At 43.0% G+C, this 72089-nt stretch overlaps 1 long non-coding RNA gene across 1 annotated transcript; it reads left to right on the forward strand.

Moving 5' to 3' along the window:
* Nucleotides 1–18429: 18429 nt before the first annotated feature.
* LOC109282165 (uncharacterized) lies at nt 18430–50736 on the forward strand. The gene is made up of 5 exons (XR_002089062.2): nt 18430–24526; nt 24918–25106; nt 25954–26703; nt 28210–28269; nt 50031–50736. It is a non-coding gene; the product is annotated as an uncharacterized LOC109282165 (long non-coding RNA).
* Nucleotides 50737–72089: the final 21353 nt, after the last annotated feature.

Raw genomic sequence — 72089 nt, forward strand, 5'->3', positions numbered from 1 at the left:
CTTGCTCCCAGCATGTTAGAGGAGAACCAAAGGAGTAGGGGTGCTCTGGCTCGCAGACAGCACCTCCCAGGAGACCCAAGCCTCTATGTCTGCCAGTACATGCTTCTTTTACATGTGCTGCACCACTTTTTTTGCAGTTTGTTTTTTTTTTGCTACAGGGACTTCCTACCAACACAATTTGGCCCCATGCTGCACATTTGCAGTGCACAGCACATTTTAAAATTTCAGGTGTGCAGTTTATGGCACTATGAAGAGGTCTGCAGCACCACAAACTGCATGTACCTGAATGTCTGGATGCAACCTTTGAATCAGGCTTGACAATAATATATTGGCCTCTGTTGTAATAAGCTATAAGGATAATGATTTACCACATGTTAAACACATGGGTGCACTAGATATGTTACGAGTAAATTTGACTTAGCCCATGATTCAAAACCCACTGAAGTCGAATCAAATTTTTCCACTGTTTTACATGAAATTTAAACAAAATCTTCAATGTAGTTAGAACCCTGTATAGCAAAGTGCTGAGCCCATCCTGTATGGCCAGCAGCTTGCAGGACTGGGACCTCAGAGGTACAAACAAGTGCTTCTTGCACTCAGTCTACCTTCAGGCAGCTTACTTTAAGCTGCCTAAACCTAGATCCAGAGCAGCACATGTAGCCATTTGCTGCTGCGGACTGCAGCAGGGGTAGCCTAAGGTAAGTAATTTGGAGTGGGGGAAAGGAGTGGGGGATGTGGACTGAATTGGTGGTTCTGCTGGGGGGGAAGGGAGGAGGGGTGGAGATTGCCCAGTCAGGGGTGGGGAGGTGTTGAGGGGACTAAAAATAACCCAGTCAGTGTCAGGGAGGAGTGTAGAAATAACACAGTTTGGGGCTCAGGCAAGGGGCCATGCTATGGCAGACATTCCTGAGATTGGGTTAATCTCTTCCTAGATCAGATTAACCCTTTCTTGATCTAAGATAGCACACCTCCTGATAAGAAGATTAGGTTAGGTTGATCTAAATGTAATGCCTGTAGCTATCCTAAATAAACAACCCTAGTAAATGCAAAGCATGTCTATATAACTCAAAAGCTGAAATGGATTTGCTGCCTTAGTAGTGTGTAGCTCTCGGGTATGAATTTCAACAGATTTGATGTGGTTTAGGAGCTTGAGTTCCATTTTCAAAAATGACTCGGGCACTTAGAGGGGCCCAAATTCCATTGAAAGTCAATTGGACCTAGGCTAAGTCTCAAACTCAGAAATGTATTTCAGATACTTATTTAGTAGGGATGTACGAAACAAGCCATGTTTGATTTGGATTTGGCCTGAATTGGGGACAGTGCTTCAATTCATTGATTCGGATCACTGTCCCTGATTTGATTTGGCTGAATCCGAATCTGAAGATTCAATGCTGATTCAGAGAATCAGTGATTCAGACATAGACACAGCTTTAAATGTTTTTTTCTACATATCTCGAGGTACCAGGCATGACTTGTGAATGCTGCGATGCTGGGACAGATGGAGCATCTCACAGGAGTGTAGGGGAGGAGCCCTGCATGCTCGGCAGTGAACCCGGAAGTGGACCAGAAGTACTTCCGGTCTGCTTCTGGGTCCTCCAAGGAGCACTCCAGGCTCCACCCCCCCTCCTGTGGCCCCTCAGCTCGGCAATCAGCTTCAGGGGGACTCCGGGTGCCACCTCACTCCCAGGAGGCACCAGTTGCTGAGCAGGGAGGTGCGGGCCTCCCTATCCCCTGCGCGCTCTCCAGCAGACCTGGAAGTGGACTGGAAGTGCTTCTGGTCTGCTTTTGGGTCTACTGCCGAGTGCACTGGGGACCCCCTGCCATGCTTCTGTGGGACATGCCATGTGCCCAAGCATTGCAGCATTCATGAGCTGCCTGCTACCTAGAGGTATGTAGTATGTAGAAAAAACATTTAAAGCTGTGTCTGTATCCGAATCGCCAAATCTCTTCAAAACTCTCCAAGTCGATTCAGGGGGCTCCAATTTGATTTGGCGAGATTAAAGGGTACTCTGATTCGATTTGGATTTGGAGATTCAGCCACCAAATCAGGCCGAATCTCTGCCGAATCAAATAAGGGACTGAAGCTTTGCATAGCCCTATTATTTTGCCACCTACCTCCTATGGAAATAACAGTTAAGCACCAAAATAAAAGTTGGGCATCTAAATACCTGAGTGAAGTTAGGCCAAAACCCCTTTTGAAAATGAAACTTGGACATCATAATGATGTGTGTGCTTTTGAAAATGTTAGCCTAGTATCTGTCACTTTAAAAGCCAGAAACATTGAACATGGATATGTGGCTTGTATTCATTAAAATAATAGTTGCTATGCATCTCTATGTTTTCATAAGGGAGAATGGGAAATGGTAACTTGCTTGGAATTATTTAATAAGGCACATAGCAAAGGAGGTGCAAATTACCTGAAGGTGATTTTATGTGGATTCAGTTTTAAAGAAATATTTTATCATCTGAGCAATTCTGTAATAAGGGGAAGAAAACATCCTGTCCAGAAAAATATAATTAGGAGAAAACCTGTGATGGGGAAAAATCTAGCAAATTAAATATTGAAGAAAATAAAACAAAATGTAATTTATTTATGAAATAGTAAAGCTCAGTCATTTACTAACTAGGCGTTTGGTGATTTTTTCACTGAGCTGGGAATAATTGCTCTTTTTCGGAATATGTTGAGCTTGTTTTACACATTAAAGTAGTTTGTTCACATGTTTAATCAACAAACATATTTAATAGAATTAATGGTAACACGTTCTGACTGGGGACCCCAATAAGGTACATAAAAAATTAAGGCATGGTTAGAAACAGGTACAAAAGAATTATTTTCTCTGTGGGAATTTCTATCCAATGCCATGTAAATAAGATTATGATGTTTCAAGGAGAAATGTCTCCAAAGGGCATAGTTTGATTCATTTTTCACATGGGAGTGGGTGTGTTTTTGAGTTACAATTTGTTGTTCTACCTTTTCTTAAGATGTTTCTTCTGGTATACAGGGGTGTCTCTTATACAGGACTGAATATATTCAGGTAAATGGCTCTCTAATCAGCAGGGATCTGGGTTTCCTGTTTCCCACAGAAAAACAGAATAAACAATGGATTTTACCCTTTACTGGAGGAAAATGTGAATTTCTTATTTTACTGAAGAAACCCATGGATTTTGCAGTTTTGCAAAGAGCTCTCTGCAGGCTGGCAGAGTTCCAGTCTGCAAGGGGCTGGGAGGGCGTGGGAGGAGAGCGATCAGGCAGGGGGTGCCACGTGCATGTATATGTACATGGCCACCAGGCAGCCTGGAAAGCAGCTCTTGCAGGTAAGTGGGGGGCAGGCAGGGGAATTGAGGCCCCCATAGGGATGGAGGGAGAGAGGGAATTAAGCAGGGCTGGGGCTGCTACCCAGCCAGGCACTATGTGCAGCTTGGTGCCTGGGACCACAATGGGTGGCCACAGGGCCCCAGTGGGAAGTGGGATGGGGTCACGGGTGACTCATCTTGGGGGAGGGGCCAGCTTCCCAGGGCTGTGTGCACTCCCGGGGAGCAGGGGAGACCCAGGCCCCTCAGATCTGTGCATGGGACAGGGGCAGGTGTGGGCATGGGCTGCCCACTGTAGGTTCGGGCTCTTTGTCCTGCTGCCCTCCCCCAGGGCCTCTGCAGCCCAGTGCGCGTGACCCAGCACCATGGGGAACTGCGGGGCTGCATAGGGATCTCCTTCCTGCTGTGTATTCCATGCTGCCCTGGCAAGGGATCCCCTGCATGCGCAGCAGCAGTGGGGCAGTGGCTCAGGGCTGTGCCCTTCATTGCTGCCACACGCATAGGAGACACCTTGCCAGAGCAGTGTGGAGCTTGCAGCAGCAAGGAGATCCCCGTGTGGCCCTGCTGTTCCCTGCAGTGCCGGGTCACCCCCACTGGGCTGCACAGGCCCCAGGGGAGGGCAGCAGGGGAGGAGACTGAGCCCACAGTAGGCAGCCCGCCCCACCCTGTGCACAGATCTGGGGGGGGCATGGGTCCCTCCTGACCCCCAGGAGCGCATACAGTGGCAGGGAGCCAGACCCCACTTCCCCCCGCCCAAGCCCGCAGCAGACAAGCTGCAGGGGTGGGGGGAGCAGGGAAGAGGGGCAGGGGCAGGCTGTGCTCTGCTGCTTCCTACCGGGGCAGTGGGCTGTGGACCTGGGTCCTTGCCCCCCATAGCCCTGGCAGCTGGGGGCTCCCCTCCAGCAGGGCTGGGGGCAGGGGGCAGAAGGCTGTGGGTGTGTGAGGGGCACTAGCAGGACTGGGGGGCTGTGAGGGGGAGTGAGGGGCATGAGCTGGGCCAGGGGGCTGTGGTGGTGGGGGAGTGAGGGGCAGCAGCAGGGCTGGGGAGGATGTAGGGGGGGGGCGGGAGTGAGGAGCCTTTCATTTTAATCACGGATTTCGGGGGTGTTATTAGAGAATTTGTGATTTTTTTATCAGGGAAAACCAGGATCCCTGCTAATCAGAACCGGTGACTCATGTCAGGTGAAATCTAACTTCATGCTAAGTGACAGTGTAAGACTTACACCTAGACTTAAGTGAGGCTGCATAAGCCTAAGGCTGACTTTAGCTCCATCTTAGTGTTCAGCTCTTTTTGTCAATGTGGACCAAGAGATTTTTGCTTTTCTTCTCTCTGTTGTTTCACTGTCATTAACAACTCAAGGCACTGGGGCACTAGATGCCTAACCATCTCTTCACCCAAACTCTCCTTGTTATACAGGGAATGCTGCACAATCTTAAATATATGCAAGTACAATCAGTACCTGATCTAGCTAAACTCTTTGATTGCGTTCACTACCCCGACTCGTGGTGACTGAAGTTCAACACAAGAGGACATAGGACTTGATTTTCTTGTCACTTAAATAAGAATGTCTGTGGAAGTCAACAGAGATGTTCAATTGGTATAAAGGGGCTGAAACACAGGCCATGTATACTGTGATACAGTAAATGGGTCCAATCCCTCTATTATGTCAGTGCATTATTAGGTAGGTCATTGATCTGAGGGTAGAATTATGCCAATCTTTTCTTTTTACCACCCATTCTCTTGTACCTGCTGTTGCCTGTGCTTTATTCATACTTGAAACTCTCTCTTTTGTGTCATTAATGTGTTCCAGGTTCCCAGAGGGCACTGACCACAAGAAGGAAAATATTTACAGCTTTTAATTTGAAGTGAAATTGTCTTTCAGGGACACAGGCACTACAGGTTTAGAAATAAGCTATGGACAATAAATGCAGCATTTGTTTCTCTTCTCCCTTCCTCCATTGTATGTCCCAAACTTTCACTTTTCCTGCAGTCACTGCAAAACAGGAACAGGATAAAAAAAACATTTCCCAGAATACTATCCAGTCCTGAAGCATTATCCTCTAGAGTGAAATGGCTTGATCTGAGGGAGAGCTCTGCAATTTTCTATTAGGATTCTAATCTGCTTTCTAACCAGGGGGACATGGACATAAAAGCAGTTAAACTGAATGCCTCTGATGTTCAGGATTTGTATTTAATCCATAATGTACTCATATATTATCTGCTTGCAGGACACTGAATCATCCTCCTGGATGTCCAAAACTCTCAGGCTGTTGTGTCTTTTACCTGTTTTGTCTGAATAGATTCTGACTCGGTTGTATTGTTTAGGAGAAGCTAATCCTCATACCCCATCTGTAGGTAGGAGTTAATCCAGTTTAGTACAGATGGGGCGTGTCTACACACGAGCATTTACTGCTCAGTAACTGAAATTACTGCACAGTATAGACATGTGTCTATATGTGCATGCCCGTACTGCACAGTAAGTATGGAGACTTAAATCGACTTGAGGGTAAGTTTGATACCTGCATCATGCAGGTATCAAATTTACCCCTTAGTTACTGTGCAGTAATGCATGTGTAGATGCCTTACTACACAGTAATGCTGTGTGTGTGGACGGACTTGGGACTAACTTTAGTCCCGAGCTAGTCCACACACAGTGTTAATGCATTTTAACACCTGCATGTGTAGATGCCAGCCTATTCCCACTTACTGCACAGTAACCTACTGCACTTCAAATTTCAACCGGTGTTAATGCATGTGCAGACATGTCCATGAAATGCAAAGTTAGGTGTCTCTCTGTCTTTATAGTCTTGGCTTAGTTTTCCTGCTCTTTGTGGCATGTGCTCACAGAGAAGAAAGAGAGATCAAGGCTCCTCCTTCTCCTGACTTTTGGTTCTACCAGTGCTTCTGAGGCTGTAGCAGCAAGCAGTACTCAGGTCTTGTTTTCTCACTGCTCCTACTTGAGTTCCTTCAGGACCATGCTGTAGAGTAGAGTGTGTGTTATTCTGTGGCTACATAGACTTAGATGGTAAGCATGCTGGGACAAGGACTGTCTCTTTGTTCAGTGTTCCTGCAGCATCTAGCACACTGAAACCCTGGTATGTAACAAGAGCTCCTAGGCATCACTATGTTGCTGCTATTGCTGATAATCATATTGGACATTTTTACACATGTAAGTGCCGCAGCACCGGTGAAAAGCACCCGGTGCTGTGACACTTCCAGTTGTATAAGTGGCGAAATGTGCATCAGCACTGAGAAAATGCCAGCGGTGTGCTTTTGAACTAATACACCTCAGAGGTGCTTTAGTTCAAAAGCGCACCACCACCATTTTCCGTGCTCTGATGTAAATTTTGCTGCTTATACAACTGCATGTGGTGCAGCGCAGTTCACCTCGGCTTGCTTGTGGAGCAGACTCAGTTAACTGAGTCTGTTCCAGAGTGGTGGATCTCCGGCTTGTCTTGGGGAAAAAAAGTATGTGTATAAATGCCCATTAAGAATTACTGCCTTATTTGGGAAATGATACGTATTATGATGATGAAGATATATTTGTGCTGCTTGAGTTCAGTGGAGAATCTCCCAGTCCAAATTTCTTTAACACACAAAACAACCCTAACATGCACTGAAAGGAAAGATTTTTCCTGATTCAGTCAAATATACACCAAATGCTAATTTAGCAAATGACCACGCTGGTCATTCCATAAACATATATTCCAGTCTGTTTTCTCTTTCTCAATATTGTGCCCCCACAACCTCACACCCTCCTCTCATGCATGCACCTGGGACAATAGGTCCCCAGCTAGAGAGATACTGGAAGGTAAAGTAGATCTTGGGCCCTATAAGTTAATTACTTTGCAAATACTGAAGTACAGGCCGTCCTCGGACTTACGACAAAATTGGTTCCTGAAAACCGCGTCTTAAGTCGAAATGTTGTAACTTGGAACCTATTTTCTCTTAAGAAACAATGTTATAAATGGGGGATTGGTTCCTGAACCAAGGCCCAATACCCTATTTTCACCAAAAATACCCCAGAATTTTGTACTCGATCAATTATAGATGAGTAATATAGCTACATTAATGTATTTATTGTAAATAGCAATCATATTGATTTGGAAGGACTTCTTTGAGGTGACTTTGCTGGATGTTTTGAAAGACTCTTGGTTGGACTTTTTGAAGGGTTCTTGGCTAGAGTCTTCCCAGGAGTCTTGGCTGCAGGTTTTTCTGGGGTCTTGTCTGCTTTCTTAAAGAAATTGTCCAAGGAAGTTTGGACAGATGCTCTCCAGGGAGCGACACAGCGAACGTGTTCGCTGGCGTGGCATCGCATTGGATCAAGAGTTGTAAAGTCAAAACTGACGTCGTAAAGTTGAAACGGTGTCAATTTATAAATGTTGTAAGTGCGAAACATTGTAACTCGAAACATTGTAAGTTGAGGACTGCCTGTACACATGTTTGGATTGGGGTTTTTTTGTAGTGTCTGATTTCTTAGCCCATGGATCAAAAAGGATGAACACCTGTTTCTGTTACTACAGGGCCAGGTCCATTACCATGAATACAGAAGCAGATACAAATTTATTTGTGTTCCTTCTATTCTACCCAGGAATGCACACAAACACCAACAGACTGTCCTTATGCCTGAAGAAGGGTGTTTGTGCCCGAAAACTTGCAAAGAACAATTTGTCCAACGATTTAGTTGGTCTAATAAAAGATACCATATCTACCAAAAAACCCTTGTCTGTTTATGTCTTTAGACCAACATGGCTACAACCAACTACCCTTTTTGTAGACCAGTCACTAGGTGAGTTTTGCTATTATTTTTTTCCAGAAGAGCTGCTCTCTCTGCGTTTCTGGTTTGATACTGTCTTTTATTCACTTCCTTTGCTCTTTCCTGTGCCAGGAATCTTAACTACCTGACCAGTATCTGACTTCTTATCTTGTCTATGAGACAAATTTGTCACCTTTAGAGATTATGGCATTAAATTCTTAAGCAGGCTTATTGATCTATAAGTTGGGTAAGAGATTGCTCAAGCTACAAAAATTCGGGTCAAGACTGTGCTCCAAATCAGGGGTATTTGGAGCCAGAATTTTGTACTGTCCATTAAAAAGGTAAGTGTCAGCTTTAAAGTTGGGAACTTGAGTACATTCAGATTTGTATCTCTCCATTTACTAGCAGATTTGATTTGAAGGGTTCTGGCAGAAGAATACAAATATAATAGCTAGTTTGGGATTCTTTCCGTCTTCCCCTGCTATACTAATGAGACATATGTGAATTAATTGCAGTTGCTTTTTTTAAAAATAGTAAACTTAACTTTTTATGTGAGAAAACCCAGTTCAACCAGCTCTTCTTATTATAGGTGTCTCATCTTTGATTTTTAGCATTGTGCTTTCTCGGGCAAACATGCTGAACAAAACTTACCAGACAGCCATTAGCAACATTTAAAGACACTGAACTTGACATCAGAAAAAGACACTCTCTGGAATAGCTTAGTGCAAACATTTATCTTGCTGCTAGGCAAGATAGGTTTCCCTTTAATTTTTCTGTCTCATGTCAACATGAGAAGCAAATACCAGAATGCAGGGACTTTTGTCAAAATCCCATGTTCCCTACTGCCCAGACTTTCAGCTCTCGGGACTGTCTGTATGTGAGTGTGCATAGCACATGATGAGATATGGATAGAGAAGGGACTTGTCAGGTAGGTTGATCCAAGCCATTGCACTGGGTGAAATGCATAATTTTTCATTCCTAGGGAAAGAATCCCAGCAAATCAAAGTGAGAGCAGTAAGAGTAGGCCCTGCAGTGAAATGTGGGCCTCTGTGGACACCTGTTCTTCGTATGCTTCTAATACAGAGTCCTGAGCCTGTGAATTTTAGTAAGCAATCCTGAGGTAGGATTGGAGCCTAACACTGTAGGTTCTTTAGGCCAGGGTTAGCATCCCCCTGTAATTCTGTAAAGACCTGCTTAAAAAATGTCCCTGTGGGAATGTCTCTGATGCTTGATAAGAGGAACAGGAGTAGATACTGGGTATGGACTTCTCTGAAATAAGATGGTTTTAACTTAGAACAGTGGTTGAAGTAGGTTGATACCATACCATCTAATAAAGAGGGGAAGCTTGAGGGAAGTGCTGCTCTCCCAGGCCAGGCAAGAAGTGGAGCTTTTTCTTTTTGCTTTTTTTAAGAAGGAAAGTTCAGCTCCCCCAACACTCTCTCTTAGTTAAACCAGTGAGGGTTCTTTCCAGTTGTTTAATTTGTTGTTTGAGATAAGCCTTGGGATAATCTAGAGAGAGGTGCTGGCTAGGTTGTAGGTACTGAAACAGCTGTATTTCCATAACAGAGGAACTGAGAAGTTGCTATAACATTTGAAGTTGATAAAGGTGAAGTTTACTCATGGTTTTATGAGCTTCTTTTATTCTCTGTCTGCAAACACCCCCTTGTAACACACTTGTCTTTCATTTTTTCTGACAGGAGAAAATCTTCTGTTTTTGTGATGATCCATGTCAGAGTGTCAGGGGGCAGGCTCAATGCATTCCACAGTGACATTGGTTTTGGAAATATTTGGAGCAAATTTTAGGACAACGGAGGATAGTCACTATAGAAAGCAATGCAACTTGATTCCATTAGAAAGGACTTTGTCAGTTTTCCTCAACCACTAGGTTTCGGTTCTAGGACCAAAGTTAGTGGCTAAGACTGACCTAATTTATGCCCTAGATTTACTAACTGAGCTATTAACTTTTCAAAATGGGCATTTAAAAAGTTTAAGACTAATTCTAATCCACCAGATAGGTTAGTCACTTGACAGTTCAAAGTACAACGAATATAAAAGTAACAAATATGTTCTGTTCAGTAGTTATCTGAATTGAAATTGCCTTTTAATTTTGAAACTTCACATGAAACTAATAGGTAAATAATGTGGTCCAGAAGAAGGAATTCTTTCTGTATTCATGTTTCCCCATAGCATGCTATTCTCCTAACTACAAATATTGAGTTTAAGGTGGCTGATAGGATTTATTTTTGCTGTTGCTTTTTGTTCGAAATACTTATATTATTGGCATACATTGTCAAACTTTTTCTTAGTAATGCAAGAAAAAGATGCTGTATCTGACTACTTGTTGACTTTGTAAAAAGAATACACAGCCAGAAATGTTTATGTCTGTAAACAGAGCCAGCAAAATATATTGTTAGAATATGAATGATACTGAGTATTCAGGTGGAGATGCAATCAAATAAATATAATAGGCCAGGAAAAAAATTCTTTGAAATGCTGAAATGAACAATAAGGATTTTAGTAACCCCATTTCAAGTACGTTAGAGCTGTAGCCTATTTGGGTTAACATGAGCACCACCTAGCGTGCGTTATAAAAACCAAGAATTGATACATGCTGAGTTTAATTATGACACCTATTGGCTATTGGCTAGAAATCTAGATTTCACATGTTTTCAAGTGATTAGACAGCTTTCAAAAGCATGTAAATGGCTTAGGGACTAAAGTCCTGTTGATTTCAACAGACCTTGAGCTCCAAGGGACTTAGGCAGTTTTGGAAATATCGACCCTAGTTTTTACTCATTTGTGCCTGATTTAAGTGTTGTTTGATTTAAGTTAAAATAGTCACGAGACTCCAAATAAATCTACCTTTTAGCTGCCCTCATGCCCTTTTGCTTTTATCTCTCTCCAGCTTCTGGCAAATCCCTACAACACTGGGAGAAGGTAGAGGTAGCTCAAGAATCAGATGGCAGACTCAAAATCACAATTTGATTTTTTAAAGCATCTGATTTTGGGCTTATATCTTGGTCCTTGTACGCACTTCAAACTTTGGTGATGGTACTGATCACTTGTAACTAACTTGAATTTTGGAAATGGAGTCTGAACATGCAGTCAAAATAATGCCTTTGAACTTTCAGCCAAGCAACAAGCTAAAAGCTGAATCCAATTCCAAAAGTTATTTTAATTTTCATTGGATTCTGAAATGTGTTTTGTACCTCACTACTTCCTGCTTCAGTCAAGAAGCAAAACTACTAACACAGCATCAAAGAGGGTATTCTAATGGCATCAATGACTGTAAAAGTAATTCCTGGATCCCTGATGGTGTTGCTACTATCTGGCTTCTTGTCTCGTTGCCCTTCTTTACTTGTCTGCTATACCTTGATGAAAAAGATGTATATAAAGAAAGAAAACAGAGGTTAGAACGTGGCATCTCCTAATCACAATTGGGGTAGAGATTCTGGGGATCTTCACTGGGCTCCTCCATCCCCTACACCTGGTTCTGACCACACCTGTGATGTTCCAGGCATGCTGGATTCTCCGGGTGCCATCTCTTGCTCTCTTTCTCCCTCTTCCTTTGGTCAGCCTGTTCTTCTCACAGATCATCGCTGCTAGCAAAGCTGCCAGATGTTGGATGGAGGTCCTATTGGTGGGCCCTTTTCTCTTTAGGGTTCCCATGAACCCACCCTGCCCAGCGGGATTTCTCACTGCCTTCACAGTAATCCCTTTCCTGGGCTTATCCTTCTTTGGGCTCCTTCAGAGGGGGTGGAGTAACACCCCAAACACTCCTGCCTGGCAAATAGCTTTCCCTGTCTTTCTTCCCTCAGCACAAGCCCCCCTGTCAGTTCCTCACTCACCTGGCCCTGTCTTTCCTCACCCTGAAGAAGATTTTGGTGCCACTTCCCAACAATTGGCGAGTACTGGTACTCTCTGAGTTTCTTCCAGCTCCTCAGCTGACTGTTGCTCTGTGCTCTGCTCCTCACCACAGCTTTGCACAATCCCCACTACTCCAGCCATCCCCTCCCCAGGGTGATTATTCCTGGGGCTTGTGCATCTTTTAACTTCTGGCTCCGTCCTCAGGAGTCAATCTGCCCTGTTCTCTCCAGCATGTGCTCTCTCACCAGGGCCAGGGTGGAAATCAAGGGGGAACAACTGCAGCCATCCCTCAGCAGCCAGGCCCCTGCCAGGTTACCCTCCCCCCACTCTGGATAGTTGTCCTGGTACCAGGCCCCATTGGGTATCCTGTTTCACTGACCTTTCCAAGACCAACCAGCATTAGCAATCTTTCCTGTTCTTGTAAGATTTTCATCTCTTGTCCAGCCCATGAAGTTTCAAATCAGTATCCAAATGTTGACGCTTTTTTGGCTAATATGACCCAACCTATGAATTGCCCTCATGGTTATCAGTTTCCCCCTTCTCCACACAGGGTTGTGTGACTTGTTTCTAGTCTTCTGCAGAGTGGGAATTATAAACTTCCCACCAGAACCTCACATCTGAGAAAGTTATCAGAACGTATTGTTAAAGGTAAGAGATGAATACCGCAAAGTGTTAAGTAACCTCAATTTTCCTTGCAGTTAGAGAGCACTCAGCACCTAGCACATGCAAGAATGAGAACAGGGCAATATGATCAAGGAAACAGATCTAGCAGAACACTTTGGCTCCATGTGATGGTTTGATGGCCCAGGGTGCTGTGGGTAACTTCCCTAATTTGGACTCCTCTCAATTTCTTTGGATTATGTTAATTGTAGCCAAGAAAGGAAGGCCTCATATAAAATAACAATAGGTATTTCATTTAAAACAGGTAGCAGGAGGGCCACTCAGTTATGGCACCTTCTCTCACCCTGACTAACTTTGTCTAACTTTTTCATCTCTCATAAAAGTAAGTAGATGCTTAAGAAGACTACTGTATACTACCCAGTTAAAGAGACGTAAGTAAAGTGCTTCAGATTTGGCACAGACTCATGTCACTCTTGAGCTCACTGCTTTAGATTCCTGGAGGAAAGTATTTTACCTTCCCTGCTACATGATACAACCTGTAAGTGAGAAACTAGAAGAAAAATAGTGCTTCAAAGGGGAAGTGACAGCTTAATACTTTAGAGCATGATAAAATCTATGAACCTGCTATCCAAAGCTCCGGGCCCTTTTTCCTTCCCCTGGCCTTTTTTAAAATGGGCACAAAATAGTGCAATAAAACCAGAGTGTTTACTGTAATGATTCATGTTTTTCACATTTGGTAGCTTTATTGTGTTTATTTCTGCTCAGATGGTAATGTGAAGATTGCTGGATCATTCATAATAAATTAATCACATTTTTGTTAAAAAAAGAAAGAAGGGGGAAGAGAGAGAGAGAAAGAGAGAGAACATAACTGCAAACCAGATATTGTATCTGATCTGAGCTTTCGTGGGTAAGTTAATTACACAAACACACACACAAAATCCCTTTGTGACATGCACAAGGCTAGACTGCTAGAAGGACAGAAACTGCAAGTGCATATCTGACTTCTCCACCCCTGAATGAAAGCATTAGAACAACAAACAGCAACTAAACAGCCTTTTCCCAGGAGCTGTAGAATTAAGATGAATTGTATCAAGACTCTGGACATACACGCTTGCAGTCGCCTGCAATAGTGGAACAGAGGATGGCAAACCAGCACAGCTGTGTGCTGCCCTGTGTATGACAGCTGCCCCAGGTGCAGAGCTTCCCTGCTATGCCTCTAGTCTCTGATGCTATTTATGGTATGAGTCAATTCCCACTAAGGTCTTTACTAAAACTTCTCTATGACTTGGATCCCTGCAGTTTGGAAAATTCCAGCATGGGTAAGGGTTATGCATGAAATATTTTGCCTCCACCATTTGCCTTTGCTGTAGCTGACCACACAGAGCTAAACAATTAAATGATACAGCTCTGTACCCCATGGAAATATTTGCTTTAGCGGTTCTTCATTTCTCTGTGCAATTCCAGAAAGTTTAGCATTAATTAGGATTTGATTCCTAGCTGTTTCATTGTTCCATCCACAAATAGCTATTAAAAAAGTTATTGTCATGTAAAAGGTGACCCCTCTTGGTACTGTTTCTTAGGAATTATTTAGCTATCTCCCTGGGGGTTCAGCTTTATTGGTTTGTCTCATTCTGCTTGAGTATGGCTTGAGAGCTTTGCCTTTTCTTCTTGGAATCAGCAAAAATGTGCTTTCTGCTGGTATGGTTAAATTGAATTTCTGTTGCATGATTGGGAAAAAAATTAATTTCTTTACAAATGAGTGGGCTTATTAAATGTGTTTAGGATTGGCTTAATTCATGACTGTCCAACTTCTGATGGCAGTGCAGGGTGAAGGGTGCTGCAAACCATAGGAAACACAGTCAACTGGGGTCCTTCCCACTACGTGGGCAGCCTGGCTCCCTGCTGCTGTACAGACAGTGCAAGCAACATAGCATAGTCTCATTCTTGGCTGCATGTGCAGAGCTCCTGTCTTGCAGTGTGAGCAGCCCAGACTTCCCCATGCTGCATGATGAAGCACCCTCCCACTACCCAGCTGCACCCCACCCTGCCTCCAGGAGCAGAGGCAGGAAGCAGAAGCTGAAGGAGTGAAAGGGAGTCTGGACACTCTGGCTACCTAAGCTGCTGCAACAGTGGTGGCAGTGGCAGCTGGGCAGGAGTCTGGGGGCTACATGTTAACTCCGCAGGAGCCACATATGGCCCACAGGCTGCCAGTTGGAGAGACCTGGTCTAGCTTCTTAGCCTTAAACACTAACTTTGGTAATGCTCAAAGACCCAAGTCAGGCTGGAGACTTTTATGTTTGGTACTAAGCATATAGCTGAAGAAGTCTCTCCCCCAAACAATTGATGTGTTAAAAGACAAGATGTAGTGGGAAGATGAGACAAACAACTGGGTTGTGGTGGATTTGGGAAGGCAAAAATAATAGTTCAGTATGGTAGGATACGTGAGAGTTCTGGCTAAGAGGAATTAACCAACAGCTCACTGCCTGCCTAGCCATGAACATCAGCAGGAGTAGTGATGCTGAGATCTTCTGAGGATCCCATCCAAAATATTACAGTGCAGCTGCTTTAATCCTCAGGAATGGTGAATGATGGGGAAAGGTGCTGGATTGACACGGCTGAAGTGAAAAAAAGTGAGTAGCAGCAACAATATGAGCCTTACTTGACTTATTGTGAAAGTGTTACCCCTCAGGGTAGAAATGCTGTCACCATGCTTGTTTTGTTCTTCGTGTGTCAGCTGAGAAAGGGTGGCAATTTGTATTGGCACATCTAAGGCCTCACTCACTTGTGAGAGACAAGTAGTTGCCACTGACAGCGATGAGGATTATTATATCCTCTGAAGACCACAAAGAACTCACCAGAGGTGATTAAGTGTATTTCTTGGCCGGTAACTTGGCATCGGACAAGACTCTGTATCCCATCCCAGTTTCCTTTTTTGCTGGTCAATTTATTTTTTTAATGTTAAATGGCCTCAAATTATAATCAGAGAAAATGTGATTGGTGTTGAGGCTAACTGTGGATGCTCCATCAGACCTTGAAAATGGCAAATCATTTCCCCATTTCCCACCCTCTTGGTTAGCTCCTGAAGAGAGGGTCCATTTTCACTTAATTTGCCCATTTTTCAAAAAAAAAAAAGAACAAGACACAATGAAATAAATAAAAACTCAGCTCATGAAAAGTAAATTGAGAGAGGCAGGCTTTATATGCTGAGCATCAGCAGGGAAAAATAAGACAGAACCAGAAACAGACTTAAGTTCGGCTTTGGCTCTATTAGAGTACAACATTTGTGAAAATTCTTCAATTGCCATTGTTCTCATTTGCTTAGTGTGTTTCACGATTATATGTCTAATTAGATGAAAAGAAACTGAAACCCTTTGCTGGCTGTATTAGGACACTGCCAACAACCTGAGGAATTGTTCTCCTCCTAGTCTGTATATATAGTTCCTGAACTTAATCTAATTAGTGCGAGGTAACTGAAAACAGAGAAACAGGCATGGTTTGAACACGTGGGGGTCTGTAGCTTTCAAGGGGTTTCTCTTCAGCACTTGGCTGACCCATTGGTGGCATAGAAGTCTGTTTTTCAGGTTCTCCTCTTGCCTGTTATCCTCTCACCTCCTCAAATCCAATACTCATTCTGTGGAGGAGCTGAGACTATTATAACTTAAGGTAAAGGTCTTTAGCTGAAGCCACCACTTTTCATCCAGGAGCTGAAGGTCCTAGTTGCATCCCAACTGTGTCAGCCAAGATGTTATTTTCTCTGTTGCTTTAATTTTCTATAAACTGTATATAAATCTGTAGAGATTCACACCAAACAAACAAACAAACAAACAAACAAACAAACAAACAAACAAACAAACAGTCAAACCCAGCTCTTTCAAGTGAAGCAGCCTTAAATGTCCTTATTGCAGCTTCAAGCTGGAGCTGTCCTACCATCATATTGGTTTCCCACTGGAAAGAGCTACCTTCCCCCAAAACTGGTGATGGTGACGGACAGGCTATACCAAAACGATGAGTTCTGGTGTCGCTGTTTCTCTTTGTCCAACAGTTCAGGTGTTGGGCTTAACCCCTAAATAACAAGTGTGGCTTAAACAGGTTGTCTCTTATACAAAGAGTAAGTGTAAAGGCAACTCGGCGACACAGAAAGCACAGAGGTATTGTTTTTTAATGATAAATACCCCATATTTTCTCCAACATCAGATCTGCAGAATAATTGCCTTTAAAGTAATTGGCACTGGGACTTACTGGCGTTGGGCAAGCAGCCAGCACAGTCTGAACTCTTGTAATTAGAGTAGCGTTAGAGGAATGTTGTAGCTGTAATGGTCTAGGAATTATGCCTCTTGTAATTATAGGTCTACAGAAGGAAGGATTCCCCTTCAGAGGTGTAATTTACTCCAAACTCCATGCTGATTTACTGTCAGAAGTTCTCCAATCCTTGCAGACAATGGTGTTGGAAAAAGCTGTGTGCAGTCCTTCTTATCCTTTGAGGCAGATATAACACCAAGATGGTTGTACTGAAACCTTCTCTCTCAAACAGTCTTTCTCAAAGAACTATAGGGTATCCAAAACTCTGGAAGTTTCTTTTTATATCTTTTTATATCTCCAGAAAAGCTAAATACCAGAACCATGTAATGCATTAATGTCCAAACCTAACTAATTCCAGGATGAGTCCCAGTAATGGCATGCTTCCCTTCTTCCCCCTGAAAATTAAGACCTTTGCTTTTTTTTAAACACAGCTGCCTTCAAAAGAGTTAGCAGCATGCATTGACCTAGATTTTGGCAGACATGAGTTTGCATAAGAGAGCCTCTGAAGTCTTTTCAGCCACAGATAATGAAAGAACTGGTAGAAGAGGAAGCTGTTTTCCTGCATGGTGACCCTTGTTTCAGAAGCCCTTTTCCTCTTTGTCATTCTGGAATCTTAGCACTACAAAATATTTTTTTCTAAAGCAGAATCCCTTCTAGGACTATACCCATTGTGTGAAAGATCCCTTCCTTTCTTCCAGCCCATCCTAGATAAGGTATGCCATCACTCCCCAAGAATCTTAATAGAGATGGTATTAGGTATAACAGTTACTTTATCATATAGTAATGAGTTATTAATAGAGTTTGGCCCAAAGCAAAGCCCCCAGTCCAAATAGCTCTCCTCTCCTTACCATCCTTAGGAAAAGTCCAAAGATGTAGCCAAGCTCCATGGCTAGTCCTCTCTACGCTTATCTGCTTCTGCCTGGCATTTCTTCTGTGCTGATCACCATAGTACCCAGACACTAGTTCCAAAGACTTGAAGCTCAAATTCAATTTATATGTAAAACAGCCCACTCTTCACTGTCCCATGTTCAGCCACAGTTATGGTAGGTTATTACATTTTTTCATTTTATTGAGCCTTTGGATCCTATCATCATGAGAAGGTATGAAATCCTGAGGGTATGAGATTTTCCCTTTCCCCAGAGGGCACAGGTACCAGCTCAGTTTCTTCTCTTCTATGTAGGGGTGCCATAGCTGAAGACACATAGTGGAAAGTAGTCTGCTCTGTGCTCCCAAAACCTTGCTTGGGTTTTACACTTGCCACTGAGCAATTACAGGTGGTACCCAAAAGACTGTGGTTGCAGGCAGCAGTTTCTGCTCCCTCATTTCCCTTTTCTGTGCAGATTCAAAAACTGGATCAGAGTGGTTGGTCCTGTCTCTAGGAAGCATTTTGGTAGGGTAAAAGGGAGGCTGAATAGGGAAATAGGAGGAAGAAAGGTATGGCACCTCTTCCACCCACCCCTTTTTCATAATGAAAAGTTGGGAGATTTTAGAGTCAAAAGCAGGGTAAGAGTGCACCTTTTTAAATCCTGCTGCATCCCATTTATAGAGTTCTCTTTTAATCACAGCCTTTTACCCTCTACTATATGGTACTGAGTATTTTAACCAGTTCTAAATTGGGGGGAAAGTGTCATTCATTGAATCACCAACATTAACTGTTGAGGACTCGTATTTTTATATGAATTGCTGGTTCCCTATATATCCCTATAATGCTCACTGTTTAATGTAATGGCCTGATTGTAATGCTCATGAAGGGAAATGTGTTCTCTATCAACAGGAAGAGAGAGAATTTCCAACTTCTGAAGGTTACTCTTTTAGCAATTCATTTAAATTCAAAATTCAGACAGTCAATTTACTATTATTGTGAAAGTCATGCTTGCTGAAATGATATATAGTCTTGGATAAGCACAGAGAAACCAGGCATTTACAATGCCAGTCATCTTGAAAAATACATAACCGTGCTGTTAAAAATGTCATCATTACAGTTTAGGCAGCCTGGCAGAAAAAATATTCAAGCACTAAAATAGCTGGAATCTGAAAGCTCACTGTGAGGCTGTCTCATGTTGCTTTGCAGATAAGTTGCTCCCTTCTGAGCTGAGCTGAGCTGAGCTGAGCTGGCTGGCTCTGTGGGGTTTCAAGCAGGATCTTGAGGTGATAAATAGTAATTATTTGCTTGAGTTTCAGATTGTGTTGCTGACTGAGATTCTGGAGATGCTAGAGAAACCCATACACCAACTGGGCAGAAGACTATTCACTTTTCCAGGTGGTGAGAACCTCTGAAGAGATACTGAATTGACTGTTGAAATGTGGTTTTGTGGTGGAGCGAGTGCCAGCTGTTTTCTGGAAGTACAGTGTTGATATCCCTGCCAATTATCAATCTATTTCTAGCTTTCTTTTTCTGAGATTGGAAAGATGGCTGGGAAAGTTGCAGCAGTCCAGTTCTGGGGATGTCAGTCCAGTTCTGGACCTTCAGATTGCCTAGATCAGGTCAGTCTATTTACAGACTTAGGTATGGCACAGAGCCCAGTCAACGATATTAGGTCAATGATCTCCTGCTGGGTGAAGTAGCCATTAAGCCTGTACGAAGCGGCTAGTATTTGCTTCAGATTTGGCAGATTCAGGGGCCAGTGATTTGATTTGGTGATTCGAATCACTGTCCTGAATCAATTCAGCTGAATCTGATTTATAGATTCAGCTGCCACCTGCTCAGCCCCATGGAGCTCAGCCTGGTGGTGCGCATCCCCGGCTCTCCCTGTCTCCCGCTGCTGGGCTGTGCTTCGCAGCCCCATGGAGTGCAGCCCGGTGGTGGGAGGTGGGCAGAGCCAGGGCTGCGCTCTGATTGGCTTCACCAGCCCCACGGACCTCAGCTTGGCAGCAGGAGAGAGGGAGAGCCAGGGCTGTGCTCTGCCTCCCACTGCCAGGCTGAGCCCCATGGGGCTGCGGAGCTGCTCGGAGCACAGCCCTGGCTCTCCCCTGCCTCCCGTCACTGGGCTGCTTGGAAACTTGAAACATTTTGAAACTTTCAAAATGTTTTGAGTGCCTTCATTTTATTTTGAAACTGTTTCGAAGCTTTTTGTTTAATTTCGATTTCCTTGTTTCAAGCTCAAAACACCTTGAAACAGCTTTGAAAGGAAAAACTCGGAGAAATTTCACACAGCTCTACTAGGCAAGGCTGATAGAGCAGTGCTGATGGGACAAAGGCTGAGCCCAGCTGCAAAGACTGAATTGACTAACCTGCAAAGACTGAATCGATTATGCTCGGGCTTTTTGACTCTCTATACTTAGCCCTAGTGTCTGAATCAGACGGGACTGAGTCCATGGACTAGGGTTCAACTCAGATACAGATCAAGTTGAACCCTAGCAAATATTATATTTGTACCCCTAGCTAAGGGCTGCTTTTTTACCTAGCTTACTAGCATAGGGGTCTTGTTCAGCACCTATATACAGTAGTATATGGCCAGGAAGTTGGTGAGGATCTTCATGGACTAGAGTTTAGATATGCAAGAGAGAAAAGTGATGCAAGATACTTCATATCATGGACATAGCTTATTTGTTCTCCTGTAGGTTTTCTTTGGTCTGAGATTAATCATAATTATGAATAGTAATAGCCATAATACCTACTTTTTCATATATGCAAGTCAAAGCAAGTTTGTGTTTGAAGGCAGACTTTGATATTAGCATTTTTCCACTGAATTTAGAAGGTTTCTATCATTTAATTTTGCATAATTTTATACATTCCTTCAAGTATTAGTTTTTTTCATAGTTAGCCAAAAATGATCATTTTCCCCAAGAATTTATATAAAAAGCTCAGTTCTGCATGTTTGCAATGTATAGTTGCCTCCAAGTCAAAAAGGGGCCAATTCTGTGCCAAGCAAAACTGCTTTTGCTAGTCATTGGGGAAATTATCCTTGTTTGACTTTTACCTCAGAAAAAGTCTCTTTATATAGGGCATCCATTGTGTATATGCATGATAGGGAAGGGTGAGCTGAAGTAACACACAGAGAGAAAAAAAAGCTTGACATTGAAGTAGCTCTGGCTTTCATTGTATTTCACATAGTTTTGCCATCATGCTGCATGCCATTGTATTGCATACCCATTGAACAAATGGAGAGTGGTTTCTCTCTGAAGTTGAACTAAGCTGTCTCAGGTGCTGATTCAGATTGGAAAGTCACCTTGTCTTGTTACATATACACATAAGCCTATGCACCTCTCTCTCTCTCGCTTGCTGCTTTCCTCTTGGCCTTATGTTGGCATAAGCCATAACATAACGTGTGAAAACATAGCATAACATAACAAATGTGAAAAAATCCTGCACCTCCATATTTAATTAGAAAGCAAGTATCCAAATGGTCTTTGAATTGCTGTTAAATGCTGCAGATATTCATGGTCTTTGAATTGCAATTAAATGCTGCAGATATTCATGAATCTGAAGGGGAATAGTGACGAAGATAGTATGTGATACTGGGTAAAATTCCAACATTTAAATATTTATTCTTATTTCTCTATAAGTTGCTGACATTTAAGGAAAAGAGTCTACTTTACTATTCCCATTCAATTTGCTTCAAAGATTTAATCACCAGGCCATTATCTTATTGCTTTTTAAATCATATCTAATTTTAAACAATGCTAATGTAAAAGTGCATGGAAGCAAACATATTGGTTGGCTATACCTGCTCTTATTATATAAGCTCTTAATTAATTCATAATACATGTGACCTAAAGACTGGAATAGACTGAAACAAGTGAAACAATATGGCTGTTTCCCTTGAATTCATTCCCTGGTGGTGTGTGCATCAGTGTTGTCATTTACTAGCAGGGAATACAGTCAATGATATGACTTCATTTTGACATTTAAAGTCCTATCGGCAAGCAAAGTATGGCTGATGCTGGTCTAACTTCACTGATTTTACATCACAGTTACTTGACAGAATTCAGTAGAATTTCTCATGATTTACACCAGAAAATGGTTCTCAATCAGATCTAATATTTTCTACTTTAAAGGTATAGCTGAACTCCAGGTAAATACACAGGGGTCCACTGTGGCTTTTAAAAGTAGCCTTTGCTGAACAGGAAGTCACCTCCTCTCCATCACCCCTGACACCAGTATCTCTCTGAGACAATTTAGCTGCACAAATGCTGTGGTGGACAGATGGACTAGAGTAGTAGAGACCTGAGCAACAGCTGCTACATCCTCTGTGAAGGTGCCATGTGCAGTTCCCCAGTGCTGGACTTGAATCTAACAGTTGGTGTAGGAGGGCAGAAGGGCCATCCTATGGCCCTGTCATGTGCCTTGTGACACTGATGGCAATGTGGCCTCTCTCTGTTCTGAACTACAGCATTGAAAGGACTGAGGTTATGATTACCTCTTGTGGGATGCACAAAAGCTGAGAGGACAAATGTTTGCCTTCTTTTTTCTCTCTGCACCAATACAGGGACTGGCTCTATGCTGAGCCTTGAACTCTGATTAGCAAACTTAGCACAATTCTGTGGCTCTTCTAAAATTTCTATGCCTTTTTGACAAAGGGAGTGCTCAGGATGCTACACTTAGGAATGGCAAAGTGCTTTATGATTGCTTCACTTCAAAATATAATCACCTCCTTGTAAGGTATTCTGTATACCAAGACGAGGGTACAGTATGACAAGGGCAAATGGTTCTAGGAATAGCACCATGGGCTTAATGATGAACAGCAGTGCTTAGCATGGTAAAATTGGACACTAACAGACATGGAAAAAACCTCCACAGCGCTTTCCTAGAAGAGGTATCACATCAGTTTGACCCACCTCTCCAGTGTCTGTACGGCTTGTGTGCTTCAGCAGGGCTTTTGGGCACTCTTATCTAATAGCTGATACAATGAATAAGGTGACAAGTACTGAATAGTTTCCTTTTCATTCTGGCCCTTAGAGTAAAAACATAATAGTTAAGGTAATTGCGCACCCCTCACAGGACTTCACAAAGGTTACCAATTATTGTCATTTAGGCTATAGTTAGTCTCCTATTGTTCTCTTTCAATACCTGGAGATGAACAAAATGAGACTGATAGAAAAAAAAGATAGGAGATTTGTAAAGTAATCATGTCTGTTTTGTGTTTGGCATAAATTTGTTACAATACATAGATATATGTCTCTTGTCTTTTAGATTTTTTCTCCTTTCTGTCTCAGAAGCTAGAGAGGCATATATAGACCTTTATTAATTTTAATAAAAAACTACTTTGCCATGATAGCCAGAGCAAGCATTACCATGTGCACACACAATTGTCATGGTTAGTTAACACACTTTACTAATGCTGATGAAGGAAAGAAAAGACACCTGTACCTTGGAGAAACTACTTAGGGGAAACATCTACATGAAATGTTTGCTGTGGTTGTCTAATTAGCTCCACAGTAAAGCCTCAGCGTCTACGGTGCGATCATATTAGGCTGCAGTAAACTAAAAAACACCACCATAGGTTAGTACTTGTAAACAGAAGTCCTATCCTATGGCAACATTATTTAGTGCATTGCAAAGTATGTGTAGATGCTGACAGGGCTTGTTACCAGCTGTCTGCTGGCTAGCTCTGCACTGGAGTACCCTCATGCCCCAGCCAGCCCTTCTGCAGCACATTGAACCAGGTCAGAGCAGCCCTGGGCTGGCAGGCTGAACCCCCAGGTCCCCTGCCAGCTGGGGCTGCTCTGACCCAGCAAAATGTGCTGCAGTCCCAGGCACATATGTAAATGTGGCACCTGGGAGCAATAAACTCCAGTCCAAATTGAACTGGAGTTTATTCAATCACATTAATAGCGCATGTAGACATGCCCAGAGATCCAGTACTAATACGAGCTGAAGCTTATAACGCAAAAAGCAGCTATATATACAGCTAGAGTAGCTTAATTCTTAAACTCCAACAAATCATTGTTCCAGGCATATGGGAAGAAAGACATAGAAGCAGTAGTTTAATTGGGTTATAACATTATAAACTCATCTGGTGATTATCCAGTGATAACTTTTGGAATGCAAGTCATGATCTTTCCGTAATTGTTTGCTATTAGTTTCTCCTTCTTCCACAGCTGGTCACCTAGCCTGCTGCTAGGACCCCTCTGCCCTCTCTTCAGATGAAGGGCAAGGGATTGAGGAAACATGGCTGTCTCAGCCCTAGTCCTAGCTCCATCTCTGAGTGCCTTTAGAAGATGCCTTTCTTCAGTCAATTTCTAGTTCTAATTTAGCAGGGAACTGACTCCCCATGGAATAAATATCTGCATTGGATACCAGCACTCATCCCTAGCATGTTCCCAAAGAAACAGCAATTCCATCCCTAGCCCAACATATTTTTGCCTGCCAAGGAGAGTAAAAGGGGTATCAGCTGGTCCCAGACCCTGTCTCTGGTGCCATGCCAACTCATATTTGCCTCAACATAGAAGCCCAGCTGTGAATCCACAGCTGAACTGGCCACCTGCCAGCAAGCCCAATGTGCAGTACTTTCCCAACAGAGCCAAACACCTGTTCTCATGCCCTGTTTCCTTGTTTCCCATAACATGACCTTTGACCTGTGCCAACCTGGAGCTGCCTTATCACTGAAGCCCAGCATAAGCCAAGAGAAACCATCTACACATCTGTGGGCCGTATGCACTGTAACATGCCTGTACAACTTAGAAGAGTTCAGCAAACCGAATTCTACCCCACAACAGGGACTTCCAAGGTATGGATGCATTTTTTGTATCTCTAACTACATCTAACTGACTAATTCAAGGGAACTAATAGTCTGAGTAAGAATAACAGGCCAGACCAATGATAAGCACAGCTGTCCATAGGCTGAGTTCCAAGTCAATGAAAAATCAAGCATTCAAAGATCAACTTTGCTGTTTTGGCTTTTCCTAGGATCTTCTAAATAAATCACAAAGACTACTGAAATTAAAACAATACAAAATGTAACATGGCTCAGCTCCACTGAAATTCGAATTAACCTGGGGAAGAGAGTAGATAATAAACAGGTCAGACCAGGTTCTTCAGCTCTGCTTGACCTCCTCTGGAGTAAAGTTTCACACTGCTTTACTTAATGTATTTACTTATTTATTATCACTTGTTTGTAGTGACTATGCAGATATTGAAACCAGCACAGAACCTTACCAACTCCCAGTACAAGATCAAAGTGGCACAGCACATGTGGGCTCAGTGTGCAGCACCAGAAACTGGAGCCTGACTGACACTCTGGCTCCTGGTCAAGCTCTGAGTGGCCACATTGATGCCACAACTGCCCCAGAAGGCCCCCAGGACCCCAGGTAGGACTGCTGGGGCCAGCACAGGTGCTGGCCCCAGCTTCCCCTTCTCTATCTAGGACAAATTGCCCTGCACTAACCCCACATGCAGAGGCATGCACAGTGGCAAAAAGCAGCAGCTGTTATTTTTGCCATGGCAGCTGCATGCCCCTGCGTGTGGGGATGCACCCATTGAATCTTGGGTCTAAGAGTATTAACCCTTTGGAGCATAGGCCTGTCATTATCTATAAAGGCTCATGCAGGACTGTGGTGCTCTAGAAATAAATAATGATAATAAACTGATTAGTGACACTGCAGGTTCTTTGTATAATGGCTACACAGTGTTCTGGAACCAGATATTCTATCAGATCAATTAACTGTTCATTAATTATCATTGGCCATGCTCACAGAAACACTCTTGTGAACATTTCTGAGAGGCATTTATAAAAATTTCTGAAAACCAACATTCAGGCAATAAAATAGGGGTAAAATATGTGCTACCCTCTGTCAGTCGGTACTGACCGGCGATTTAAAAAAAAAAATCCAAACCTGAAATGTTCTGGTTTCAGAAGTTGCCTGACTCAAGAAGGTAAAGGCATACATAAGTATGTTCTGATTTTGATTCTAAGGCAAAACGCGTTTCCGTTTTCTAGGCCAGAGATTACCTGTTGTTGTACTCCATGCTGTAATTGTATCTACATCAATTATTCCATGCAATGGATATATAGTGACTGAAATAGCTGTTATGTCACAGCCTAACTGTCTCCTGCTTTGAAAATGAATGTCTTGGCTTTGCCTTAGTGTTTGTTGAGCAGCACTGGGGGACCATTATAATTGAATAATGTGACATTATCTCTTCACTAAATTGCAGAAGACTTGCCTAAAGCCAGCTCCTGGGCAGGGTCATTGTTTGCTGAAGAATGGAATGGTTTGTTCTTGAAAGCTGTTAAGTGGCACCTTTAGGACTGAGCCCTACTGTTTTAAATCAGTGATTTTCAACTTGTGGCCCATGGATGAGGAAAAGGCTGAAGTACTCAATGCCTTTCTTACTTCGATCTTCACAGGCCAGGTCAGGTCCCAGACTACTACACCTGGCAACATAGTTTGGGGAGGAGGTCAGCAGCCCTCAAGAGTGAAAGAACAGATTAGGGACTATTTAGAAAAGCTGGACATGTATGAATTCATGGGGCCAGATGCGATGCATCTGAGGATGTTGAGGAAGTTGGCTGATGTGATTGCAGAGCCACTGACCATTATCTCTGAGAACTTGTGGTGACTGGGGGAGGTCTCAGACAATTGGAAAAGGGAAAATATTGTGCCCATCTTTAAGAAAGGAAAGAAGGAGGATCCAGGGAACTACAAGCCTGTCAGCCTCACCTCAGTCCCCAGATAAATCATGGAGCAGGTCCTCAAGGAATCCATTTCTAAGCACTTGGAGGAGAAGTAAGTGATCAGGAAGGGTCAGCATGGATTCACCAAGGGGAAGTCATTCCTGACCAACCTGATTGCCTTCTATGATGAGATGACTGGCTCTTTGGATGCAAGAAAAGCAATGGAAATGATATACCTTGACTTCACCAAGCCTTCTGATATGGTCTCCCACAGCATTCTTGCAAACAAGGTAAGGAAATGACTTGGATCAATGGACTGAAAGGTGGGTAGAAAGCTGACTGGATTGTCAGGCTCAAAAGGTAGTGATTGACGGCTTGAAGTGTAGTTGTCAGCTGGTATCAAGTAGAGTGCCCCAGGGGTTGGTCCTGGGGCTGGGTTTATTCAATATCTTCATTAACAATCTGGAAGATGGCACAGAGTGCACGCTCAGCAAGTTTGCAGATGACACCAAGCTGGGGGGAGTAGTAGATACACTGGATGGTAGGCCTAGGATTCAGAGTGACCTAGACAAATTGGAGGATTGGGCCAAAAGAAATCTCATGAGGGTCAGCAACGGCAAGTGCAAAGTCCTGCACTTAGGATGGCCATGCACCAGTACAGGCTGAGGATTAACTGGCTAATCAGCAGCTCTGCAGAAAAGGACCTGGGGGTTACAATTAACAATAAGCTGAATATGAGTCAATAGTGTGCCCTTGTTTCCAAGAACGTTAACAGCATACTAGGCTACATTAGTAAGAGCATTGCCAGCAGATCGAAGTAAGTAATTATTCCCCTGTATTTGGCACTGGTGAGGCCACACCTGGAGACCTGTGTCCAGTTTTGTGCCCTCCAGTACAGAAACAAAGTGGACAAGTTGGAGAAAGTCCAGTGGAGGACAAAGAAAATAGTTAGCTGCTGGGTTACATGACTTCTGAGGAGAGGTTGTGGGACTTGGGCTTAGTTAGTCTGCAGAAGAAAAGACTAAGGGGGGTTTTGATAACAGCCTTTAACTGCCTAAAGGGTGGATCCTCTTAGGTAGGTAAAGGCTGGAAGATGGAGCTAGATTGTTTTCTTTAGTGACAGATGACCAAACAAGGAGAAATGGTTTCAGGTTGCAGCAAAGGACGTTTAGTTTGAATATTAGGAAAAAACTGTCTCACTAGGAGGGTGGTAAAGCACTGGAACAGGTTACCTAGAGAGGTGGTGGAATCTCCATCCTTGGAGGTTTTTAAGACTCAGCTCGACAAAGCCCTGGCTGGAATGATCTAGTTGGGGATGGTCCTGCTTTGAGGAGAGGGTTGGATTAGATCAGTGTGCTGCGAAGAGCTCCCTGGTGTGCTGCGAGAATTTTGGAATAATGAGGAAATGTCTCCAACTGTCTAGCGCTAATATATAAGCTGCATCAATGGGATACTCACCAAAGACTGGTGTATGTGTTGTCTGTGGGGGAGAGAGCTAACCAGCCGAGAAGAACAGCTGTGCCATGGAATTTTCCCACGGATATTAGGTACTATGAGCTCATAAGTATGGGGATGAGGAATACCTTAACAGGTGTGACATGGAAAATTTTTATTAATGTAAGTGTGCCTTGGGCTGGAAAAGGTTGGGAGACCCTATATTAGACAACCCTCTGAGGCCCCTTCCAACCCTCATTTTCTATGATTCTATGACTAGCACTTCAGCCAAAATTGCTTTTCACTCAGTGATGATAGCATGTAAACAAGTTGTGTATTAGTAAGAATCTCATGCTTTGCAGAAGAAGAGAGTCTGAGCTGGAGAAGAGATTCAGGGCATGAGGAAGTCCAACTAGCACTACGTAAGTGATTCTCCTATCAACAAAATAACCCAAGCAGTTCCAGGAATGTCAAAAGTCTTATAGAAAATGTTACACTTTAAGCCTGTCATTTCTTGTCCTATCCCCAGAAGTCATGGAGAATTGTTTGCAATTCCCTTTGTCTTTACAGTGACTGTTTACATATTCTAAGTATTTTATTATGTCTTCTCTCAGTCATTCCTTCTTTAGATTATACAAGTCCAAATCCTTTAATCTTTCATCATAGGTCATATTTCCTAGACCTCTGGTCATGTTTGTTGCTGTCCTCTGGACTCTTTTCTAATTGGATCACATCTTTCTTGACATTCAGTATCCAAAGCTGGTCACAATCCTCCAGTTAGACCTTATCAGTGCTGAATAGAGCAGAAGGATTTCCTGCTTTTTAATCTCAGTCTGGTGCTGGGGGGTTTTGGAATAGTTTGACATTGCTGGCTCATACTCAGCTTGTGACTTACTGTATGTAACTCTTACATGCTTTTCTGCTGTCTATACATAATTTTTCATTTTACATTTGTTGAGTTGTTAATTCTACCTTAGAAACTATTTTGCGTTTGTTATTATTGAATTTAATCCTATTTATTTTTGACCATTTCTCCAGTTTTTAAAGATTATTTAAAGATTATTTTGAGTTGTAATCCTATCCTCCAATGTTCTTGCAGCCTCTCTCAGGTTGGTATTGACTGCACACTTAATATGTGGTTTCTCAATCCCTTCACATAAATCATTAAGGAAAATATTGAAAAATACCACAAAGGATATCTCTGGAATACCACCTCTAGAATCTCACTTAGCATATCCTTCCAATTTGAGAGTAAACTGTTAACTCCACTTTTAGTATGGTTTTCCAACCAGTTGTATATGTGCCTTAAAATAGTTTCCTGTAGATCATATTTCCCTAGTTTGTTTAAAAGGATATCATGTGGCATAGAGTCAAAAGTCTCATTAACGTCCAGATATAGAATGTGTAGTGTTTCTCCCATATCTACAAGGCCAGTTACCCAGTTTTGAAGGAAACTAAATTGGTTTGACATGAGTTGCTCTTAACCAATCCACACTGGCTGTTATTTATCACTTTGCTTTCTTCAAGGACTTTATAAATTATTGATTATTTGTTCTGTTATCTTTCTATAATTTCCTGATCCTTCTTGTTTTACATTTTAAAAACTAGTCCTATATTTGCCTTGGTCAAGTTTTCTTGAACCTCAGCCATCCTTCAGAAGCACTCAGAGACCACTGCCCAGTTCCTTAGTACTCTTGGATGACATTTTTCAAACCCAGCTGATTTAAGAACATGTAACTTTTCTAAGTAGAATCATTTTTCCTCTTTACTATTCTAGCCTGCATTCTTGCTCCCATATCATTTGGCTTTGAGTCATGATCTGACTTGTGTACTTATTTATTTATTGCTGGTAGATTTATATGCCACACTGCCTAACAAAGGGATAGTAATAAGTCCATTCAGCTGCTTTTGTTACTACTATCCTGTATCCTTGCTGCTGTGGAGGACAAATGTAATAAAATATTGCATATTTGCAATTTCTTATAAGGTAGGGCATTGATCTTCTAAGGCTTTTTCTTTATTCTCTATTTGGTTTGTTTTGGATAGCATTTTCTACTATTGGTCTGTCTCATGGTCTCTTTTCATCATTCCTAATTAAAAGAATGCCTATATAAAACTTGTATCAACAGATATGATACTTAAGCCCACCCCAGGAGAGAAGCAGCTCCCACAGCATTGTCGGGGGGTTGTTTTGTTTGTTTGGGGTTTTTTTTGTAAAGCTTGACATATGTATGGGCTAAGAGAAGATCTATAAGATTCAGTCAGGGGGCATTTTTTATGTACAACTTTCTCTATGTTGGGCTAACGTGTGTTTTCTGTCTGCCTTGCTGAAGTGCATGTTACGAGCCTCCAAAGAACCTTCCCTTTGTGCTTAATAATAAAATAAAAGGTGGAAGGTGGCTTTTTTCTCTCCCATCATCCTAGGTTTATCAGGGATCAAGATAGCTCCTAGTACACCTTTGAGCAGCTCCAGAGCCTTAAGAGTTCTGCCACTCCCCTCCCTGATCTGACGTATCCACTATAACAAAAGAGAGGGAGAAAATTATTTAGAGCCAATGCTATTTACTTTCTGACACTTGTGATTGCCTTTCACTGGAGGGCTGCTTTCTGGATATTTTTGGGTGCCTGAGCAGTAGAAGGCAGGCCAAGCTAAAGTCCATGATTGAGTACAGCGAACAGATATTCCCCTCCATTATACAATTAATGACTACATTCTTCTCTACTATGGTTTTTCTTTTTTGTTGTGGCTTCTATTTTCACACAGTGGTGCATGTGTGGTATTATAAGACACTGCCAGGATCATATTCTCTCTATATTCTCTGCAAGAGCCTGGTTGCACTACATAAAGGATGGGAAGGAAGACACGGAAGGGGTATTGTGGCATAGGTGGGGAGTCAGATATTATCACAAATTATTTCCAGAAAAAGGAACTCAAATAAAGGAAGTGTTGTTCAAAAAATATTATAGCAATTCAGTCATTTATCCTGGAAGCTAAGCTGAACAGTGTGCAAACTGGTTCTCGCTTCTAGTTGAATATCTGTGCCTGCTGGGCCTGCTTCAATTGAAAATGACTTTGGATTTCAAACGAAGAAGAAACAAGGTAACTCTTCCCTAAGAATATATTGTTACATAAGCTAATGACACTACTGGCAATGCAGTTGATATTGTCTGAACAGCAAACATACATAAAGTTACCCCTGTAAGGATTTAAAGGGTTCTAACATTTACCAATCATGAATTAGAAAGCCTCTTAAAATAATCAGATTACTTTAATGTCACTGGATTTCAGAAATTAATGAATAGATGTTGAGTGTTATTTGTTGCCTTTTGCTTTGTTAGGGCTCAACATTTTTAACTTTGCTTGTGAACCATGTAGAGTAGAAACTTATTTTTAATGAAATCTGAGATGTAGATTCACCTGACTCCAGGTATCACCCACAATAACATTGCGAGAGTTGGACTTTCAGTTTTCCATGAAGTCATATGATTTTTAACATATTTTCTAGCAATGCTACTGGGGAAACACTATTGAAAAGGCTAAATAATTTAAATTATTAAAAATGCTTAGGCCTTTTACTATCAACTATTATACAACTATTATAGCAAGAGCTATAATAGAGCTCCCTTTGTTGAAAGCTCAATGGATAAATAATGGAACTTGATACTATCATCCATCTCCTGGCTCAAATGAATATCTCTCATCACAGTCCATTAACAACCAGGAAAGTTCTCCAAAGCAAAGTTCTGCAGCTTTAGCAAAATATTCTGTAATTTGGAGGGTTTCTAATCATCTATCTGGATGGAAAAAAAAATTGGCCCTTAAAATTGCATACACCACAGGTATTAAGCTCTATACATTATGGGGGAGCAAGCTTTTAGCCAGCAGGAGAGAAGTGGATTTTAAACCTGAACTGGAGGAAATAATGGGTCAGAAAAATCTGAAGATTGGCTTAAAACCATGAGATGGTTTTAACACACTGGGGCTTCTTACCTTCTGCCTTTAGAATGTAAGTAGGTCACATTTCCAAGTCTGGGTTTTTTCCCCACAACCATATAGACTGTTCTCTCCTTATCACTTGGATTTAAAAAAATATATTATTTTCCTATATAATCACAGGACTCCTGGATCTGGGGCTTGAAGAAGAACTGCCAATATCAAAAGGGTTACAAGGAAATTGTGAGAATTTGCAAATAGTTTCATAGATTCATAGATTCATAGATTGTAGAGTCGGAAGGGACCACAATGGATCATCGTGTCCGACCCCCCGCCCCTGGCAGGAAAGAGGACCGAGGTCAGATGACCCAGCCAGGTGACTATCTAGCCTCCTCTTGAAGACCTCCAAGCTAGGTGATAGCACCACCTCTCTTGGAAGCCCATTCCAAATCCTGGCCACCCTTACTGTGAAAAATTCCTTCCTAATATCTAACCTAAATCCACTCTCAACTAGTTTACACCCGTTATTCCTAGTCACTCCCTGGAGCGCCTTAGTAAACAGCGCTTCCCCTATTCCCCATTGACCTCCCCTAATAAATTTATAGGCGGCCACAAGATCTCCCCTCAGTCGTCTCTTGTGAAGGCTGAAGAGATTCTGCTCTCTCAACCTCCCCCCGTAGGGTCTATCACAAAGGCCACTAATCATGCGAGCGGCCCTCCTCTGGACCCTCTTGAGATTCCCCACGTCCCTCTTGAAGTGCAGCGCCCAAAACTGGACACAGTACTCCAACTGCAGCCTGACCAGTGCCGCATAGAGGGGGAGCATCACCTCCTTTGTTCTATTAGTCATGCACCTGCTAATGCACAACAAGGTGCGATTGGCCTTTTTGATGGCCTCGTTATACTGCTGGTTCATGTTCATCTTGGAGTCAATTATGACTCCAAGATCCCTCTCTGCCTCCAAGCTGCTGAGAAGGACACTCCCCAACCTATAGGTGTGCTGGGGGTTCCTCCTTCCCAGGTGGAGTACCTTACATTTATCTTTATTAAAGTGCATCCTATTTCTCTCTGCCCATTGATCCAACCTGTCCAGGTCAGCCTGAATCTGCTCCCTGCCCTCCGGTGTACTAACTTTGCCCCATAACTTGGTATCATCAGCGAACTTGGAGAGGGTGCTCTCCATGCCCTCGTCCAAATCGCTGATGAAGATATTGAATAATATCGGTCCAAGGACCAAACCCGGCAGGACCCCACTGCCCACCTCCCTCCAGGCCGAGAAGGAACCATCCACCACCACTCTCTGGGTGTGGTCCCTAAGCCAGTTGGCTACCCACCTGACCGTGTAGGTGTCCACTCTGCAGTCTGCTAGCTTCCCAATGAGGATAGGGTGCGAAACTGTGCCGAAGGCCTTCCTAAAGTCCAGGAAGATGACATTAGCCTCGGCTCCCACGTCCAGGCAGTGTGTGACCTGGTCATAGAAGGCTACAAGTTTTGTCAGGCAGGATCTACCTGTGACAAACCCGTGCTGGTTTCCCCTCAGCATCGTTTCCCCTGCTGGGCCTGCACAAATGTGTTCTTTGATTATTTTCTCTAGCATTTTCCCAGGAATAGAGGTAAGACTGACTGGTCTAAAGTTACCTTGCTCATCCCTTCTCCCTTTCTTGAAAATGGACACCACATTGGCCCTTCTCCAGTCCTCAGGGACCTGGCCAGAGCACTACGAGTGCTCAAACAGCTGTGCCAGTGGCTCAGCTATGACACTGGCCAATTCTTTCAGTAGCTGTGGATGGAGGTCATCCGGGCCTGCTGACTTGTACCCATCCAGCTCCCCCAGGAGCTCCTTAACTATTTCAGAACTAACTGTAGGTGGACTGGTGCCATGTGGACATCCGTCAATGATAGAGGTGAGGGAATTGGCTTGGTCAGTACATAGATATACTGAAGCGAAGAACTCATTGAAGAGCTCTGCTCTTTTCCCCGTATCAACCACCAACTGTCCTGTTTTGTCCTGCAGGGGCCCTATGTTGCTCTGAGCTTTCCTTTTGCCCGCTATATTCTTGGTTCTTGGGGTGTAGGTTGTAGCCATGTTGGTCTAAAGACATAGGTAGACAAGGTTCTTTGGGTAAATCTGATATCTTTAATTGGACCAACTCAAATAGTTGGAAAAATTCTTCTTGGCAAGCTTTAGGGTATAAATTCCCTTTGTCAGGCTGACGAACCATCTGCAGTTGGTGTGTGCTCTTCCTAGATAGCATGAATAGTAGAGAAGCCAGAGGCTGGTATGCATGAAAGAAAAGCAGTCAGCGAAGATGTAAATTGAGGAGTCAGTGGGTGAGATGGAGAGGTACCTGGAGAGTCCGGTGTTAGGCACATTATAATGCGTCATAAATCCAATGTCTATATTTAGTCCATGATTTCACAACTAGTTTCTGTAAAGTTATTAGCACAGAGTTCTCACAGGTTTGGACCAGCTATTAAAAAATTAAGTTAAGAGAGAGGGGTGGACAGTTAGGGTAAAACGAGCACAATTACAGTAAAATGACATATCATTTTCCTTGTTCTATTAACAAAAATGCTATTCTGAATGGTTCTTTGTTGTAGCATGTATTACTTTCTGCATTTATAAGAGAGCCATTGACAAATAGCACAGTAATTTATCATGAAAACTATTTAAAATGAAAATTAAAAAGTACAATCTGGTTTAAGCCTGCTTTACATGCTGGACATATCCAGGAGAAGCGATGGTAATGACTGCAAATGTCAGAAAAAACAACAAGTTAAGAGATACCACACAGGCATCCATTTTATCTCCTCACAGATTGTCTGTCAAATGTTAAGAGGTTCCTGCAACACATATTCATACAACCAGTGCCTCTGAAGTCAATGGAATATGCCAGAATTATTGTGAGTGTTGAGGACAAGACCCTTTTTAACTTAGAAATAATTCCATTATATTTATTTTGCTTCTACACTTCAAAGGCTTCTTAATAATATTTAGCTGAAAGAGAATTCTGTGTATAACGCCTGTCCACAGGCAATACATCAAAGCAAATTGTAGCATTGCTTTGCTTTTGCCCTAATACTGGGGAATATAGCATCATCAAATGTTCCCCACCCTTGCCAATAGAAATCTGCAGCATCTCAGATACTAGTGTTTGGTATCTAAGCAAGGCAAATGGTTTTCAGTGAACAGTTCATGAGACAAATATAACCCTTCTTTGCAATAAAATTATCTGGAAGCAAACTGCAGTTTTTATTCGTTTGCTTGCTCTTCTGAACTACTTACATACATGCAAACATATTTCAATCTCTGTCTTGTTCACAAGCTGCTTGCTGCAAATAACAGGCCTAGTGGATATTCCTTTGTCAAAATTGCTTTTATCTTGGAAAACTGAGCTTTTGACAGAACAAAACTTTTCACAAAAAGGATCTGATTTTTATTGAAAATGTCAATTTTTTTCCTCCCTTGAAAGACAAAAGTCTGAAAACTTGAATATTTTTGGCTGAAAGCAAAACATTTCTGTTAATTAATCCTGCCATGGTACTGTAGTGCTATCATGATTATATATTTGTATGTTCTAGTTCTTTTTTATGGTTTGGGCTAAATACCCAAGGATGTACCATAGCCGCAGACTCCCATCGTGCAACTGCCATGCCACTCCTGGAGGGACCTAGTCATGTTGAAGGACGCACATGCCCAAATAATGAAGAATTAATGATTTATTCTTAGTATATTTTGATAGGTATGCTAACTGTTTTTCAGGGGTAAAAAGGCTGATTTCTGTGATTCCTAGAAACCATCAAGTACTCTGAATAAAAGCAAATTCATAAATAGTGAAAGCAATTCATAGATAATTTGGCATAATTAAAAAAGCTGTTAATTCACTAATTTTGACAGCTCTACTCAGGTAGAGAAGTAAGTAGCTGCATCAGTGAAAATTCTCCTTAGCACAGACCATAATCATAGAATCATAGGAAATTAGGGTTGGAAGGGACCTCAGGAGTCTAACCCCTGCTTAAAGAACGACCATCTCCAACTAAATCATTTCGGCCAGGGCTTTGTTGAGAAGGGGCCTTAAAAACCGCCAAGGATGGAGAGTCCACCACCTTTTTAGGTAACCCATTCCAGTGTTTCACCACCCTCCTAGTGAGAATGTTTTTCCTAATATCTAACCTAAACTTCCCTTGCTGCAACTTGAGACCGTTGCTCCTTGCTCTGTCATCTGCCACCACTGAGAACAGTCAAGCTCCATCCTCTTTGGAATCCCCTTCAGGTAGTTGAAGGCTGCTATTAAATCCCCTCTCAGTCTTCTCTTCTCTAGACTAAATAAGCCCTGTTCCCTCAGCCTCTCCGCATAAGTCATGTGTCCCAGCCTCCTAACCACTGTCATTGCCCTCTGCTGGACTCTCTCCAACTTGTCTACATCGTTTCTGTAGCAGGGGGCACAAAACTGTACACAGTACTACAGGCGTAGCCTCACCAGTGCCAAATAGATGGGAATAATTACTTCCCTCAATGTGCTGGCAACGATCCTACTAATGCAGCCCCGTATGCTGTTAGCCTTCTTGGCAACAAGAGCAGTCTGTTGACTCATATTCAGCTTCTTATCCATTGTAATCCCCAGGTCCTTTTCTGCAAAGCTGCTGCTTAGCCAATGGTCCCAAACCTGTAGCAGTGCATGGGAATCTTCCATCCTAAGTGCAGGACTTTGCACTTGCCCTTGCTGATCCTCATGAGATTTCTTTTGGCCCAATCCTCCAATTTGTCTAGGCCACTCTGAATCCTAGGCCTACCATCCAGTGTATCTACTACTCCCTGCAGCTTGGTGTCATCTACGAACTTGCTGAGGGTGTACTCCATCACATCTTCCAGATCATTCATAGATTCATAGATGTTTGAGTCAGAAGGGACCTCAGTAGATCATCAAGTCTGACTCCCTGCCCTGGGCAGGAAAGAGTGCTGGGGTTAGATGACCCCAGCCAGGTGCATGCCTAGCCTCGTCTTAAAGACCCCCAAGGGAGGGAAGAGCACCACCTCCCTTGGAAGCCCATTCCAGATTCTGGCAACTCTTACCGTAAAGTTCTTTCTGATGTCTAACCTAAATATGATCTCCATCAGTTTGTGGCTGTTGTTCCTAGTTACTTCAAGGGGTGCCCTGGTAAGCAGAGCATCTCCTATTCCCTGCTGCCCGTCACTGATGAATTTGTAGGTGGCCACAAGATCACCTCTAAGCCTTCTCTTGCGGAAGCTGAAGAGATCCAGGTCCCTCAACCACTCCTCATAGGGCTTTGCCTGCTGGCCTTTAACCATACAAGTGGCCCTCCTCTGAACCCTCTTGTAGTTGCCCACATCCCTTGAAGTACAGTGCCCAAAACTGGACATAGTACTCCAACTGTGGCCTGACCAGTGCCTAGAGGGGAAGTATCACCTCCCTGGACCTGTTCGTCATGCACCTGCTAATGTATGATAAAGTGCGGTTAGCTTTACTGATCACTTTGTCACCTTGATGACTCATGTTCATCTTGGTGTCAACAATGAAGATTTTGAACAAGACTGGCCCCAGGACCAAACCTTGGGACACCTGAGTTGTCTTTGACCTCCCCTGATCACCATGAGTTTTCAAAGAAAATGGCCAGCAGCTCTGTAATCACATCAGCCAACTCCCTCAGTACCCTCAGATGCATTGCATTAAGTCCCATGGACTCATACACATCCAGCTTTTCTACATAGTCCCTAACCTGTTCTTTCATCACTGAGGGCTGCTCTCTTCCCCTTCTTACCTCCCCCCCTCCCTCGCACTGTGCTGCACGGTGTAGTAGTCTCAAAGCTGACCTTGCCTGTGAAGACTGAGGTGAAAAAGGCATTGAGTACTTCAACCTTTTCCTCCTCATCTGTCACTAGGTTGCCTCCCCCATTCAGTAAGGGACTTGCACCATCTCTGAACGTCCTCTTGTTGCTGACATACCTGTACATACACTTCTTGTTACCTTTCATAATCACAGTGTATGAGTAAAGGCAATAACATCAAACCTTGCGTTGAGTGTGAACTAATAAATAACGGGATAGGTTGTAGCCATGGTGGTCTAAGGGCATAGGCAGACAAGGTTCTTTGGCTAAATCTGATATCTTTTATTAGACCAGCTCAAACAGTTGGAAAAATTCTTCTTTGCAAGCTTTTGGGTATAAATTCCCTTGGTCAGGTTGAGGAAGTATCTGCAGTTGGTGTGTGCTCTTCCTGGATGGAATGAATAGCAAAGAAGCCTCTGGCTATTCATTCCATCCCAGAAGAGCACATACCACTAATAGATAAGGCACTTGATTGCAAACCAAGAGCCTTGGGTTTTCCTCCAAACTCTGCTACAGACATTTTGGTGTCAACATGAACTAGCAGTCACTTCAGCTCCTTGTGCTTGTCTCTTTCTTAGCAGCAGGGACTACTTCTTACTATCTGTACAGTACTGCGCATAGCATATGCTGTATTTACTGACATAATACAGTAAGAATAAGTATAAATTATGCACCCCCAACTAGTTCATCCAGCTCTGCCCTCATTCTGAAGTGAATGTCATGATCCATAGTGAGCGCTCTGAAAATATATGTGTATAAAGAGAAGCACGGTCAAAAGCTAAATGGCAAATGGGATCAGTAGATTAGGTGCAGCATGATTTCATAACACATACAACAGCCATCATCTACAGAATAAAGAGAGAAAGTTATTTGTTGAGTGTCAGGATGATCAATGGATTGTTTATACATTATGTCAGTTCAGCTCTTATTCAATATGCTGTGGCATTGAATCCCATGTTACAGTGTCTGAGGATAGCCTTAGCACAGAGGCAGGGGCTAATATCTTTCTTATTGAGGACAACTTTAATTACTACAATGAATAGGCAGCCTGAAAACACATTATTCAAGAGCCACCCTCCCTCTTGTTCTTATAGTGGGAGTGAAAAGGCACTCCAGACAGCTCTTTAATATAAGGATTTCCCTCAGTCCCTGGTGCATGCAGTCTGTAGTAGGCATTTCTGATTTAAAGGGAAGCCAGAACTGGAGATAAGGTTATATTAAATGCAGCCTGTGCTAAGCGGAGATACGGCCATCTACACATACTCAGGAGGAACAAGCGAGCCATTTATATAGGCTTTTGTTGTGTCAGTGTAAAGATCTGATCACAGAGACCATAGCTATATGACTGTCGTGGATTCACCCATAAACCCAAGTTGTCTTTCAGGTTCACTGTATAGCATGTATGGATGTTCTCTTAAATTAGATTTATTCCTGTGGTGTTTGGTTTCTATTTCTGGGAAGCTGGGTTCAGTTTTGTCATTTTTTTATCTGTATGTTTTATGGTATTTGAAATAAATGTACTTTTGTAATTTAATGATGTAACTGGAAAATAATGAAGGGAGGTATTTAGCACACACTCAAACTATTGTCTGCTTATAATGGGGAGATCAACTCTATCACAGAGGCATCTGAGAGAAATGGCCCATAAGCCAGAGATGCTCTAGGTGCCTCAGGGAGACAAGAAATTTCTGGAGGATTCTGGTGACTCATAAGCAATTAAAATACTGCTTACTGTTGGGGGCAGGGGGAAGAGAAGGGAAGGGAAGGGGGACTGGCTTGGAGGTGTTTTATAGAGTAGCTAGGATAGCATCCGGGTTCTTTGGATTTTCTAAGGCTCCAGCAGTCAGGGCTTATACAATCAACAAGAAGACTAATTTCTGAAAACACTGGCAGGCTCTCAGGAGGGCTAGGGTTGTTGGCACTGGATTTACAAACCAGTCCTGATACCTTGTCCCAGTCAGATGTACCATCTCCCTGTGAAACCCTAGGACTGGTAAATAAAGTGTATTGTATAGTCATTTTGTTTGCTTTGCTTACATTACTCTTATTTTCTATCACTGTGCATCAATAAAATTCTCCTCTTATCAAATGGTGGTGTTGTGGGCCCACCCAGAACAAGGTATCAGGACTGGTTCATAACTTGTTGGCACTGGGTTTACAAATCAGTCCTGATATCTTGTTCTGGGCAGGGCCAACTTTTCTTTACACTGACCACAATACCTCCGTTTGATTAGAAGAAAATTTTATTGATACATAGTGATAGCAGATACAAGTAATACAGGCAAAGCAAACAAAACAATTGCCCAATATATTTTATCTACTAGTCCTAGGGCTTCATGGGGAGAAGGTACATCTGTTCAGTACACAAATGCCACATTGTGGTTCTTGCTTGAAGGATGTCAGCAGTCTCAGAGGCTGGAGGCCAATGCCCACTCCCAGATGGGGTGAGCGAGATGGGCCAGTGGTGTACCCTCTGCCCACAGTGGCTAATGTCAACTTGCTGTTCTGGAAATCCCTCCTTATGTATTCTTTTTCTCCTGATGACTCTTAATTTCTGGGTACCGTTGATTGATTTCCCCGTGGTTGTCATGCTGGCCATGTTCTTTTTTTGTCAGCATAATCCTTTGTTCCTTAAACACATCACATGCATACATCTTAATTTGGTCATTTGCCAGTGTCTTAATTTGAACATCCCCTGCCTCCTAATTTGGTTTGTCCACCAAAACTGGAGATCTTAGAGGCTTTACAGCTGGTCATTATGACCAGATGCGAATTCTGCAGGTTTCTACCTTATTATGGGGTTTCAGGGAACACTATGCTACTGCATGTTTTCAATTTCCCAGGATGTATGTGCCTGTCTGTTAACTTCAGACTCTTGCCTGAGAATGTGAATCTTTGCCACAAACAGACTTTAGAAACCAACTAACCCTTGCCATTCCCTTGGGCTATTACTCTAATGGAAGCCAGTTTCTAAAAGCAATTTTTAAAATATCATTCTCTAGCCATCAGGGTGTCACCAGGTGAGAAGATAGGAAACTTTACTTGTCTTGTATTTCTGTCTTCAAACCTATGGTCAGTTTTTCTTGTACAATTATTTTATCCTGCATAATAAATCCTTTTGTTGTTTATCTCCTCACCATTGCCTGTAGAAAGAGTGACATCTGAGTGACGGATATTTTAGGCTAACCCTTTCTATGGAAAGGATGACCTAAATTTTTTTTCACAACCCAAAAGGGAGACCACCTGGAGCTGGCAGAGATTCCCTTGCTGCAGCTGTGGCATCTGGTAAAAGGGCAGTGGATTTGAAGCTTTCTGTGAGAAGGAGTTATCCCAGGGCAACCTTGGTCTGTTCCTTGGGATAAGCAGTGGAACAGTGGGGAGAAACTCAGAGTTCTGGGGTGGGTTTGTGACAATGACCAGCAAGTAAAAAGCCCTGCCTGCTCACTCCTACTCCCCACATACCTAAGCTCAGGACCCCTATAAGTAATCTTTGCTGCCTAATTGCTAGGTTTAAATATGAATGGAGTGGGAACAGGTCAGCAGGGTTTGTTCCTTAGAAGTGGTCCCAGACTCTGGGCAAGCAGTATAGACATGGCCTTAAAGACACAGCCTGATTGTTTGCCTAGTGTGCAGTTACTAGAATTGGTTAGAAGCAAAGTAAGCTCCCCTCAGTTGAGAATTCTGTTTTGTGTAGCATTTTATACTTCTTACGTGCTTCTATGGGCTAGACCCTGGCCTACATCAGTGGTTCCCAACCTTTTTTGTACCAGGACCCATTTGTAAACATTGATGGCCAGTCCCAACCCAGTAAATAGTTTAAGTAGAAAACAGCCCCGGCCCTGCTGGTGCCCCTCACTCCCAACCCACAGCCCCTCCAACCCACAGCCCTGATGGTGCCCCTTACTCCTGACCCACTGCCCCTCCCTTCCAGCCCCCCAGTGTGTCAGGCAGGATATGCGTATGTGTGGGGTATGGGGGGGATTTGCATGCCCACAGCAGGCACGGGACTGCAGCCTGGCCAGACTGGCATGGGCAGGGTGATGAGACTCATTGCTGCTACTGCTGCTACTGGGATGCCTGAGCCAGCTGTGCCACCAGCAGCACAAGGACTAATGAATGGAGGGAGCTGCGCTGCCCTCACCTCCTCCTGCCACTAGCTGCTCACACACCAGGCCGCAACTCTACCCTGCCAGCATGGCCTACCTGCCACCACCACTGCTGTTCCCCTCAGACCACCTGCTCCATCCACAGCCCTACCTCCCCCATAGCTTGAGGGGAGCAGCAGCAGTTGTGCTGGCAGCATCCGGGGCATGGCAGCAGGGTAGAACTGCAGTTGCGTGTATGGGAGGAGGTGAGGGCATGGCTCCTTCTACCCATTACTCCTCATGCTGCTGGTGGTATGGCTGGCCTGGTGGCAGCATTGGCAGCAATGAGTCTTGCCGCTCTGCTCCATCCTCCCATGCTGGGTCCTGCCCACTGGTCATGCTCTTCATGATGCCTAGCTGCCACATGCATGTGGTGGCCCCTGCCTGATCACCCTCCTCTTGGCCCCGCCAGCCTCAAGCAGCCCCCTTGTAGCCTGGAACTCTGCCAGCCTGAAAGGCTACTATTTTCTCCTTTAAAGGAGAAATTTCACATTTTCCCATGATAAATAGAAAACCCAGATCCCTGTTTATTAGTATGCACAGTATTAACATATAGTGAAGCACAAGCAGCATCTATTTTTTTTTTAAATGTATGCAAAATAGATCCAATTTTAAAGTTTGTTCATGACCCTTTTATATATTCTTGCAATGCATTTTTTGGGTTGCAACCCACAGGTAGAGAATACTGGTCAACATGTTTCCTTTACATAAGGATGAAAATTGAGGGAGATACAATAGCCTCAAGTGAGCAGCTCCTACATTTCTCTTTCTGCAGCTGGTGGCCAGGTTGCCCTTATATTTTAGCAAGCTCTTGGTTTTATTGACAGATAGTACAATGCAAAGCAGCATTATAGAACCAGTCTGATGTGTAGTGGCTTAGGACTGACTAAAACAGGTTTGTCCAACATTCAGCTCACAGGCTGCCATATGGCCCACCAAGCCATTTTATCAGGCCCACCCAGCACCGCAGAGCACAGGGCCGCAGCGAGGTGGACAGGGCCAGCCTGTGGGCCCCAGCCGGCAGCGAGAGGAGGGGAGCTGCTTACCCCCGCAGGGCCTGGGGCAGCAGCCCCACGCAGGAGGCCAAGCAGTGGCCACTGGCACTGCCAGCCCATGACTGCCTTCTCACCCGCCTGCTTCAAGCCAGCCCCACTGCCCTACTCTGCCCTGCCGCACAGCAAGGCGGCGCCTGCTCCCCCAGCCAGTCTCCCCCTGGGCACTGCGGCTCTCCAGGCCCGGCTGCCCATGTGCGAGGCCCTAAGGGGGCCACTTCTCACGTGCTGCTGGGGACGGGAGAGCCCGGCCGGGTCTGCACTGGCCAGCAGAAGTGGCAGCAGAGCCGTGTGCCGCTCAGGACAGGACAAGCCTGCACCAGTCAGTCCTGAGCAGCACATGACTCTGCCACCACTTCTGCTGGCTGGTGCAGACCTGGCTGGCCTCCTCCCATCCGCAGCAGCACATGGGAAGCCGGCTTCAGCTGCATGCTGCTTTTTCTGGCCAGTGCCGACCCGGTTCTGCCCAGGCAGGTCCTGCAGCACCATGTCAACCCGGGCATGGCACTGGCAGGCTGGGCAGGCCCCAGGTTAACCCTGGCCTGGCCCCGCAGCTTCTCCAGCACCAGGTCAACCTGGTTGTAGCCAAGCGGCTCCTGCAGCACCATGTCAACCCGGGCATGCATGCCATGTCAACCAGCACCATGTCAACCCCTGCAACTTCATTGGTGTCAAAGGTCACGTGACATCACTTCCTGATATGATACCACTTCCTGTGACATCTTTGAATATGGCTCGCCAGCCCACTGGGTGATAAAAAGTTCATAATCTGGCCCCACATTCAAAAAGGTTGGACATCCCTGGACTAAAAGATATGGAAAAGTAATGTAAAGCCAACTTTGCAACACTCCTGTGGGTAGCCACATAAGCTAAACTTGCCTCCCAACCATCCTTCTTTCTCATGCAATGAAGTATGAAAATATATAGTCATTTCAGTGTCTTTGGGACTATTTAAAAGAAAAGACCCTGTTTCTCTTTTGCATTGTAGCTTCTGGAGTTATTTGCTCTGAGGTCTAAGGAATGAAAAGTCAGTATAAAATGCTTTAGAAACAGAAGGGTAGCTGGAACTTATGGAATAGAAATGATTTTTTAAGGATCACTAGCATTTTATAACCACTTTGGGTGTGTTTGTGGAGAGAAATGATTGTGTAAGGTAGTGAAAAAAAATCAAGCCCCAAAGTGCCAAGCTGTGTTGTAGGATTCATAGACGCAGCTGCTATTGATATCCTGCGCATCTGAGTGGGACCTGACTACTCAGAAACAGAAGAAAACACTTCACTAAATTACTTGAATTAATTTTATATTTACAATTTATACCCAGTTCAAGGGACAAATATATATGCTAACATAATGAAATAAGTTGGTTAATGAAGCAACATTTAGACCGATTTTGGCTAAGAACAGTCTCAGAGATAAAGCAGTTAGTACAAATCAATCTAATCCCGGTCTGAGCTTTCCCTCTGGTTTCTTCTGGCCCACAGTAGATCTTTGCAGGTTGACTTGGATTATTTTCCTTAGACCCTTGTTGGCTATTTTCAAGTCTGCTAAAAGATAGGGCCAAGTTAGTAGGTGCTAAGCCATAGCCCATCTGTTTTTTCTAGGAAGTAGAAGGTAGGTGTCATCTTCTAGATGGTTGTTTGGTAAATGGAACAGGTATTTTTATGATATTGTGTATTTTGTGGTGAATTAATGGAGGTGTGGGAGATGGAACTGTTCTTAACATCAGCCTTGAAAGGTCCATACAAAAACCTATCAAAGAAATCAACACCATATCATTAGCAGGCGTGATACAGTGATTGACTATGTACCACAGTAATGCATGATGTTACAGAAGAAGAAAGCAGCACTCAGTTTACTCAGTTCAGTGTTCAGAAAGTATTCAAATTTAGAGAACTGGATGTAGACTCAAGTTGTACATAGCTCCTGTGCTGGCCTTCTGCATAGGGGTGACCTTCACCGAAGAAGAACATCCTACTGCATTCCTTGCTTTCTTGAAGATTCCCTAGAAGCTCAGACCATGCCAGGAAAATAACACAAACCCCACACCTAAAACTGTGCTTTTACATTGACTGCTTATGCTAATCAAGCTTTTAAGAATTAAACATTCTGGGGCTGATCCTGATCTCACTTGTATCGGTATCGAGTAGGCATAATTTCACTGGAGTTGCGCTGGCATGAACTGGTTTGTGATCAGAATTGGGCCTCATGTTGAGTTTCCTCTGAGATTTATTAAATGAAAATTAAAGCTGGATGAAAACTCTTGAAATTGTCTGACACCAAGCCCAATAATAAAAACTGGGCACCTTTCATCTGAGGAGCTACAGCCTTTATAGTGAATCAGTGAATTAAGTCCATCTCACAACACCTCTGCCAGGTACGTGTGGTAATATATGCATTTTAGAGATGGTGATACCAACAGAGAGGGGTTAAAAAACTTATTTCAAAATCACACAGTCATGAAGTAGCAGTTTTGAAGCATAGAAGCAATGAATCCCAATTCACCTCTTCAGTTATTAGATTTACTCAGGCAAATACAGAAAAACTCCATTGAAGTCGTGCAGTATCTCACATAGTTGGCTCTGTGCATGGCAAAACTTTTTGGCAATGCAGCTAACACCTGCACTATGGCAAGCCAGGAAATGCCAAATATAATTCTAGAACTATGGTCCAGAACCTCAACTGAGAGAAATATGGTGATATCCCATTAACATCACAATGTTGTTTTAACATTAAAGAAGGAACTGGGATAAAAGAATTTATCACAATTTAACAATTATTCAGGGGCAGGTAAGATTTTAGAAAATTAGGTTGATCTAAGTGGCACTACACCCTTTAAAAGGAACACCTGAGAATACTGATGTTAACTGACCTTCTGACTCACAGATGATTACAAGAATTATCCTTAAGAGAAAACAACATATAACTACAACCACTGTTATAACCATTGTTATAACCACAACCATATGCATTGTTAACAAGACTGAATTGCCACTTGAGGAAAAGATAGCGAGCCTATAAATGGATATGTTAGGAGTACCAATAGGCTATACTATAAGTCAAAGAAAAAGATAACATATAACAGTATATGCTTTTAAAATAAACAAGGCGATCAGGACTCATAGTAGAGATATTTTTTATCAGACCAACAAGATTTTTGGAAAACAATTCCTTAATTCAAGCTTTTGGACACAAACACCCTTCATCAGGCCTTGGAGAAAAGATTGTAAAAGTTCCCCTGGGTAGAAATGAAAGTTCATATTTCATAGGATTTCACACGGGAGTCAATAGATGGAAAACTCCCCTGGGCCGTTAGTTCATAGCTAGTATGGAGCTCTGAACTGGATACTCTCTAAAAGAAACAGGCTTTTTTATTGGCAATTGTTTTCTCAACCTTAAATAATCATGAAAATAAGGAACTAGTTACAAGTGGCTACATACATTTATTTTATTTTATTTTACAAACTGGTTATAGGTGGTTACGAATGTTGATAAAACTGTGATAAAAATCCTCTGGGCAGTCAGTTCATAGCTGGTATGGAGCTATGAACTTGCATATCCTCTAAAAGAAACAGGCTTTTTTATTTGCAATTGTTTTCTCAAGCTTAAATAATCATGCAAATAAGGAACTGGTTACAGGTGGCTACAAACTTTTATACATTAGGCTGTGTATACAACTTATTTAAATATCCCAAGAGACAAAGAAGGATTTAGTTAGTTATAAGCTACATTGATCCCTGGCACTCAGGAAATTCTGGTCTTGGTTTTGGTTATTAAAGTGAGGTGACTGGAGTCAGCCTGGAGTAACTTCATGGACTCCACAGGCTTTCTCCCACTTGCTTTCCAACCTCCCATTACTCCAAACCTTACTTGTGTACTGGGATCAGTCCTCTCATCTTGTTGCTCTGGCTCCTCTTCCCATTCCTACCTCAATGCCTCTTTTCACACTGCTTCCTATGTCTGGATTAACATTGTGGGTTTTTTCCCTTCAGGCCAGAATTTAAAAGCTTCTCATTCAAAGCCTTCCACAAAATCTACTTCCTATGCCTTGCTTTTCATTCTGTATTTCCAGACCATGGATGAATTTCTGGTTCTACTGAAATCAATTACAAAGCTCTCACTGACCTCACTGGGACCAGCACTTCATGCCATATGCCTAGATTTGTCTACACTGTAAATTCTTTGAGGCAGACCCTCCAAGTCAGATTTTCAAAAAAGTTCGGGCCCCAGATACTCCCACCAGGATGCCTCTTGATGGATTTTCAATAGAACTGAGCACCCAGCTATTTAAAATTATCCTGGTGGCCAGTTCCAAAGTTTTGCCATAAACTGATAATTTGTTATCATTATTTATTTTAAAAGCAAGATCATAATCTGACCTAACATATATAAATTCTTTATTTTTTTTCATTCATAACACCTCTACAAGGTAGAAAAGTGTTGTTACTACCTAATTTACAAATGGGGAATTGAAGCACAGAGCAATTAAAGCAAGCGTTTTCAAACTGCTTTGCCTAAAACAAGGCACCTGAAGGAGTTTGATCTTCAGAGATGGCACCACTTCCATTGATTTGACCATCTCCAAACTCAAGCCTGGTATTGCAGATTTCCTTAATTTTTGGAGATCTTATTTTAGAAAGCTCAGCTAAATTTATGAAGACATCAATGTATACTGTTTCCACTTATTGATCAAGCACTGGCTGAGTGCTAAGGGCACAAGCTTGTTTTATTTCTGTAGTTTCTGGCAGGTTGAAGGTCTGTCCTCTCTGTTCTAAAATTCTTGCTGAACTTTCATTGTTGTTATCTTTCATGGGATCTTCAAAACATCCCGATGGGCAGAACATTTTTTTGAATCTATTTTGAAGTGTCACACTTGAAAAGCAATAAAGAACAGGATCTAGTGCACTGTTGAGGTACGTAAAGGCAAAGGAGGCATGGAATAACTGGTTCATAACTTTATAACTGAGACTCTGAGGGCTTACTTTCCAAACAATTAAAACAGCTAAAGCAAACAAAATGACAGGCGAGAAGCAGACACTGTATACCAAAACAATGATTATTAACAATTTCATAGTTCTTTGGATGCGCTTCCCTCTAGCCATTTCCTTCTGCTTCAGCTTAAAGAGAACACGGAAAATACAGAAAAAGATGATGCCTAAGGATATAAAAAATTCAATAAAAATTAACATCCTATGCCAGTGGTCCACCAGTGATATGTCTGCCTTAGGGTGATCATAGCCTCGACATGTAGTATTATCCTGTACAACATGCAAGGTAAAGATATGGATGTTCAGCAGTATACACAAGATCCAAATCAAAGCTGCTATTTTTGCAGCACAGGGTATTGATAGTTTACTCAGCTGATGGTGAGGATGAACCACTTTAAAATAGCGATCTACTGCAATGACAGTAAGAAATACAATACTTGCTGTTCTGTTCATTGATAACATGAACAAATTGACCTGACAAAATCTTTTTGAGAAGGTCCAGACTTCATTCCTGGTATAGTAGTGCATACGAAATGGTAAACTGGTTATCAGGAAGAAATCAGCGACAACTAAGCTGAGTAAATACATGGTGCTTGATTTCCAGAAATTCCTATTAAAGCAAAAGATGATCAAAGCAATACCATTTCCAATAATTCCCATAACATATTCTATGCCAAGCACGGGGACAAGGATTTTTGAAACTGTAGCATGGACTGTAGGTGTGTTATTCATTGCTACGATCCTGGAGCTCTTCCTGTTTTCCTTTTTAAAATGTCTGTTGCCTACAGTTGGATGGCAACTGGAGATGCTTTGCATTCCTTGCCAAGAATCTGTGAAGTGAGCTGCAGAGGAAATACAGTGAAATTTCAAGACTCGGTATATTTGTTTGTATGCAAACTGTGAGTCAATCCCAACATAACACATGAGTCTTTCATGAATCCCTTTGCAACAGTTGAAAGATAATAATCTTATCAGTGGACTGTGAAATACTCCCAGGTTGCCAGTAAGGTTGTTGGTTGTAGCCTTGATGGGCTAAGGACACAGGCAGACAAAGTTCTTTGCGTAAATGTGACATCTTTTATTAGACCAACTAAACAGTGGGAAAATTGTTCTTTGCAAGCTTTTGGGAACAAACACCCTTCTTCAGGCATAAGGAGAGTCTTGTGGTGTTTTATGTGCTCTCCTGGGTGGAATGGAAGCCAATAGGCAAAATGCAGGTCTGTGAAAATGCAAACATGTGGCGGTTGAGAATTAGAGGGAATGGGAGGGAGTCATACCTATTGTTTCCCATTCCCTCTGATCCTCACTGCCACACATTTGCATTTTCACAGACCTGTATTTTGCGTATTGACTTCCATTCCACCCAGGACAGCACACAAAACACCATCAGATTCTCCCCATGCCTGAAGTAGGGTGTTTGTGCCTGACAGCTTGCAAAGACCTATTTTCCCAACTATTTAGCCAGGTTGCTAGTAAGCATTGTCATAGCATATCTGATAGAGCTGTTCTAGGACTAAAGAAATATAGACTGTATACTTGAAGTTCCGCTTGCTCTCTTTTCCCTGCTTCTCACCCCTTCTACTTGCCTTTCATCCCCTAGGAACAAGACTAGAAGGCCAACTGTTCCCTTTACTCAGGACTCCAAGCCAAATGCCCATATGTACCTTAGTAGTTTGATCCTAGTATTTCTTGAATGTGATTTGGCAAGAGAAACAAAGGAATTGCTCAGCTGGCTCAGACCAGTCATCCATCATACTCATGTTCTGTCTTGTCAGAGACATCGTTGAGGGCATTGGCACCTGCTTTGGAGAAGAATGAAAGAACCCTGCAAATAGATGACTTCCTAGGGTGAAAGATACCTATCCCCTGTCAGCTATTGGTTGGTTTATGGCCTAAAGTATGGGAATGTATGAACCTTCCATATCTCTTTTTAAAATCCTTACAGGTGTAACGTTGTGTAAATTTGCTGCTCAGACATCAAATGCTTTGAAGAATCCTGGCGAGTCACTGACCTCAAAGATATCCTCTGGCAATGAGTTCCTAACTAGTTCCTGCATTAAAGTTGGCCAGAAGGAGGTATTTCTGTTCCACAAGGAATTCTGAAATGAAAAATAATCAGTCTGAAATGGAACACCAAATGAAACTGTCTGTAACATGGGAATTTTAAATTAAAAAAAATTGAAATAGAAATGTAATTTCCATCTTTCTGATGCCTCTAGGTGGGATCCTGGCAAATGCAGCTGCGAAGAAACCTTGGGAGCCCTGAAAATCCCAACTCCATGATTGTCTGGTGGCAAGGACTTTGCAAGTCTACGTGCTGCTACAGAGTTGGCAATCTGAAAGATATGAGAGCTCAGACTAACCTAGAGTTAAGAGACTGGAAGCCTTGACCCCAAAGCCTCCCTCCAGGAGGATTGATATACTTCTGGGACAGGGAATTGGCAAGTTTTATCAAACCTATTTCTTTTTTTCTCCTGATTTGTGCCTCTTGAGTCAACAAATTAGGGCTGACACCACAATAAGAAACAGTGCTTGCTCCTGTGAATTGTGACTCTGAAGCTTTGTTGATTATTGTGTTTCTTTGTGCAATACCTACTGAATATTTTGCTGCTGCACAACACAGAAATTTGGAATGGAAATCTTCAGTGAAATTTCAGTTTTACTGTATTTTATTTTGGGAGTGGATCTGCTGTTGATGTACAGCATTCCCCAGTAGAAATAAATTGCACTCAAAGACTTCCAAGCAGCAATAATATATATTCTGTGAGCCTGTGACCATAGAATTCAGTCTTGTGCTCCACAAACACAACTTGCATTTTCTTAAAAAAAAAAAAGTGGCTATGGTCCTTAGATTTATATTTTTTTAAAAAGATAAATAAAAGACTTTGAAATGAGTATAAAACTGTTGAGCTATTGATTTTTCAAGTGTGCAGATATCCTGGAACAAGAGCTCTGAGAGGTGAGAACTCCCTGTTTCCTTTCCATTTCCTGTGCCATGAACACACAATTTCAGTGTCAGTGCTATTGCTTATTTCACTGCTGACCATTTTACTATATAATTCGTCATCTTTCACTAATCAGTGAATTGAGAACCCGTGTTTGTTTTGCCCCCTCTGTTTCTTTCAGAAGCTATAAACCCCCCCCACCCCCCTCAGCCCCCCAAACCCAAGATACTATTTTTATGTTTTTATTTTTTGCAGCGTGTGGTCATTAAAGGTTTTATGGCACTTTGGAAAAAGGAGGTCATGTAAGAGCTTTTAGCCAACACTTTACCCCTTGTTTTGCTATGCCGTGTGCTGCTTGATATTTGGGTTCTTCCTATAACCCAGAAATAGCTGCATTTCAGTGCTGCTGCATGTGTTTAATTTGTTAAGTATTTTGAGGCCCATCAAAATGAAAATGCCATGTAAGATAGTAGTAACAGAAATAACACAGAAAACTAAACAGTTCCTCCAGTAGGGCTGATATCTAAATCTTTGTGTCTTTGTGCCTTTTACTCTGGTCATATACCTCAAGACTTACAAAAGTTAATTGGTTGTAGAGAGGATTGATTGTAGAGATGTTCTTTCACATAGGCTGCAGAATGGGGTGGGCCACCCAGTCCATGGCCCAACCAACTTTAAGCACATTAATTTACCTAGTTATGCAGTTAAAAAATACCTATACAGTTTTAACTGGAATAACAATTGAGCATTTGTAGGTTATATAAATTAATGTGCTAAAAGTTGGTCCGGCAATGGCTTACCCCATTCCACACCCTGTTTCATCAACTTGAAAGAGCTTATCTAGTCAAACCAGAAAGTTTAAAGGGAAGTTTGTTTCTTTTAGTTTTCCCCCATTTAAAAAAAATTAACATTAGCACATACTGCTGTGGCAAAGTCATTTCTGGTCAACTTAGTCAATGTGTTTCAACCAGGAATTAATTTGACTCATTCTGAATTTCTACAGTATCCCTCTAAAAAAATGGAATCCCAATATTTCCATTTCCAATTTCCAATTTGCACTGGCTTAATGTTGGGCTAATGAAGTACAAACAACTATAATAGAGCAAAACGTGTGATTGATATAGATTAAATGTGGTGGAAGAAGTTACAAATTCAGACCTGGGTGCAGTATATTTCATAACTTGACTATTGAGGCTTTATTATTTTAAGTGGGAAAATAATATAATAAAATATATTTGTCCCCCATGACATGTTGCAGGCATTGAGCCATGACAGATTTCTGTTGTTTCTGATTTCCATTCAAAATTCTTAGAAAATATTGAGGTAAAAGTACACTTGTCTGAACTGCTAAAAAGAACAGTTAATTTGCAACCTTAAAACACAGTTAATTCTATTGCGTTTACATGCCTCTCCTTGATTAATATAAATAAAGAAGTGTTCCTAATTGACATTAGAAGTGATAGAAGGTAATAGAGGGCACTGATTAAGAAGACTAAGGAGAGTAATACTTAGTACATGAACCTGGATGGTAGATATTGCATGATAAATTGCCTTTTTCATTGAAATATATTTGGCTATGTGACAAAGTCACAAATACCCAACTGAGTATGACAAAGCTTTATCATCTAAAACCATGGTTGGTTAAAATATGGCCTGCAGGCCAGGTCTAGCCTTTAGAGGGACTTTGTCCAGCCTGCAGCAGATCCCTCAGTCCCTCCTAGCCCAGGTGCTATGCAGCCTGTGGCACATCTCACCACCCACAGGCACACAGCAAAGCTAGGGCAGCTCCATGGCTGGACTCCATTTCTAGGCAGCCCAGGTAACAGCGGCTCCTTCCAGCTGCCACCACCACTGCCAGCCCTGGCCCCATGGAGATGGCTGATGATCCACATGCACAGCTCCAGCCTGGGCCCGACCCACCCTGCATCTGCTTCGGACCTGCCCTGACCAGAACAGATCAGTTCTGGACTAGACAGAAGTCACGTGCAGTGCCCTGGCCCCACGCTGCCCCATGCCTGCTCCAAACCTACCCACCCACAATGAACAGTGGTGGTGGTGGCTAGGCAGAAGCTGCTGCTGGGCAATGGAGGAATAGCACTACCTCCCCCTTACTGCTGCCAGGACCTTCTTGCTTTAGTCACCCAGAGCCCGTGAACTGGGCTGCTCTGCAGCTCCACTCTGCCTCTGTCACCACTACCAACACTGCCTCCAAGCCACCCGGCAGGACAGTGGTGGCAGTGGAGAGGAGCTGCAGGTGCAAGTTGGGCCAGGGTCAGGGCTGGGGCCAGGGCTGTGTGTGTGGGTCCCAGCTGGTCTGGATCTTGTCTGCTCCAGCTCGGGTGAGTCTGGAGCAGGTGTGGGGCAGGCTGGGGTTGAGGCTGTGTGCTCAACTGCTGCTGTGTGCTGGTGGCAGCGGCAGCAGTGGGGAGGAACCACAGGGCTCCCAGGTTTGGTAAGTTGTTGTAGGGTGGGGGGTGCTGACCGGCCTACAACAGCTCCCCCAAATTGCCTATGTGGCCCAGGGGCCCAAATAATTGCCCATCCTTCATCTAAAAGGTCATTACACTCACTGTACATGTCTAATATTTATCAAGGAAATAAAATAATTCTTCCTCATACTGAAGGTTAAAATGGTCTATCATTTCTGGGATCTCCTTAAAATGTAGGTATATGATGGCAGGTGAAAGCTCTACATCGCTAGAAGGGAACCTCTTCTAGAATTCATGGTGCTCAGGAGAGGTCCCAGAAGACTGGAAGAGGGCCAGTGTTGTGCCCACCTTCAAGAAGGGGAGGAGAGAGGACCCAGGGAACTACAGGTTGATCAGCCTGACCTCAATCTCAGGAAAAATCCTCGAAAAATTTCTCAAGGAGTCCATATGCAATATGCTAGTCGAAGGCAAATTTCTGAGTGACAGCCAGAACGGTTTTGTCACAGGTAGGTCACATCTGACTAGCCGTGTCCTTCTAAGACCAGGTTACTCACCACCTGGATAAGGGAGATGAGGTCAATGTCATTTACTTGGACTTTAGGAAGGCCTTTGATTTGGTGTCCCACGAAGGAGTGAAAAGCACACTGGCAAAGTTTGCCGATGATGCTAAGCTTTGAGGAAGTGCGGCCATGTATCAGGGTAGGCTGACAATCCAGGCAGACCTAGACAGATTAGTTAAATGGGCAGACCAGAACCAGATGCTGTTCAATACTGAGAAGTGCAAAGTGCTCCATTTGGGGAGGAAAAACCTGCAACAAACTTACAGGCTTGGTGGTGCTAGCTAGCACTACATCTGAAAGGTACCTGGGGGTCATAATTGACCATAAAATGAATATGAGCCACCAGTGTGATGACACAGTTGGCAGAGCAAACAGTATGCTGGCATGCATGAACAGATGCATTTCAAGCAAAACTAAGGAAGTGATTCTCCCGCTCTACTCGGCATTGGTGAGACCACAGCTGGAGCACTGCATCCAGTTCTGGGGAGGATGGAAGGATCCTGCCACACTTCAAGAAGAATGTGGAAAAGCTTGAGAGAGTCCAGAGAAAAGCCATTCGTATAATTAAAGGCCTGAAGAGCAAGCCATACAAAGAAAGGCTGACAGATATGGGACTGTTCAGCCTAGAAAAGAGGACTTCAGGGGAATTTGGTGGCACTTTACAAATATATCAGGGGTGAACATCAGGGGCTAAGCGAACAACTATTCACCAAAGCACCCTAGGGGAAAACCAGGAGCAATGGTCATAAACTCCTAGAGGAAGTTTAAGACTAGATATAAGGAAAAACTTCTTCATGCTTCATGTGACCACACTCTGGAATAGACTCCCAGCAGTGGGATGCAGGCCTACCCTGGAGATCTTCAAAAGGAGACTGAACACACTCTTTCCTGGGGTTGTTTGACCCCCACAGTCTTTCCTGCCCAGAGCAGGGGGGCTGGACCTGATGATCTCACGAGGTCCCCTCCAGCCCTAAACTGTGAATTTGTGAGAAAGACCTTTGAAGTTATAAGCACCATATCTAAGATTCTGTGTGGGGTATACCAAAGGCTGTAGGATGAAGCCAAGCACTGTTTCCTATCCTTTAGGAGAAGTGGAGAGCATAGCAGTTCCCTGACATCAGAATTCCTGAGCAATAGGAGGATGGATGTATTTTCCTATTTTGTTTGTTTGGGCACGAAGTGATACAGCATGTCTTAGCAGTGACCCAGCTGACCCGGGCAGGTGGCCTTATTAGTATGAAAAGATTAATTAGGAATTAGAGTAACCTGAAAGATGGACTTGTTTGTTGTCATGGTGGCAGAAGAGCTTATCTCAAGAGGAGCTTCTAAAGTAGGACAGTGAATGCTATAAACTTGGAATTTAAAATCTGATTTTTATTAGTGTTGTTAACCCTTTCAGTAACATTGTAGCTGTGGACTGTGCCGTCTGAGTCAATACATTAGGGCTGACTCCACACTAAGAAACACAGCATTTGTTCCTGTGAACTGTGACTATGAAGCTTTGCTGATTTTTGTGTTTCTCGGTGCAATATCTACTAAATATTTTGCTAGAGGATAGCACAGATGTTTGGAATGGAAATCTTCAGTGAGCTTTCAGTTTTACTATATATTATTTGGAAAGTTGATTAAGCTTGTTCTCCATACTGAACCATCTTTTGTCACCCACCCCTATATTGGTCCATGTAAAGCCATTACTCTAGATCAGCTTATAGCGCTGTAAACCCAACAAACAGCACATGCTTATCTCTGATTTGTATTATTTTTTCTTGCAGATTTGTTTCATTTCATTATGAGGAGCCTAATTTTATTTACTAGGCTCCCCATAATTTCCTTCAAACCTTCATTTGCACCCTGTCTATGGCTCTTAAAAAATCTTTAGTTATTAAGCTAAACTTCCTACACAGTGGATGTGTCTACACAAGATGTTTTATTGTGCAGTAGACTAATCTGCCCTGCAGTAAAGCGTCACCAAGTAACTGTGCTCATAAACTACTGTGCAGTAAATTAATCTACTGTGCAGTTAGCTTGTACCTGTAAACACAGGTGACTGGGCTTGTGTAGACACTGCCTGGGAGCATATTTGCTCTTCGTCAGCCACACCAGCAGGGGCCTGGTCCTAGAGCTACTCAGCTCTCAACTGCCCCCCAAAGCCGGGAGCCGATCAACACAGGGACCAGATCCCTCTCTGCACCCCTGTCCCAGCACTGTGAGGCTGCTCCACAGGAGCTACTCCTTCCCCACTTAGCCAATGTTTCAGTTTGTCTTGCAGAAGTGGGCAGCAGGGGCAAACACAGGCTTATTCTTTGTTTGCCCTTCTGCCCAGGGCAGCAGAAATCTACCAGAAAATAAAGTGGGGTCTCACCTGCACTAGACATCAGAGGTCAGTGAGCAGGCATGACTGATGTGTTAAAAGGATTCAGAGCTTCTCACATAGTGCCGCAGACAGCCAACAAGCAGGCATGCTCAAATCAGGCTTAGTGCCACTGCTGCTATCACTTGGGATAAGGAAGGTTCTTGTGATCAAGACATGGGACCGAGGGCCAAAGAGATCTCAGCCCCCCCCCCCGACCCCCTTTCCCATTCACCCCAGTTTAAGGGCAGATTTCATGTGTAGTTTCAGTCCACTGCTCTTTGCCTCAGTTTCCCTACCTATACAATGTAATAAGAAGTACCTGTTTTACAAAGGTATTCTAGTGTGACAGGACCCTGCCCAAACTACCAGACAGCAGGTGGTCAGCATGAGTCCAGGAATGAAAAAAAGCATGTGGTTCTGCTTGAAGGGACATGTGCCCAGTTATTCCAGATCAGCCCAGAACCAGGTGGCCAGATGGTAATCCGACCAGCTGGCTCTATGCTAGGTGAAAGAGGCACGTTGATTGGCTTGAAGCCTAGAGAAAGAGGGCTAAAAGATGGGCCAAAGAGAGAGGAAGTTTAACATGCACAAAGAGGGGGCCCACACATTCCCCCTGCTGTTGGAGAAGTAGATCTTGCAGCCACAGAGGCTGCCAGTCCAAAGCCCATGCTGGAATAGCACAGGTCAGGTGGGGAAGAGAGTGGGCAGTGCAAAGGAGCTGGGCAGGAAAACAGACAGAGAAGCTGTGCTGGAACAGCTGGCCAGTGCTGTGGGACCAGTGGGGAAAGCCAGAAAACAGGAGTGCCCCAGAAAGTGGCAAGCCAGAGTGTGGGACCTGCACAGAGCCATTTCAGGCTAGCCCAAACAGCGCAGCACCCTACAAGGGATGCAGGCAAGGGGGCCCTCCTTGTGTCCAGATGCAACCTACCAGCATGTGCAGGGAGCCCAGACAAGGGTGATCAGAAGTGGTGCCCCAAGGCATCCTGGACTAAGTTCATTACCCCATTATGGTGGGCTCAGCTCAAACCAAGGCATCAATGCCCTGCCCAGCCAACTAGCATGAGCAATTTAAGTTCAGTTACCTGTTTTTTTGTAATATTTTGAAGCAAAGGCGTGGGAACCATCCTAAGCTGGTTCAAACCTCACCAAGCACCTAGAAAGAAAAAAAACAAGTAGAAAACAGATTCACCATCAAGGTCCAACAGCAACACCCAAATGGAAAGGGAGGAGGAGCCCCACTGAAGCCCAACACTGACTCAACTACACCAAGGACATCCTTATGTGTGGCGAGGGGGGGGGGGTCTTTAATTAGAGTGGCTCTGAGAGCTGCTCTAATTAAAACACCTGCAGCATTTTGTGTATTCAGTGTCCCACACTTCAAAATGGTGGCTGGGGTGCTTTAATTAAAGCTCATTTGATGAGCATTAGTTAAAGCGCCCCTGCTGCCTTTTTAAAGAACAGGGATGCTGAATACATGAATCATAGAATCTGCTCTGACACACTGTAATTACAGCATGTTGGGGCCCTTACATCTACAGGCACCCCAAGTGACCACAGGTACTACCTCCCCATAATTAAACATTCATCTGATAGAAACAGCAAGTCATGGCAGGAAATGGGAGAAAGGTGCATCATGACCAGATGAACAGGACCACCCATCAGAGGGTTTTCCAGGCATATACCACCCATCAGTGACTTTTCCAGGCATGAACCCATCACAACTGGTATATAAAGAGAGAATAAAATGATCAGTCAGTAAAATGGGAATGTGAGGGAGATAAAAGCTTGTTCAGTAGGAGCCAAGAGGCAAGGATTGTAATTAAATGTGTAACTTCCCCCCACCCCCCATAGTCAGTTGTGTTAAAAGCTGAAGTTGTCAAATAGCAGAAAAAGCACAATAGCAAGATTAAAATTGATAACTGACTCATGAATAACTCAGACATTTGAATTTAAGTATAGTCACCATTCTGAAAATTATATCCAATGCAAAACTGCCATCTTAGGCAGAACCTTGGTATGCAGAAAATTTATTTCTAATTAATCAATTTGCTTATATGGACACCACTGGCTTAAATAATGCTTCAGCAACAATTCCTTCTATTCAATTCCTTCAACATACCTGAACATTGAAATCAATTCATTCTCATACTACCTTTAGTAATTTACTTGGAGATGAGGGGAGCTAACGTCAGGACTTGCTCTTTTTGACAGTGTGGTTATTTACACAGGGACTAATTTGGAATGCTTGAAGGGCATTCTTTTTTTGGGGGTCGCCTGTGGTTGATAAAAGAATATGTATGTAGTAGTTTAATTTCAGAAGCCTGTGTAGTATGTTTATGTATGTCAATCAGTCTTTGTTCTCCAACACACCAAAAAATAATGGAAAAGCAAAAAAAAAAATAAAAAAAAAATCCATTATTCAAGAAATGGATTCATAACCAAAATCCTAATATCAAAATACCCTCATCAGAAAACTTTCAAGGTTCTCTAAGGATATCCTATACCTGAAAAAGTTAGATTTAGGATAGGGTTGTGCAAAGCTTCAGTCCCTGATTTGTTTTGGTGGAGATTTGACCTGATTTGGTGGCCAAATCTCTGAATCTGAATCAAATCAGAGGACCCTTTAAGTCACTCTGAATTGAATCGGAACCCTCTGCACCTGCCCCTCTCAATGACTGGTGCCTCCTGGGTCTGGGTGGGGCACCCGGGGTCCCCCTGTGGCTGATTGCCAAGCCAGGGGGCCGTGTAGGGCCCCCTGCATGCTCCCCGGCAGACCCGGAAGTGGACCGGAAGTACTTCTAGTCCACTTCTGGGTTCATTGCTGGGCATGTGGAGGGTCCCCCCTGGACTCCTGTGGGATGGTCCATGCACCCCAGCATTGCGGCGCTCACAAGCCATGCCTGCTACCTCAAGGTATGTAGAAAAAGCTTTTAAAGCTGCATCTATGTCCAAATCACCGATTCTCCGAATCAGCATCAAATCTTCAGATCTGGATTCGGCCGAATCAAATCAGAGACTGTGATCTGAATTAACGAATCAAAACGCTGTCCCTGATTCAGGCCAAATCCGAATCGAATAGGGCCCACTTTTCACACCCCTAATTTAGGATTCACCTGAACACTACAAAAGTTCATATAGCACTATAATTAAAGAAGTTCAGTTTCCCCCATCCATCCACATGAATGCAGTTATACCAGTATTGCCTCTTCCCATATAAGAAGGGAAGTGAATTATACCAGTACATATCACTTTTGTACCAGTATGTCCATGCCAGGGTTTATTTTGATATAACTGCATTTAGATCTAGACAGGTTACAGAGGTGGGCAGATGAGAATAGGATGGAATTTAACGCAGACAAGTACAAGGTGCTGCATCTAGGGAGAAGGAACCAGCACCACATTTATAGGCTGGGAAACCCCGCTTCTTGTCAACACGGTGGCAGAAAGGGATCTTGGAGTCATTGTTGACTCCAGGATGAACATGAGCCGCCAATGCGAGGAAGCAGTTGGTAAAGCTAGCTGCACCTTGTCGTGCATCTACAGATGTATCACAAGCAGGTCCAGGGAGGTGATCCTTCCCCTCTATGCGGCGTTGGTCAGGTCACAGTTGGAGTATTGTGTCTAGTTCTGGGCGCTGCACTTCAAGAGGGATTTGGCTAGCATTGAGAGGGTCCAGAGCATGGTCAAGGGGCAGCAGGGCAGGCCCTATGAAGAGAGGCTGAAGGGCATGAACCTGTTCAGCCTCCACAAGAGAAGGCTGAGAGGGGATGTGGTGGCCATTTGCAAACTTACCAGCAGGGATGAGCAGGAATTGGGTGAGGCTCTGTTCCCCCGGACACCACCGGGGTTACTAGGAATAATGACCACAAATTGTTAGAGAGAAGAAGGTTCAGGCTGGACATCAGGAGACATTACCATACAGTTAGGGCTGCCAGGCTCTGGAATGGGCTCCCAAGGGAGGTGGTGCTCTCCCCTACCTTGGGGGTCTTCTAGAGGAGGCTGAACAGATATTTGGCTGGGGTTGTTATGACCCTGCACTTGTTCCTGCCTGGGGCAGGTGATCAGACCTGATGATCTGTTTAGGTCCCTTCTGACCCTAAGCAATATGAAACTATCAGAAAAAAAAATTCTCCTGTCTGGCAAGTTGTAGCAGAATTAAAACTGCATAAATCAGACCTTCCTCTCATGATACCTGCAGAGCCTAGCCAATATGTATTTGAAGTTTTTAAAGGTTTTGTCCATTGAAATCAATTAGGATAAATGTTTCCAAGTGCAGTTTTTAGCTTTAAAATAAAAACAGGTGAACTCCTTCTATTTCATGAAGCTGAGAAAGGAGGAACCTGAGAAATAAACCCTTGAAGATTCAAAGATGTCTGAAAATATTGTTACAAGATAATGATATTTGATTAGACCACACTGCAACTAAAACAAATTTCTCTCAGAAACATGTATAACTGATCAGCTAAAGCATGTGAAAATCTTAATGGACACAGCTAATGCAGTATAAGCAACTATTCCTGACTGAAAACTGCAAATTATCGCATGCCTTCTTCCTGTTCAAACTAGTCCTTTTTCTATCAATATTTTCCAGCTGAGTCACTAAAGCAGATGATTTAGGTTCTGCCTATATCTAGAAAGACAATGTAGCTCAGTGAAGTGTGTAAACATGGGCACACTGGTCTAGGAGATGACAGGCTGACAATAAATCATATCTGGATATAAGCTAGGGTTGTAGTGCCTGCTGACATAAGAGGGGAAGCATACCAGTACCCTTAGGGCAGCTGTAGGTAGCTACATTCCACTCCCAGAATACATAGATGAGCCCTTAAGAGTTTATGGCACTTTCTAAAATTGTTGGTTGGAGCACTAAGGGTCCATTATCAAGCTCTCTTCTAACTGCAACCAATCACCCACTGCTATAACATTAGAGGCAGCCTTTCATTCTAATGTGCTGTAACAAAACAAACGTATATTAGACTGTACATTTTTCAAACAAATTCTGCAAAGATTCACAAGAAGCTTTTGAACCTTAAGGTGTCAACAATGTTTTGGGGCCAAAAATATCTGCAACCTTGACTTGTAAGATGTTGGCATGCCAGGGGCAGATAGCAGGGGAGTAACGAGGGGCCCAGCCCTTGCTGTGGCAGCGCAGTCCCAGCCCTTTCCCTACTGTCTGCCCTAAGGTACTTGTGCCAAGCAAAGTGCCTTTGCATGCCATGCTCTGTCATGTGTGCTGGGGGTTGCCTACCCCTGCTCTGTACTATCCTTGCTGTAACTGTGCAATTTCCACACTGGTGGGAGGCCTGTTACTCCTTAAGGGCAGCATATGGTACTTGGAATCCTATGTCCAAAGCCATAGCTCCATGTTCAGTTCCAGAGTCTCTTGAATCAAACCCACTGATGGAGCTGTGGCTCTGGGAAATGCTACTTTAACACTGCTTTTTAGTCACCATTATCAACTCAGCTCCTGTCCTCATGTGACACAGTGTGCCTAGGTGTGCTGATAACTTGTATCTGTACCCTCTGCCTTCCTTGGAGGATTATTGTGTGTAGCTCCTTCCATTCAATTGGAAGCATGACTCAATCGTTCTCTAGCCTACGCAAACCAGAATGGGAAAAAGTATTTCGATGCGGATGAGCTACCTTATGGTCACACAGCTGTACATGCACAAGCTGAAGTGGGTGTCATGAACTATAAGTCTCTGGTAGTGGATTATCATACCATATGGGGTAAGAAGCATAACAACATGAAGACTGCTCCTAATTACATAATATAAATGTCAACCAGACAGTCCTGTTCAAAATTCAAGGACTGCACCCTGCCAGAAGGAAAGCTGCCTCTCTTCTGGGAATACTTCTTCAGCAGGAGGAAGAAGCATTTGAAGCAGATGATCTCATTGGCCCATTTTTTAAATTGCAGGGAGATGGTCAGATGACAGTACTTGCAAAAATGTTTCTGCTCAGTAATTAGCACACAGGTGCTCATTGACTTGAATGCAGGAAAAGCCATTATGAACCAGGATAAAACCCCAGTTTGGTCACTGTTCATTAAGAGTCCATTTATGATAGTTTAGAAAAGGTTAATAAATACAGTAGAGATATGGAGTAGAAATACAGTAGAGATATGGCAAGCCTGTGTGTGAGAGAGGTGGTTATAAGCATAACAGTAGAAAACGTTATAAATGATATAGAAACAGACTCTTGACCTGCTGTATTCTATCAATGTATTAAGCCAACTTTCCATTATTGGATTATTACACTGGATTAATTGTAATGTATTAATTATAAAACCTGTATCCTGCATTTAGGAATGGAATATAAATTGTCACTAAAAAGGTCTTGTTGGTCTTATTTTAGTAACATTTACTGAGGTAACATGTAGCAGGTACCAATGAAAATGAAGACCCAACATACAAGGCACGATCCAAACAGAAAATCCACCACTATCCCTGCTACAAAGACTTTAAAATACAATGGAGGGTGCAAATGTAATGAACAGTGCTTCACAGCAAAGAGCCTCAATGTTGTTTCTGTTATTTCCAGGGTCACTTCTGAAGTGGAACAGCCCTGTTGGAAGTATATTTGTATGCTCATTTTCTTGGAGTGTTTTAAAGGCCACTCATGGCATGGCCCTGTCAGATTCCAATGAATCTGTGAATTCTGCTAAATACCTTGTCACTAGGACTTGAAAAGGAAAGAAAGGCACTTAGAGTGCTTCATATTTTACCTCTGTCTCTGCCCTAGGGCCCAAGTGAACAAAACAAAATGTCAAGGAAAGAAAGTTCACTATTCCTATTTACCCACATGGAGAACTAGGGCAAACAGTTTAACTGATTTGTGCAAGGCCACATAGGAAGCCTGTGGAAAAGTTGATCTCCCAGTGCAGTGCGCGCGCTATATAATCACCTTTCCTTGAGAGGTTTGTAAAAGAGCAAATTAATGATAGTTCTTACCTTCATTAAAATTAATTTAAAGCAGTTTGTTCCGTTTAATTTTTTTTTTGTGAGACTATTAATAGTTTTTAGGGCTAAGCCCGAGGCTGAATTGATTCAATCTTCGCAAGTTAGTTTAAACTGAGTAGATTGAACTGATACACAAGTGAACAGACACTCACCTTTGATTATGGAAATACAGCCACACGCCTGCAGTGGTTCAGGTCAGAATCCAGGGGATACAAGTGCATGCCTTCCTGCCCAGCTGTCATGGACACCCTGCAAAGTATCCTGGGATGCTGGGGGACTGATTTAACTTTAATCTGGAGGGGATTTGGGACAGAAGTTCAATAATCCATTTTAACCTAATTCAGTTACATCTGATACTACATCCATCCATCTTAGGACCCTGACACAAGTGACATTTTGTCGTGCAATTGGGCACTGAAAGCTCTCTACAGCCGTGCCCTTACAGAATTGCACAGTTGAAGAGTGCTTTAAAAGGGCCCAATCCTGCAACAATCTGAACCCTCATTATGTGAAGGTTCGGATGAAGGCACTGCAAAGTGGAGTGCCTTCATTAACTTGTGTCAGCGTGCTCTAGGCTGATGCAGCCCAGCCCTGCTCCTGGCGCTGTCTTCAGAATTGGAGGGAGGAAGGGAGTGAAGGGAACTCATTCTGAGTGGGGGAGGGAGCTCTAATCCATCCACCCCACCCTCTAGCACCAGCTGGGTAACCCCCAGAATAAGCTCTGTCTCCCTTCCCACCTTTCCATTCTGAAGACAATACTGGGGCTACGAGAGGGGAAGAGCCAAGATGAGGGGAGAGCAGCTGCAGATTTGCAGCCACTCTAAATTGCAGTTTGATTCTCCAATCCTGGGGCCCAACAGCGAATGTCTATTAGGTCTGGGGGATCACTATAACTCATGGCACTTCCTGTGAAGCACCATGAGCTACAGTGAGGAGCTGCAGTTCTGTCTGCGCCCTTAAACTGGATTTGGTCATTTTAAACATGGTTTATACGCACTGAACTTCTGTTGTGTTACAGATTTGAACTGGTCTCCAATAACTTATACTGGTTTGTTTATGTGTAATTTTGGTTCTTAGTTTAAAGGGACCCTGTAACATATGTTAATCATTTCTCTATGTTGTTTTGCCATTTAGATAGTGGCAAATTAAAACTGATGTAATGTACAAAATTATTACATTTTAAAATACATCATAGTTGAGTTTCACTATAAAGTTAAAATTAATATAAAAATAGCTTTCCATTACATTTTCTTTTATTGATTTATTTATTCATTCAACTCAGTTTAAAACCTGTAAAATATGTATAATTTCTAATGTGTAACTAGGCTTATGTGATGTATTTAGAATCAGCAAGCATTCATTTTAATAAGTAGTGTTATAACTGACTTTTGAAAAAAATTTGGAGAAGGAAGTGAAAAATCATTATTACCTGTATAGGAAGAATGAAACATTAATGCTGTGTTTTAAAGATTGATGGCTAGTTGAGCAGCTGATTTGTAAAAGGCACCAATACCAGAGTGCATGGGTATATTAAAAGCATGAAAGACGCAGAATAAAAATGAGGTCACACTTTAATCAATTGAAATGGAAAATAAATAGCTCAGTATATGTAGGTTTCTTTCAATAGCATTTCAGTGTGAGGTTAATCACCCCCACAAAGAGACCAAGACTTAAATGATTTAAAACCAGTCCCTCTCACTCCCTCGATGTGTTTGAGTGTTTAAAAGCAATTATTAATGGTATGAAGGGCAGATGGGGATGGTTGGCACTTCATATATCCTTAATTGCCAGAAAAAGAGTGCAAATGTATATATGCATTTAAAAATGAAGTGTGATTCTTTCTTCTCCCACACTCTATATGTCACTTGTCAATCTAACACCCTTATCCTTAAGGTAAAAAATACCTTATTTCATTATTAAGTTCTTGGTAAAGTCAGGTGTGATTTGGTACAATTACATGTAGAGAACTTCCACATGGAGGAATCTGAGCAAAAGCCACTAGTGGCAAGGGCCCTGTCTTCCATGTGTTTGCAAAGCACCCAGTAAAATGGGAGCCCAACCTGATTTGGAGAGTCCATACAATGCTGTACTATAAATATTCAAGGAGAAAGCAAAAGTTGGTTGTTTTAGTGCAAATTAGTGTCTGAGAATCAGTGACCATCTATGACAGCAGTTTTGTGGTCACACAAGACTGCCATTACACTTTTGACACTAATTGGATTTGGCATCCTTATTGAACAGTCTGACCAGAGAAGCTAAGGCTCTGATGGGGGGAAAATGTTGAAATCTCTACTCAGTCACTTACGAAGAGCTGAGTCATGCAGATAGGAAAATATAGATACACTTGAACTGCCATTTCCTGTGCTGCACATATTTTGTATACCTTATGTACTGTTGTTTTGGAATATTTCTAAGCATGTGGGTATGAATTTAGACTCCAGAAGCTGCCAAACTGACAGCCTTAGAGATTTCACAGCACAGGCAGAAGTAATATGTGTTTCCTATGCTATCTATTCACTTGGAAGTTAAGCTATTTGCTTTCTATGCCCATTTATGGCTGAGTCCCTTAGGATCCTGCATATTCCTGTGAGCTGCTGAGGATCCTCAATTCTCCCTATCTTCCATTGAAGTCAAGTGTATGCAACACTTCACAGGCATCCTAGGCATCTTGTAGTTTCAAACCATAACTCTTTTGCCTCTCTTATGAGACCACCCATATTGGTATAAGTTATGAAGTAAACACAAACATCACTCACTAGAGATTGATTAAGAACTGCAGCATCCTTTAACAAAAGATGTGAAATATTTAACTGCTGGGAGGTCCCAGCTCAGTTTGACTACTCCCACCAGTACAATTTCTTGTGACTATAATCTGGATTTGTTTTAGAGACTTAGGGCTGATTAGAGATACCAGTGCTCACTCCAAATAAGGTAGCACATCTACAAAGCACAATGCAGCACTGGGCACATATAGTAGTTTGGGGATCTGAACCAGTATAACTATGGCAATGCAGCAGTCAGCTAATTAGCCTACAGCTACCATTCCTGGAGCTAGTGCTGATCAAAGTTAGCTCAGATGTGTCTACACTACACACCGGGGATTTGGGGATTTTCTGTAAAAAAGGTTCTGCCCCAGTCTCCTGAGGCCCTCATTCCCCTGCTGAAAATCTATTTAATGTTTAATAAGAATGAGGCAAAAATCACAATGAAAGAAACTGCAATTGAATGAATGGCTTCTAGGGGCAGATTTACTAAACCTGTCTCAGATTAAGTAGGGGCAAATCAGGGTTGTCATAGTGTGATGAAGTTTAAGGCCAGCTAGGAACATCAGATCATCTAATTTTGCAGCCTGCATATCAAAAAAATCCCATTATATTCCCTTACTTCTACACTGAGCCCAGTAAGTAAGACTAAGCAGAACTGTCTGGCTTCTGAGGGGTCAGGAGCTGCATCAGTGGGGACCACTTCCCCCCCCCAACCGGCTGCATGCATCACGCTGGTGGCCGCCTTGTTGTCCCCCCCCCCCCCCGCACTGGGTGCCCCCTCACTGCTGTTTCTGCACCCACCAGTGCACCATGTGCCCCTTGGCTGCTGCTCCCCTAACCCTGATGCTGCACTGTGTGCCCCTCCTGCTGCTCCCCAGGTCCACTACCGACTACATTCCCCACCTGAACACCCAGACTCACCCTTTGGTCATTGGCTAGGAGCTCCACTGCTACACACCAGGCTTCAGGCTGCCTGGGCACTGCAGGCTGTGCTGTTCAGCACTGCTCCACCCCCTAGTGCAGGGGCAGGAAGCAGAATTAGGCAGGAGAAGTTAGGCAGAGGGAGGGGGAGCCTAGAGTCCCCAGCTGCTGCTGTAGCCACTCCAATGTGGGGAGCCCTGGGGCTCACATGTGGTCCACCAGTTGGCCAGCCCAGGACTAAAACATATGCGTTGTGTTTGGTGAAAGCTTATTAGATTTTAATCTTAACGTATCAAGAAATGGAGAGTCTGTCTCCCCCCTTAGTAACATAGTCCAGTTCAACACTGACCAATTGGTTAGCAATCACACCCACCTTCCACATCCCTCCAGTATCTGACCAGGTAGGTGATCACCATTTGCATGCCGGGTCTCAAGGCACCTCCCTGTTGAGAATTACTGTGCTAATGCTTTAAAAATGTGCAGATAGAGTGAATTTCTTAAGACATGAAATTAAGACTGATCCAGTAATAATGTTCAATATTTACTGGTCAACCAATGAAAAGAATAAGGCAGAGATTAGAAATAACTGTACTTTCCAGGAATGATAAAACAGACTAGATAAAATATTTTCATATATATGTGAAGCAAGAATCAGGTTAGTGATAATAAATATCTGTTTGTGTCAATAATCTGACTTAATATTCTCTCTCTGTAATATTCCAAAATCTACTCTTGTGTTAGAATGAGAGCATGTTTGAGTGCAAACATTACGTATTTTAAATAATCAGTGGTCATATAGGGCGTTTGTACATGTGATGGGGGTTTAGTCCCCTAAATTGAAATGATGGGTTTTTAATTATGATGATTAAAAACCTATCATTTCAATTTAGTGGCTTCCATCACTGTTACAGCGAGGGGCCCAATCCTTTGTTTTTTGGGGTTTTTTTGCGAAGTCTGCCCACCTCTCCCATGGCTGGGGAATGAGCTGCTGGTGGGCTGAGCAGCCCCTGAGCTGTGGGGGGCCCAGTTCTTCCCTCCATGGTGGCAGCACCCTTGGGGCTATCTGGGTGGGCTGCTAGTGATCTGGCTTGGAGGCACCTGATCCAACACTTCCCTGAGCCTGCCTGGGCTTCCAGCGCACCGTGCACCATCCCCACTGCCTTCTCTGGCCACCAGCACACCCAGCCACCCTCCTACCACTTCCTCACACTGTCCCAGGAGCAAGGCAGCCTATTCCAGGTGGCCCCAGGTGGTGGGAAGGCAGCAGGGACAGTGCACAGGGTGATGCTCCCCAGGCAGGCTCAGGGAAGAGTTGGATCCAGCCGGTGCCGCCGAACTAGGGCAGCATCCAGCCCACTAGAAGCCCACCCACATGGCCCTATCTTACTTTGTGGATATATTTGAAGGTTTGTTTAGGAAGCCTTGCCTGCAAGTAGGAGAAATGGTTCTAAGGTTTTAAAAATGCCAGATTTTAAAGCTCATAGCAAATATAAGCATATTCATGCAAAAGGCAGAGCAACTCCGATTAGGTAGCATTTTTTGATTTGGAGATGTCTGTATCTGCTGGTTTTTCTTCCCTCCCAGAGAGTTTGCAATGCAGTTCTCAGAGAATATAGCATGCCTTCTCCAAGGTGCTTGTTATGGGTTTTGTCCTAGGCAGAGAAATTGGAAAAATATAGTTATACTCCTCCTGAACACTGAATACTTCAACCTAATGTCACAAAATGCAAAGCAAAATAAAAAAATACCATTTACAGAGATAGATTTAATGCATGTGGTTGCAAAGAGTTTAAATCATAACTGAAACTAGGAAGAAAAAGGTCCTGATGATCACACACAACTAGAGCTCCCTTCCCTAGACACAGGAAATAGGTAATCCCTTAAAGTTTAATGCAATAGCAGTTTTTCCTCATACATGGTATCTTTCTTTTAAATTATTGCTTAATTGCTGGGTCATCTCCCTAAGTTTTTCTAGCCCTGTTCTAGGTAACATCTGCTACTTATTAGGCTCCTGTCCCTTTGACTGAGAAAGAAATTTAAAGATGGTATTTACATTAGCATTTTATCAAATAGAACTGCTGTGATGTTGTAAACTTTCTTGTAAATATGCCACAAGTTGTTTTGTTATCTTCCTCTAAATACTCTTATTATGATAAATTGTATGTCAGGAATTATAGCAAAATGACACCACTAGATAAGGAGTGCATCAGATACATAATAAGGTCTACAGCACTACTCAGCAGTTATTCTCAGATCTTAAGATGCCTTTGAATTTGTTGTTTTCTTCTTGCTTTCATAGATCACAGGATCATGGATGAAATTCTGCCTTTAAGGCTGTGTAACCTCTCTGATTTTTAAAAACAATCCCTGACAACAGAAGGAAAGAATCTAAATGACAAATTACTTTAGGTATCTATTATACCAACTGGGGAGAAGATCATTCCAAATAGAGCATATGATGACTCTAACTGCGCCTGTTTTATGGGTCAGAGGCAGCACCACTGAAATCAATGGGAGTTTGCCTTTGAGAGCAGTGGGCTCTATACTGGGCTTTAAGTCTGTTTCCAAGTTCAGTGTTCTCTCTAGCTGAACGCTCTCTGTCATCTGCTACTGCATAACACAGACCACATTTTTCATTTAGCAAGGGGTTAATATAGCTGTAAATTAGAGGCTATATTTAGCTGTATTTTGAGGCACTTACAGACCACACCTTTCTGAAACTGAACCAACCCTTAAATGAGATAGGAAAATGCTCTTTTCCTAGGAGCATGTCAGCAGGATACATTTTTCTCTGTAACCATTTATATTAATTTAATTAATTGACTCTATGACATTAATTCAGTACCATATTTGAGGACATTAGATAATAGCTGGGCAAAGCATATAGGCTGAGGTGTAATTTTGGCTAATAAATTAAAGAGGAGATGCAAGGAGCTGTTTTGCTTTCTACTGCACTTGTGTACACTCTGCTGATGGGCCCAGCAAATTGGTGCATAGAGAAAATTGCCCTCTCCCAACCACTGCTGAGCTGGGGAGAATCTGTTCAGTGCAGCTTTAAATGAAAAGCAACAAGCAGTCCTACAGAAGCCATTGCTTGAAGGCAACATACAGAACCTTCTTCGCATTATTTCCATGAAACAAATAATATCTGCTTCCTTTTCCTTAGAAGTTCAGCTGTGTTCTGAGTATGTAGCTGGACAAGGGCTGCAGAGTTCTGTGGGTCTTGTTGTGCCTTGATTTGTCACCATGGCTCTCTTTCCGGTGACGTTCTGAATTGTGAAACAGGTGGTTTATGGCAATACACAGTCATAGACAGATCTTTCTGACAACATCTAGTAATGGATCTCTTTGTTTATGGGCTCAGAGATGCTGCTTTTGCAGGGGCAGGCAGATCAAGAATTCTTTATTCAGCCACCTTGCATAGTTCTCAGAGTCAGTACTTATGCAGCCTATCTTAAAATCAGTTTTGTAGCATGGACTTGAGCTGTTTTTTACTTCATCCTGTGTCCTACTGCTTGCTTTTATCAGCTCTACCTTCCTAGATGTCTGCAAATTGACTGACTTTAGCAAGGCTTTTGATACAGTCTCCCACAGCATTCTCGCAGGAGAGCTGAGGAAGTATGGGCTGGATGAATGGACTGTAAGGTGGATAGAAAACTGGCTGGAGCATCATGCTCAGAGAGTAGTAATCAGTGGCTTGCTGTCTAGTTGGCAGCCAGTATTAAGTGGAGTGCCCCAAACATCAGTCCTAAAGCTGATTTTGTTCAATATCTCCATCAATGACCTGGAAGCTGGCATAGAGTGCACCCTCAGCAGGTTTGCAGATGATACCAAGCTGGGGGGAGTAGTAGATAAACTGGAGGGTAGGGCTAGGATTCAGAATGACTTCAACAAATTGGGGGATTGGGCCAAAATAAATATAAGAAGATTCAATAAGGACAAGTGCAAAGTCCTGCACTTAGGACGGAACAATCCCTTGCACTAGTACAGGCTGGGGCTGACTGTTTTGTTGCCAGTAGGTCAAGGGAAGTGATTATTCACCTCTATTTAGCACCGGAGTACTGTGTTCAGTTTTGCCGCTCCCCCCGCAAAAGGATGTGGACAAATTGGAGAGAGTCCTGCGGAGGGCAACAAAAATGATGAGGGGGCTGGAGCGCATGACTTATGAGGAGAGGCTGAGGGGAACTGAGCTTATTTCGACTAGAGAAGAGAAGACTGAGGGGAGAGTTGATAGCAGTCTTCAACTACTTGAAGGGGGCTTCCAAAGCAGATGAAGCTAGACTGTTCTCAGTGATGGCAGATGACAGAACAAGGAGCAACGGTCTCAAGTTGCAGCAAGGGAAGTTTAGGTTCGATATTAGGAAGAATTTTCTCACTAGGAGTGTGGTGTAGCACTGGAACAGGTTACCCAGAGAGGTGGGAGAAGCTCCATCCTTGGAGGTTTTCAAACCCGGGTAGACAAAGCTTTGGCTGGGATGATCTAGTTGAGAATGGTCCTGCCTTGAGCAGGGGGTTGGACTAGATGATCTCCTGAGGTCCCTTCCAACCCTCATTTTCTATGATTTTGTGATTCTATGAAATCTTCTCTTTTTACTACTTTTTTCCTGAAATTACTTTCCACAAGCTACTACTTTTTGTCTTCCTTCATGCCTCTCCCAAGTCTATTTTCAGTGTTGTTGCTTTTTTCCCCCCTTTCTTGATTGAACCCTTCTGTTCTTTTAGCCTGTTTTACCTTTTGCCTAATCCCCCCACCCCATTCAGAATCATGAGCTATCCCACTGAAAATGCTTCCTATTGCCTTTCATATATTAAATGTGTGCACTAACCTGAAAATGCTAAATACTTTCAGCATTTTACCTATTTTACGAAGAAATGAAAACATAAAGCTCCAGAAGGTGAGGTGTAGTGGCAAAGTTACATCAAGCTTGGGCAAATGTAAACCCAACTCTATAAGCAGCTGAACAAACTCTCCAAGCTACCTTCCCAGTGAAATAGTCCAATAGGGGCCATGTCACTTGCTGAAGAATACCACAGAAGACCATACTTTTTTGAGTTTTATTTTGTGAAGATTGTAATTTGTGCCAGCATGGTGATGATGGTGACAGGTGAATTATGAGGCTGAATTCATTAACATTAGCAATGCGCTTTAAGATGTTTTCCTTCGTATGCTATTATGCTCTCTTCATTTATAAGACACTCTCAAAGGTTCAGCCACTAAAACTTCTTGACCTGCCAAATTTTCCAACCAAGAAAGCTTCTTGTGCCATCTGTGTAATAAATGGCTCCATTATCACTGTTGCTATGGAGCTTCTATGCTTTGTTTTTTTTTACTTCTAAACTGAA

Source organism: Alligator mississippiensis, chromosome 1 (assembly GCF_030867095.1).
Source record: "Alligator mississippiensis isolate rAllMis1 chromosome 1, rAllMis1, whole genome shotgun sequence".
Taxonomy (NCBI): Eukaryota; Metazoa; Chordata; order Crocodylia; family Alligatoridae; genus Alligator; species Alligator mississippiensis.